This window comes from Tympanuchus pallidicinctus, unplaced genomic scaffold, assembly GCF_026119805.1.
Source record: "Tympanuchus pallidicinctus isolate F22 unplaced genomic scaffold, pur_lepc_1.0 scaffold1, whole genome shotgun sequence".
Taxonomy (NCBI): domain Eukaryota; kingdom Metazoa; phylum Chordata; class Aves; order Galliformes; family Phasianidae; genus Tympanuchus; species Tympanuchus pallidicinctus.
The window spans coordinates 72,249,833-72,306,425 of record NW_026294618.1 but is presented as its reverse complement, the minus strand read 5'-3'; the positions used below and the strand labels follow the sequence as shown (position 1 = coordinate 72,306,425).

General features: G+C 39.5%; 2 protein-coding genes across 5 annotated transcripts; one reads left to right on the top strand and one right to left on the bottom strand.

The window, feature by feature from the left end:
- The first annotated feature begins 5,827 nt into the window (after positions 1–5,827).
- HEATR1 (HEAT repeat containing 1) lies at positions 5,828–39,798 on the top strand. Of its 2 annotated transcripts, none has more exons than XM_052681415.1 (45): positions 5,828–5,905; positions 6,244–6,423; positions 8,291–8,507; positions 9,427–9,568; positions 10,088–10,189; positions 10,698–10,838; positions 11,205–11,416; positions 11,965–12,098; positions 12,946–13,054; positions 13,418–13,528; positions 13,945–14,062; positions 15,250–15,357; positions 15,763–15,867; positions 16,902–16,990; positions 17,306–17,517; positions 17,769–17,890; positions 18,866–19,063; positions 20,085–20,268; positions 20,427–20,575; positions 22,080–22,272; positions 22,677–22,849; positions 23,380–23,547; positions 24,414–24,656; positions 25,423–25,554; positions 26,144–26,250; positions 27,044–27,187; positions 27,984–28,102; positions 28,375–28,496; positions 29,290–29,418; positions 29,562–29,792; positions 30,463–30,589; positions 31,308–31,474; positions 32,045–32,091; positions 32,872–32,995; positions 33,837–33,977; positions 34,190–34,479; positions 35,000–35,150; positions 35,672–35,830; positions 36,384–36,521; positions 36,727–36,831; positions 36,921–37,089; positions 37,772–37,926; positions 38,330–38,488; positions 39,145–39,253; positions 39,679–39,798. In XM_052681415.1, the coding sequence occupies exons 2-45, from the start codon at positions 6,282–6,284 to the stop codon at positions 39,765–39,767; spliced, it is 6,486 nt and encodes a 2,161-aa protein (XP_052537375.1). In that variant the 5' UTR covers positions 5,828–5,905; positions 6,244–6,281; the 3' UTR covers positions 39,768–39,798. The 2 variants fall into 2 exon arrangements, with proteins under 2 accessions (XP_052537375.1, XP_052537385.1); XM_052681425.1 differs by having other exon boundaries at positions 36,387–36,521; positions 39,679–39,792.
- Positions 39,799–40,568: 770 nt separating this feature from the next.
- Positions 40,569–53,377, bottom strand: LGALS8 (galectin 8). 3 transcript variants are annotated; one of them, XM_052700716.1, is made up of 11 exons: positions 53,251–53,310; positions 52,914–53,004; positions 51,130–51,266; positions 48,741–48,829; positions 48,164–48,374; positions 47,436–47,552; positions 45,472–45,528; positions 45,366–45,392; positions 44,220–44,308; positions 42,188–42,353; positions 40,569–41,792 (listed from the first exon to the last, which is right to left on the bottom strand). In XM_052700716.1, the coding sequence occupies exons 3-11, from the start codon at positions 51,169–51,171 to the stop codon at positions 41,643–41,645; spliced, it is 948 nt and encodes a 315-aa protein (XP_052556676.1). In that variant the 5' UTR covers positions 51,172–51,266; positions 52,914–53,004; positions 53,251–53,310; the 3' UTR covers positions 40,569–41,642. The 3 variants fall into 3 exon arrangements, with proteins under 3 accessions (XP_052556676.1, XP_052556667.1, XP_052556684.1); XM_052700707.1 differs by lacking the exon at positions 52,914–53,004 and having other exon boundaries at positions 53,251–53,377; XM_052700724.1 differs by lacking the exons at positions 45,472–45,528; positions 52,914–53,004 and having other exon boundaries at positions 53,251–53,377.
- Between the last annotated feature and the right edge of the window lie 3,216 nt (positions 53,378–56,593).

Below are 56,593 nucleotides of genomic sequence, written 5' to 3'. Positions count from 1 at the left end.
CAAGTCAGTCTGTTAGCAGATGGAATTTGTAGAGCAATATGCAGACGGTTACCACGTAATACTCAGGGTGACAGGTGGGGAAACTACAAATAGTGCTGGCATAGGATTGGAAAAAATGGCGAGGCAGAGCCAGGATTTTAAAAATGGCTCAGTGATGAGAATATAAGAGCAGGTCTAGGAGGGTAGCACGGCCTATTACAAACCTCCAGAAAAACCATCGTGTTCTCAGAATCCTGCCTGCATTCCTATTTTACATTGGCTTAACCTCAGAACACAAAGATACTAAGCAAGGGAGAAATCAGGAGACTTGGGCTATGCAGTTGACTACAGAGTTTGCACTTCATTAATATTATCAGCACAAAAAAATCCCTCAGTGAGCCAACCTTTGACCCATAACTGATTTGAGAATTATTTTTTTTTTAAAGCATGACATTATTCAGCATTAGTTTTAATCACACTGGGGATAAAAAGCACTTGGATGTACACGTGAGATACAGGATAGACACACAACATGCCTTTATTTATCTAGAAAGAAAGGCTGTCAACGAAGTCAGAGTTTCCAGACAACAATTATCATGGAGGCACAAAGGAGACCTGGCAGGTTTTAAATGGTTGAGGTATGAAGTAGAGATGATTGTCACAGGATATGGGCACTCGACATCAGACACTGCTGTGCTCTAATCTCAGCATTGGTACAGATTCACCAAATGACCTCAGACAAGTCGCAGTAACTGTGCCCTCATTTCTCCTTCCTGATACACCAGTGCAATTTCACTCACATCAGTGAAATCACGCACACCAGATGACAATGTGTTTGAATGAATTGCTAGTTGGTAAAAATGAATACTACCTCCTTACAAACATGGGGCAAATTCAAGTCCTGTACAAGGCAGCATCGAGTTCAACAGGTATTACTGCCAAACATGGGTAACGAGTTCTTCCTGCAACACGTAAAACACAAGTCTTCCTTTTCCAGAATCTGTCCTTACATCCAGCCCAACAAAGCTTTACTCTGGCTCTTCGCATTCAGAAGAAAGCTTGTCTTGCAGAACAAATGCACAGATTCAAGCATACCTTGGACTCCTCTAAGGGAGACCACTGAGTTATGAATGAGCATCTGCAACACCAAGGCACTCTTTCATTCATTCCCCATGGCTCAACAATCCCCATTATATGCATCACCCTTGTGATCTTAATGATTTTTTAAGCCATCTGCTCTGTAACTGATTATAAATTCATTATAAATTGAGAAAATAATTACAAATAAATCCTGAATTGGAAGAAAGCTCAGACAACATCTTAAGGAAAGCAACAAATGTTTCCAGTGCAGCTTAACATTAATATAAGCACTGCGGCTTCTACTCAAGAAGCTCAAGCAGTTTCTCTGCAGAGAACTCTCTTCAAGCACTGGCATACACAAAACACACAGAATGCCAGAGAATAAGAAATGCATTGGAGAAAGTACTGAGAAAAAGCTTATGTAACTAAATTATTAGCCATTACCAAGCTTATTTCCACTTCTCTAGTCATGAAAAGCAGCACTGAGTCTTCACATCAACTCAAGACAAAAGGGTCAGTATTTAAACCCTAAAACCATGGTACCTTTAGCCAATCAACAGATTGAGAAATCTGAGCTTATCAGTAACACTCAGTTGCACACTCTTGACACTCAAAACAAACACAATATTTCTTTTAACAACAGTTTGTTTCCCCCTGCCAGAAATTCCCGATGCACATAATATCATCAACAGTTTCCAAGGCACAAGGAATGCAAATACAAAACCCCAAAATTTTTAAAACTGTATGAAACACAAAGCAAGTTTGGGGGCATTTCTGTAATTGCAGATACTTATATATTTTTTTCAATAATTTCTAGATATTCTAATATTAATTTCTCTCACACATACGTAAATATGCATACATATATTTAAAAAAAAACAATGTTCAATTATTGCCACTGTTCACAGCGGCCTTGTGTTAGGCATGTAATTCATTCCTGCACAAAGATGCATAAAATAAACAAAGCTTACAAAGTGGATAACTAAATATATACATTAAGGAAGGTATGTCATCCAGAGAGACCTAGCCAGGCTTGAAATGTGGAAGCACATAAATCTAACAAGGTTCAACAAGGCCAAGTGCAAGACGTTGCACTTGGTTTGGGGCAATCCCAGATATATGTACAGACTGGGAGGAGAACTCCTGGAGAGCAGCCCTAGAGAGAACAACCTGAAGGGACCCAATGGACAAAAAGGACGTGAGCCAGCAGCATGCACTTGCTGCCCAGAAGCCCTGGGCTGCATCAGAAGAGGGGTGGCCAGCACAGAGAGGGATGTGATTGACTCTCTGCTGTGTCCTTGTGAGACCTCACCTGAAGTACTGCATCCAAGCTTGGAGTTCCAGCACAGTAAACGTATGGAGATGATCAGAGCACCTGTCCCAAGGTGGGAGAGCAGCTGGGCCTCTTCAGCTTGAAGAAGAGAAGGCTCCAGGGAGACCTCACTGCAGTCCTCCAGTACTTGAGGGGACCTTATTAACAGGAAGGAGACCAACTTTTTACACAATCTGACAGTGATAGGACAAGGGGGAATGGCTTTAATCTGTGCGAGGGAAGACTTAGGCTAGATGTTAGGAGGAAAATTTTAACTCAGAGGGTGGTGAGGCACTGGCATAGGTTACTCAGAGAAGCTGTGGGTGCCCCATCCCGGGAGGCATTCAAGACCAGGTTGCATGGGGTCTTGAGCAGCCTGAGCTGGTGGGTGGCAGCCCTGCCCATGACAGAGGTTTTGGAACTAGATGATCTTCAAGGTCCCTTTAAAACCAAGCCATCCTGTGATGCTACAATGTAGAATACTGAATATAATCAAGCAGCAAAAACAACACGTATGCTTTCTGCCCTCTGCTACTGAACATGGATCGTACTGTTTTCAGATACTATCATGTAAAGTTGCAAGCTCATTCTAGATTAAACAATATGTTCATCAGATATGGAAACGGTGTGTAGGCTGGAAGTGACTGGGGCAAATGAATGAGTGAAAGTGGCAATGGCTTCAACACCTGGCCTGGGGAAAGGCTGAAATTTCTATTTAATGTGTCTGGGTAATAATTAAACTGTTTCTTCTTCAGGGAAAAAGACGTGATTCATCTCAGCATATAAAAAAAAAATAAAAATGAAATCACACAACCAAAAAAACAGCAACTGGCTGGGCTGGCAAGTAAATAGAGATTTGAACAGCTGCAGGTCAGGAATGGCTTGTTGCACCATACAAGATCTGCTGTTATTCCAACACTTGCCACTTGCTTAAATAACAGAGGCAATTGAGAGTGGTAACAGCAAGACAGTATTCTGCAGTAAGAAAAGCATGCTGCATTCAAAAGCAGGTTTCTTAGTAATCACTTTTACCTTCTCCCAACCTTCCATTTCTTTTCTATAATCTATAGCCCTGTTACATGAATGGTACACAACAGTCTCCTTGTTGCTTACTACATCCAAGACCCAAACGGCCACACTGCCACACTCTGATTTCCAAGTTCTCCCAGTGCATTAAACAACAGAATTTAGAATTATTACATTGCAGATACACAACATCTTCCTCCTCAGTAGTACCTGGCACACATTTTTTTTTGTAGCAGTAGGTAGCTAACATACAAAAACATAACATTTTTTTTCAGCCTGATAAATGTAAAATCCTGACAACGAACTATCATAATCACAGCAACCACGAGATATCTCCTGTTTTGTCTGACAACAATTGTGCAGACATGAAAATCCAACTTTCTATCTGATTTTTACGACAATACACACAACACACATCAAAAACACCACGATTTGTCAGCAGCTCAGCAATGAAAGAACAGCTTCTTTCCTTCAATTTCTAAAAACTCTACTCTCCCTGATGTTCTTGAGACAGGGTAGACCTATCTCGGCTAAATAAATTTGGAAACACAGAGGTGGCCCTTGCCTACTGCTTTCAAATCTACGTCTTCTTTGCGTGTGCCTAGGTGAAGCACTCCAGAGCAAACATGCTAAAGCCTCCTCTACAATAATTTTGATTAGAAGCCTTTAGTTGGTACTACCATATCACAAAGCTGTTAACATAGTAAAATCCCCAAAATAGCTTCTCTCTGCCCATCCAGAGGGTTTCTATTTATTTTTAGATCTGGAATGCAGCTACACATGAGAATTTATGGCTGGGGGAAGCTGCAGTACATCTTCCAAGAAAAGACAAGGAAACATGATACCGCCTGCCACAGTGGTCAGTAAGTCGATGATACGGCTGATATCATGCCTAGCAAGCAAATTTCTCCCAGCCGTTCAAGTCCAACTGAAAAATTATTTTCACTTCAATCCTGTTCCAGCAACAAGAACCTCAACCAAAACTGAATCGCACTTGGTTGTTTCTGCCTCCAGTTACATCAGCTGCACAATTGCACAACTCCACTGACATCACAAGTTACTCCTGAGTTTTACAAGCTAAAGTATTAAAAAAAAAAAAAAATAAACTAAGCCTATAGCTGAAAAGATGGATTAAGCAAATCTTAACTCTCTAGTTTGATATATTCGCATTCATACATAATACAGTGACTCCAATCTCCTTGCTCCTAACGAAGGCCAAGGGACGAGGGGCCTCAAGGCCTTACCAACGTACATGCTGCCGAAGGGCACTGCCTGATCATTTTACAATGCAGTCCAAACGCAAAGAGCAACTGCTACGTCATTACAGAAGGCAGAAAGAGAACAACAAACGGATAACATCAAGCATGTAAACAATGTTTTGCAAAGCTGAATTTATACTTATATATATTATTTCTTCTGCGCGCTAAATTATTGCCATAGGGCAGCTTTATCATTTGTTATTTCTGACATTGGCGTACAGTTTCTCAACAATATTTGGAATAATTCTCCACACTCAGTGCTGGAATTGTTATATTTGGCATAATTTTTTTACAAGTGCTCACATCAAAAATATTCCAGGCTTCTCCTGGACTGTAACTACACATATTCTCTTTCTGGCTTTCATTTCAAAGCACAAACACTGCAGCCTGAAATACTGAATACAAACTGGTAGGGGACAACATTTTGCATTGTTTTTTTGGGTTTTGTTTTTTTTTTTTTTTAAATGTTAGGAGCATGTTTTCAACCTGAGGATAACCAAACCTTAAATGAGAGGCTGAAGGAAGCTCTGGAATTTCCATCCTCAAGGTGCTCCAAACACAAGCGGACGAGCTTTGATCAACATGCTGCAAACTGGCCTTGTCTCGGGGATAATTAGACGACTTCTCCAGCACTCCTCCAACCCATATTACTTCATGGTTCTACAGCTGGAATCTCATCCACAGCAGCTGCAGTAGCTTTTAAGTTTCTTTTCTCAGAATTCTTAGATTTTCCCCAGTATGAATCACCTCAGACATGCAGAGACCCTGATGTGGGACAACAGAAGCACTGCGCGCCCTGACTGGTGATACATGCCAGCCCTGACTAGCAGATCTCGATGGGGCTGTGCTCTCAGAGGTCGTGCTGGGCTCAGCAGAACAACAGCAGCACTCCACGACAAGAAGACTTAGTCAAGACCTCTCGCTCGCTCCCACTTAGTCTTCGCACCTCCTCCCACAGCCTGACCCACCTATGTCCCCAGCACGTCCCCAGCACCTCCCCCGCACCAGCGGGCTCCCAGCGGCCGTCAATAGCAGCAAAAGGCCGCCTCCACCACGCGCCCGGCCCGCCCCAAACAAGCGGCTGACCCCCGCGCATGCTCTGTGCAGCCCTCGCCCACGCGCCGAAAACGGGAGGGGAAAGGGGCGTGGTCTCGCATCAGGGGGCGGAGCTTCCTGTGCCGCTGCAGCGGCTGTTTCCGGGTTAGCGGCGCGCGCAGCGCACGTGGGGAGCGGCGCGGTGCGTGGCCCGGTGGGTACCGAGGTTGAGTGAGGGGGGGGATCAGGCTGCGTCACCGCCTGCTGCTGCTGCCCCTCCCGCGCTTCTCCTGATCTGGCTCCGGTTAGCTCCTACCTGGGTGCGCCTTTAAGTGGCAGCTGGCTGCGAGGCCTCGGCAGCAGTGGAAGGGGGCGAAAGGAAGGGGGTGGGGTGTCCGTGTCCGTGTCCGTGTCCCTGTCCGTGTCCCTGTCCCTAAGGCCGCTGCGGTCACAAGCCGCTCATGGTGGGAATGGGTGAGGGTGGGCTTCAGGAGCTACTTCGTGGGAGAGAAGTGTGGGATGCTGGCTTTATCTGTGGGTTTCTTCGTGCAGGGTTTCCTTTGAGGTGTGTGTCCTCGAAAGGTGAAGCTATGACGTCCCTCGCGGAGCAGCTGAAGCGGCTCGCCCTTCCCCAGAGCGATCCCAGCCTCCTGAACCGCTCTGAGGCAGCCTCGCTGCTGTTCAGTTGCAAGGAAGCCGCTGCTATTGACAGGGACACGTTTTTTGCTATTGGTAAGTTTGGCTCTTCACGTGTCAGGGATTCTAAAAATCATCTAAAAAACAGCTGGAGGAGATTAAATAGTAAAGGTGAATTTGATTCAAAAGAGGCCAAAACAGGAATTCAGTGCAGTATGGCCTAGTGAGCATCACTCCAGTCAGTGTGTTCCAATCATGGAACAGGCTGTGTTGAAGCACGTTTCTGGACACGTAGAAAGTAAGGTAATTGGGAACAGTCAGCATGGATTTGTTGTGTGTAAATCATGCTTCTGGAGAGGGGAGACCATACTTTGTATTCTTCCTAAGAACCTTGGTTCTATGAGCAGAAGCCCCTTGGCATGTCCTTCCATCAGTACAAAAAGTACATAAAACTTTTAGACAGTGTCCAGAGGAGGGTTGTGACAGTAGACGGCAAAGCGTGTGAGGAGTAGCTGAAGTTCCTGGGCTTTTCAGCCCAGTGAAGTGGAGACTGGGGAGGAGGAGGCCTGATGGCAGTTGCAGCTCTCACAGAGAGCGGAGGGGCAGCACTGAGCTCTGCTCTGTGTGACAGAGACAGGGCCCGAGGGAACGGCATGGAGCTGCGGCAGGGGAGGGGCTGTGGGGTTGGGGACAGGTGCTGCCCCACAGGGCAGCGGGCACGGCCCCGAGTGCTGGAGTTCAGGGAGCCTCTGGACTTCACTCTCAGACATAGGGTTTGGATTTTGGGTGGTCTTGTGTGGAACTTGGAGTTGGGTCTCTTCTAATCTAGGATATTCTATGATTCTTTGCATGCCTGCTGTGGATGCCTGCTGAGATAGTGTTAACTGTAGGCTTGCAGCAAGGAGGGAGCAGCACGTGTTGTATGTTTTGAGGGTTTGTTTGTTGTTGTTTTTTTTTTTTGGACTGTCTTCCGTAACATTTTTGTGTCAATGCTATGATGTTTCATTCAATTCAGAAGATGGACAGATGGAAAAAAACCTAGTTGGAATCTCAGATGCAATTGTAGTTAACAGGAGTTTCACAATCTCTGATCTGATACTAGGCCTCTGGTCTGTGTTTGACTATCCTCAAGTTAAATAAATAAATATATCCATATGTTAACTTGGAATTTCCTGTGTTCCAGGTTACATCGTTCTATCCCATCCAAATTTCTTTACCAGGAGGCTTGTTAGGCACATGAACAAGCTCCCTAGAGAAGTGGTCAATGCTCTGTGCCCATCTGTGTTTTTAAGGCATTTGGATAAAGTTCTAAATGGTGTTTTAACTTTGAGTTAGCACCAAAGTAGTCAGATAGTTGGACTCAATGATCTTTGTACACCCCTTCCAACTGGAATTGTTCTATCCTATCTTTCCATTGTACATCTCTGTGAAGAGTCTGGCTCCATCTTCTTGATAACCTATGCTACTCCATTAAGGAGTTGTAGACAGTAGTAAGATAGTAAGATTTCCTTTTGGTGATGTCTTTGCAAGGCTGAGCAAACACAGTTCTTATCATTTGCTTTGCACGTCATTTTTCAGACTCAGACATCTTAGTGGTCCCTTACTGGGCTTGTATATGGTTGTCAACATTTTGCTCATTTGCTCAACCTTGTAGCTACTCCTCCAGATACAGTGTCACAAAAGTGAAATGGAAGAGGAAGTTCAGCTCCCATAGAGCATTGGCTACACTCTTTCACACACAGCCCAGGATGCTGTGGGCCTCCACTGTTTGACGAGTACACTACCAAATGAAAATTTTCTTCATCAGGAAGTACTTCAAGTGTAGCAAAAGTTTTGGTCTTATTATTTGATTTGCCTTGTTTTATATACACCACCATAGTAAAGAGGTTGGATACAATAGTGTGAGGAGGGACTGTGGTTACAGATGTTGCATTTAAACCATTCCTCCATTGTTTTTCCACAGGATGCACTGGCTTAGAGGAGTTGATGGTGATCGATCCTTCCTTTGAAGTGTTCCAGTCCAGCTTGTTTAGTTCCACGTCCAAAGGCTTGGAACGCAGTGTTCAGACTAAATCAGTAAATCAGCAGCTCAATGAGAATATTTCATTGTTCCTGATTCACCTGTCCCCTTACTTTATGCTGAAGCCTGCACAGAAGTGCCTGGAATGGCTCATTCACAGGTAATCCACTGAAAACCCTACGTGTCAGTAGATCAGATTTTCAGAAATGTAAGATTTTTTTTTCTCATAAGAATAATTTTGAATAATTATAACTTAGTTTTCTGGAAGTACAAGTTGAAATGTTATTTGTACTTATATATATGAAAATATGTATACATTTGAGTTTAGTCTATGTGGAGCCAGATGTTATTCATTGCCAGTTAGATTTGTGTCATTTGATAAATTTCTGTGGAAGCTTTGGTATGCCATGATAACCTGTATAAAATGTAATTACTTATTTGTCTGGCAATCAACCAAATTGCACAACTCTAATCCTCTTATAGAGGACCTGGAGAGACGTTTATGTAAAATACTTCTAGATAACGAGCTGTGTAACATAGCAAATTTTCAGTTTAAACTGTGAACTGTGAATGATATTATATGTATTGTATTATAACAAGAAGTCATCTTATTTCAGGGTTATTTAAGAAGGTGTGAAGAAAAAGTGAGCCAAGTACTTTTATGAGGTGTTGTCCTTATTTATATAAATTGACCTATCAAGTTGCAAAGTGTAATGTTTCATATCATGAAAGAGTGGGTGGTTGCTGTTGGCATAAGCTTGAATCACAATTAAATGTATGTACATATATAGTGCTGAAATTTGTGCTATATTACTGTAACTTGACTTAATACTAATATTAATACAGAAACTTAGGGACTTAAAATCATCATATGAATTAATGTCTTCCTATATGTATGGACTGTGTGTCTTTTGGGTTCTTGACTGTAGGCAGATTGGATGCCTGAGCCAGTGTGACAGTTTCCTCTGGTCTTGCATAAAAGCAAGTAACCAGATGTTCTGAGAAGTACATGGCTGGGCCTTTGTTTTGAACTTAAGTTATTTTTTAACTGTTTATGTATGTGTTTGTTTCTATCTTAGATTTCACATCCACCTCTACAATCAAGATAGTTTGATTGGTTGTGTTCTGCCATATCATGAGACCAAACTATTTGTGAGAGTTATTCAGCTTTTAAACATAAAAAGCCCAACTCATAAATGGCACTGGCTGGATCCAATAAGGGTAAAGTACTTAACAGATGTGTGGTGGGAGAAGTGTGAAGAACTTAATTCATAATATGCTGACTCATTTCTGGATTTAAGAATATGGTCCGTGTGATCATATATTAGTTGTAGGACTGTACTGAAAGATTTAATTGTAGGAATGGAGCCTGAATGCCTACTTGTTTGTTGCTTTTCTTTAAGTGCAGTTACAGAACGCTTCAATCATAATTACTTTTTCTTTGACAAAGTTCAAGAATGCTTTTAATGTGTAGGTATTTGCAACTGCTAAGAAGGTATGCAGTTACTAAATATGTGTTTATTTGAATTAATGGTGAATATGTAATGATGATATACATATAGTGTATATATAATTCATAGTCTCTCTTAAGGTAGATATAAAAAAAATTCTAGGGATGTGCAATTTAAGTGATGTTAACTCATCTGTAGGATCAATTTAATAGGGTTATATTCATTATTTACTTTGGGCATTTCACTTTACCTTGGAGTGTTCTAACTTTATTTTTTTCACTCTGGGAAGAAACCTGGTGTCCCTCTGGCAAGAGGTACTCTGATTACACACTGCTACAAAGACCTGGATTTCATGGATTTCATCTGCAGACTGGTGGCAAAATCTGTGAAGGTTGTTCCTTTATTCTAGAACAATACTTGTGTGTTTGTCACTTGATTTTTTCCATCTTCATGTTAGTATTATGATGTTTATTAACATTTGGTGTATCAAATATTTAAAAAAACTCATTTGCAATATGAAAAATTATCATTATCTTTATAGATTACACTTTATAGAAATTCTTATGAGGAATTGGCTGAGAATCAGTCATTCATGGCAGCATCTTGGCTGCCCAGTTCACAGTCATGAGCACTACACAAAGTAAATGGTCTAGGTTACCTTTTTATGATCAAGTATAATAGCTGGAGAAAAGCATCCATATCTTTCTGCCTTCTCTGCAACAGGGAGCAGTTACCTCTGGCCAAGTTTACTGCTAGGGAGAGATGATGCCTTCAGTTGTTGCAGCAGGAGCTATTAGAATTTATGTGCTGAAGCTCTGAGATCTTGGGCATTTTTGGGAAGCTGTATGCTTCTTTCCACTTCTCTTGATGTCTCAATAACTAATTCTTCTATGGTCCAGGTCTTTTCAGAATATGCTAGCAACTCTGCTCAGCTGAGAGTTCTTCTTGCATTTTATGCCTCTACCATTGTATCAGCTCTTGGAGCTGCAGAGAAGATTACAGACCGTATAGTCTCCATGCTTCTCCCCTACATCCAAAAGGTACCCAAAGTTTTGTTTTCCTTTCTGTGTGATGAAGTGTACTGTGTTCTGCTAATTTTTCTGCTGCTAATATTCAGGATGGTTTGAAACATTAGGTAGGTGAAGTTCCTAGTCTAATCATGCTTTCTCACAGCCCGGACAAGCACTTCTAAGGACTCTTATGTATCACTCTTCCTTTATGTTTAGACCCTGCACAGCATCTTTTTTGTCTTGAAAGTTATGTTTATAGTTACTTAAAACACATGGAGAAAAAGGTAGTGTAGTTCCATAGGTGTAAGGATGGAAAGAAATTGTATATTAATGTACCTTTTTTTAAACAAATGTGCATGTCAGACATAGTACATCTTCGTTTTTCTCTTTTCCAAGGGCTTGAAGTCCTCTGTACAGGATTATAGGGCTGCAACATATATGATAATATGCCAGATGACAGTAAAAGTGGCAGTGGATTCCTCTTTGGTGCATTCCTTGATGTTACAGATAAGCAAGACATTATCTAAAGTGCCCTCATTAGCCAGGGAAGGGATTGCTTGCCTGAACCTACTTCTGCAAACTCAGAAAGGAGACGGTCTTGGGAAAAAGTAAGTCTGCATCAATTGAAATTCTCCATTTAAGAGCTGAGGTAGCACTTCAGCTTTTCATCTTACTCATTAAAGGGGTGCTTCCATGTCAGAGATGTGAGTAGTTGATGTGTGCAAACGTTTGGAGGTATATTTGGTTCTTCAAAAATGCTTATGGTCACTGCAGCTGAAGAGTCTTAGTGGTCCGAGTCCGTCATTGTTTGGTCTCTCTCCTGACACTTCCAGAATTGCTGTCTGTGTGCAAAATTTAAGCCTGTCAGTAAGGTTTTCATTAAAGTGGGAATCGTGGAAGTGATGGTAGCATAATAATGTCAGCACAAGTTTGGGGCTATTTAAAGAAAAAAGAAATCCTGTCTGTTCTGTGGAAGGTATTTGCTTCATGTGCAAGGGCTGCTCTGAAAGTGAAACCCTTACAATCTTTTCAGCATTTATTTACAAAGATGCTGTTACTTGATTCTAAGAACCGAATCCTCAGGAGTGGTTTGAAGGTTATGGCAAGCCAGATAACCATGCATTTGTTTCCTCCCATCTCCCATTCTGTTGTGCAGGCCATTTAATTATCTCTGCAAGAACCCAGAACTGGTGACACTTTTGCAAGGCCTTTCAGAAGGCTATGATATCTCTCCTCTTCTGCGTTACTTGTTGCCTCACTTTATCTGCAGCATCGTGAAAAGTGATGCAGGTAAGTTAGCACGTGTATTTACAGTTCTCTGAGTCTCACAAACAGATAAATAGCTGTTCTAAATGTTGTAGCTACATCATTTTCCTTTTGTTTCTGCTTCTAAAACTGCACCAGTGCGTGTGAAGGTGTTACTGAGCTTGTATGTCTGGGTGTTGCCTGGAAAAACAGGTCTTACAGTAGGTGCTGTTTTAGGTATTGTTCTATCTGTGTCACTTTGACTTAAATGTTGATTTTCAATATTCAGCAGTAACTTAATTTTGATGTTCTGAATTTCTGACTGTTAGAGGTAGTGTAGTGTCACAAAATCTGTGTTTTGAATCCTCTGCATAGGTCGTTTTTAGATAGATTACAAGTGCTCTGTATGTAATTCAAATGATGGAGTTGTTTGTTTGCCCAGTAAATTAAATGTGCATGGAAGTGTTCCTGGACAATGAAGCTGATTAGTAGCTTGTGTCTGTACTAGTAAGTCTACTTGTTTTGTTAACTGTTGTAACTGCCAAATTGTGTTTGGAAGGGCTTTTTAGTTGAAAAGCACTAAACTTCAGTTCATGACAGGGAAGGCTTGAACAAGTTGATGGCATCAATTGCGGTAACAGAGCTGAAATGCTCCATAGCATACCTGAGCTTATTGGTAGCAACAGAGCCGTTGGCATTTGAGTGAAATTGGTGGAAAGCATTGCTAGTAGCTCACAGAGAGTTAGTGCAAGTAATCAGTGGACGTTGTGGTTTTAAATTGTGCACTTGATTCACCAGGTGATATTGCCTATACAAGTAATTTGTTTTAGTCAGTATGAGAAGGTTGCATTCAGACTGTTGTTCATCATCAATGATTACTCATTGTTCTTAGAGGACCAAGAAGATTCTGAGGACAGAGAAGATGATATTTATATCAAACATCTTGAAGGTATTCTTCAGAGTATACCACTGGAAAAGGATTTGGATCACCTTTTGGCTTCGTAAGTTAACTTAGATTGATTTTTTTATTTTTATTTTTTTCCCTGGAGTACTACAGTCATTTCTGGTTTAATAACAACTCTCTTTTAGAGTCATGTTTTTGTACTTGCACGTTTAACTCCAAGCTTAGATTTCGAAACTGATAATCTGAATGACAACTGGATAATAGTAATCCAAACGATCCATGTTTTTACCATGCTTTTAGCACTTGTGGGAATATAGAACAGAGTGAAACTTTAGTCCAGGAGCAAATCTGTACTTCCAGTATGTAATGCATATTAATTGTTACCTGTTTAACACTGTGTTTTTAGTGAAAACTGCCATGTCTTGAAAATAATGACTTTTTCTTTTATTTGTTATTTTAGCAAGTTTCTTGAAGAGTTTGTCTCCTATGGTACTGAGATTGAATCTAATCCCACCAAAATGGCTACAATCAGTCAAAAGCTGCTTCCCCTTATCAGACTTCTTGAGAGAAAGTAAGTTCAATTTTCCTATGACAGACCTACAGCCTGTAGACTGGTGATGTCTACTACAATCTTAGCTTACTGGGTGTTGTAAACACTATATTCTTGCCTAAAAAAATGTGGTAAAAACAACAGACACTTGATCATTGTCTAAATTTTATTTTACTGATCTGTCCTTACATGTTTTATCATCAGTGCCATACCTACTGGCTCATTATTTTTATTTCTGATCATTATCTACTCAAAGTGGGCTGCATATCATCTATCTAAGTTACGACACAGTGGTTGATTGCCTTCACAAAGTTTCCTAAATGGTTTGGAAAAGTGCATGTGCATTCATTTTCCTTGCATTTCCACGCGTGTCTATAAAAAATACATGCTCTTCTGCAATGCCCTGTGGAAAACATTTGGGATTTTGTCTTTGGCAGGTATCCCAAAGCCTTAGACTCTGTGTTGGAGGAGCATCTGGAAAGTGCTATGGATCAGACCAACCAAAATATTTTTCACCAGTTTATTTCTCTTTCATTAAGCTGTGGCAAATACAAGGTAGGTAGAAGCATGATTCTTCATCCTACCTCTTACTTTGTTATACTGTCAGAATAGTGATATTGTGGCAAAGTTCTAATCTCTCTTCCTCTTTTTGAACTCTATCTCTGCCATTCCCACAAAAGCCCACGACCTTACTTAAGTGGGGGAAGATGGTTGATTAAAAAATGTGATAAAACTAAAAGCTGTTGGATTTTTTTTTTAAGTCCATGTTCATTATGAACAGTCATGAGTATTGGCTTTTTTCATGTTTAAAATTTATATATTTCCACCTGCCTATTATAATTAACTTTTTTTCCTTATGAACATAGCCACTACGTACAGTGTTTTTGCTGATGCTGATAATATGGCTGTGCCCAGCAAGGTCTCATCATTCTGAAAGATTTTGTCAATGTCATCTATGACTTCCTGAGGGAGGGTGACAACTTCACCGCATGTCAGAAAAGGTGGCCGGACCCATTTGTTTCATTGATTTTTATGAATGCTGGTATTAAGTAACAAGAAAGAATAATGTATCTACAGAATGCTTCCTGTGCCATTTCTGGAGAGTAATTGAAACTCAGACTGACAGACAATTAACTACGGTTGCAACAGTTTTGTTTAATTAATTTGAGTTATTTTGTATCACTAAGAGATGGTTAGCATTCTGAACCTTGTTTCTAATGATTGAAAGAGTGAAGTCACTTTGGAAAAGAAGTGCTTAGTGTATTTTTTTTACGCTGATTTTCTGAACTCACAGTTTATGTCATGAAGTACCACTTGGATTAAGCAAAAAAAACAAGGCACACAGAATGAAGGCATATGACTCACTTGAGGCCTTTAAGCTTTGTGAGATAAGGGCAGGCAATTATACTGGCAGGGATGCCTTTTTTAACAGTTTCTATCTGTGGTCTGTCACACTGACATTGTCATTAGAGCTTTCTCAGAATCCTTAGATAAGAGTAACGTTTTTCTAGGACAAAAAGGTATCTCTGATTTACTGTACTATTCAGGTTGCATTCTGAAAAATGTCTTCCAAAGTGGGGAAGACCAAATCTGAAGCAGTTACACAACATCATTGTTCTGCAGTTTTTTGTTCAGGTTCTCTTCTTTTCCAAAAAATTGCAGAAAGACTCTCCTCCATTATCCTGACATACACTGTAGGTATTTTTAACATGTGGTGAGTGACTCTGAAATCTGTGTTTCAGTTTCTGGAAGACTCTGACACTTCGCTTCTGCTTAGTTTGAATCATCCTCAGCCAGCTGTGCGAGTCCTGGCTCTTCAGCATTTGAAAGATGTTATTGAAACATCAAAGGTTTGTGTCACGATTCTCTCACTTAGAGAACTTATTTAACGTATAAAATGTAACATCTAAAAGCTGTTTGCCAGAAGTACTGGTTAAAGACCAGTGATATGTTAGACCATTCAAGTGTTATCCTGACATGATATTTTCAGAAGGCTTCTGGCAGCTTTTTCCTTTGTTCTGGAGTCTGTATGTAGTTCTCGTTTATTAAGCTACTTGAAGACTGAGATAAAATCTAAGTCAACATTACTTTTGTTTTTCTTCTTTTTGTTGAAATTTAGTCTCTCAGTTATGTGTGATTTAATCTAAATGTTACTGCTTCTCTTGTTCTACAGTTCCAGTACTTCATTAAAAGCCAATTCCAATAATTCATTAAATTGTGCTAACATATTTTTTTCTTGGCTCTTCTTTCTTTAGTTTCTTCAGGAAGGCTTTGATCAATCATTCATAGAAGAAGCAATTTTTGGGCGCCTCAAGGATGACAACAGAGATGTTGTCATGTCTGCTTTCAGTGCTTTGGAGGTGTGTGTATTTCTTTTGATAAGATAGGTGATATTTTAGCAGCTTCCGAATATGCGTCTGGATTGTATTCCTTGTAATTGTCCTTCTACTTGTCTTTTTGGTATATGGCTTTTGTCTTTCATTGCTCTTCTTCTACTCCTGTCTTTGGTGTATGGCGTTTTTAGCAAGATGAAACAGCACAGACTTGGGAGGCTAGAATTTACTTTGTCACACATACTCCTCTGCCGCCGTTTTCTGCATTCTCATCTTTCTCAAAGTTTGTAGTTAGCTTGGATTTATATGTTTCCTTATATAGCTATTAAAGCATATTTGAATCGTTAATTATGAAGTGTGCCTCCTGCTTGCCCAGTCTGTATGTCTATAAAAATGCAAGCCATGTCAAGTGACTTTCGTATGGAAAATGACGCAATGAGAACTCATTACGTTAGTGAGAAATATTCAGCTGAGTTTTTCCATATGGGAGTCATTTGGTCAGTTGGTATTAGCTAAGTACTGAGCACCAGCTCAGGTTCGCTGGACAGGACTCTGGTATGCATTGTAGTGATTGTTTCCAACAAGGGTAACGGTCTGTCTTTGTTGCTTCTACTAGAAGTAGTGGGACATATTATTAGCAGTAGTATAATTGGCCTTTTGTGTTCATTCATCCTTACTAAAACATGGGAATAGAAGTGAGTGACTGTGTTTAAACTTGAATGTCTTTTATTAATGCATCTTATATTTTTGTCATAAAGATAAGATGTAAAGTAAAAGCAGGTCTTATCCAGAGTGCTTTGCTTGTCTCTTTGTTTATCAGTTTCACCTAACATTTCTGCATTTAATAAATTCTCCATACTTTATCATATCCATAGGCCACACTGGGCAGCCTTATAACATTATCCCAATTATATTTTTATTACACTGTCATCAATAGGAGTTTCGTTAGAGCTGTTTGATCTGTGTTTCTACTTTGTATAGCAGTTATGTCATCCGTTGTGAACAGTAAACTGTTCTTCATTTTATTATACTTACATTTCTTTTTCTTGATTATCTTCCAGATTTTCAGGAAAGAAGTAAATCCAGAAGTAGTGGTTTCAAGCCTTCTGAGCATCTTCCAGAGAGCCGATCTTTCAAAGGATGGAAAGTGGTACGTTTGTGTCTTTTTTCAGGCTATTTTCTTTCTATATAAATTAAATAGAAAAGTAATTTCAAAGAATGCTTAGAAGAATTTCCACTTTAAATACTTTTTCTTATGCTTTATCTATGCTGAATTATAGGATAATGTTTCAGTTGTATACTGTTTCCATTGAGTTCCTTCTTTATTCTCACTGCTAATTGCATTCTGGAGAAAAAAAAAAAAAAGAAAACCAACATCAGAAACATTGTGGAAAATGGTGAATAAAACAAAGCGTAGTAGACATGCTAGAAAAATGGCTTATCAACATCACTTTTTTTCTCTTAGGTATAAGGTTCTGGAGAGAGCAATACAAATTTTAGTCAAAGAGGAGATTTTAAAAGAGAAGAAAGAACTGCTGGATGAAGCAGTAATGCAGTTGTTGCCCTTTATGGTGATCACTAATGCAAATTCAAAATCTTCAGAATGGAAAATGGCCATTTGTTTATCAGAATCTGATCTCTGCTCCTTACATCCTTTGCTGAAAGACTGGCCAGAAGGTAATGTATTCAGTGTAACTAATCTGATGAAAAAAGAATTGTGACAATTTAGGACTTGGTACTTACTGAAACCGAATGCTTAATGAGGGAGATTGGCTGTTTTTAACAGGCTGTCATACTAGGAGTTCCTAAAAAGCTCATTTTAAAAATGAAGTTGAATTTTTCTGACTAATTCTTATTATTGAGCTATCAGTGTTTTAATATCTGATTTGTATACCTGTGTCCTCTGATTTGTTTTTCTTATGGAGTAGTTCTTCAGGAGGCAATTAAATCTAGCAAGTCTGCAGAACTGGTTGGAATGGTCAACAAGAAGATGATTCTGCTGTTTTCTAAAAACATGACTTCAGGGGACTCTTCCTTACTATTGCAAATGGTATGTGTACCATGCTTCTCTAACCTGAATTTCTAGATGATCACTATAGTAGAACAGATGTGGCATAGAAAAATTTTCAAGCTTCTAAGGAGATACATGTATACTGCATAGCAAACTCAAGTACACTCTAGATAAAACAGGTTTCTGTCTTAACATAAGGAAAAGAAGAAATGAAGCTATTATCTATTTGGACAAATTATTTTTCTAATTAAACTTGGTTTAATTTTTATTTCCTAGAAAAAAATATCTAGATAATTAAAAAGTTTACCTGTGGGTAGAAGTACACACAAATGCATGTACATTCCCAGGTTCCAAAGAATACCATTACAGCAGACAATAATTTGTAGCAGCAACTTATTTAGGCTTGCAAATGAAACATGCCATAAAGTTGTTGCAACCCTGCACCTCAGGGAAGCCAACTTTGACCTCTTCAAGGACCTGCTTGCAGGTATCCCATGGGCTAGAGCATCAGAAGGTAAGGGAGCCCGAGAGAGTTGATTGACGTTCAAGCACTGCTCCTTCCAAGGTGCTTTCAAGGCTGGCGCATCCCTAAGAGTAAGAAATCATGCAAAGGTAGAGGTACATGGGTGAGCAAGGAGCTCATCAAAAAGCTCAAATGAAAGAAGCAAGTCTAAGGAATGTGGAAAAGGGATCTGGCCACTTGGGAGGAATATAGGAACGTTGTCAGGGCATGAAGGGGTGTGATGAGGAAGACTAAGGCCCAGTTGGAATTAAATCTGGCAAGAGAGGTCAGTGACAAGAAAGGCTTCTTAAAGTATGTCAGTAGTAAATGGAAGGCCAGGGAAAATGTGGGTGCGCTGCTGTATGAGGTGGGTGCCTCAGTAATGGAGAACACACAAGGGAACCTCCTTTAGATCCTTTCCAACCCCTGTGATTCTGTGATTCTGTGAAAGTCATAGTGAAGTCATGCTATCTTACAGACTCATTGTTTTTTCCTTCCCTCCCGTTTCCAAGGTTGATGATCTGATACTTGTTGCTGAAATGGAATCTGACAGTGTGAGACAGAAAGTAACTGCACATGTAATTGGTTCCATGCTTGTTCAATGCTGCTGCAATTTACCGATGAAGGAAAACTATTTTTCAGTGGCTCTCAGGGTCTTTCATTTCTTGGATGAAAAGATACGAAACCTCAGAGCTTGTCACCCTGAAGAGGTAAGATGTAAACAGTTTGGAGAAAGCATTTTCTTAGTAGCAGAGGAAATGTATTAGATCCTAAGAACATAAAATTCAGAAACCTTGAGGAGGACTGAAAGTCTTGCCTTCATTTCTTTTCAAAGCAAAATCTTTCACTTGGCAGCAGTAATAGAAGCTACCATTAAGAATTGCTGTTACGTTTTACCACTCCAGTGAGTCCTTGTTCAAAAAGAATATATGTATGTGCAGAGCTCTTGCCTTATGCTCCACCGAATGATTCAGTGTATCAGTGCTGTCAGCTCAGCACCACCTCAGGACCGTTTTTTCCAGCTACTTTGTGGTATTACGTGGTATCATTATTCAGCTTAGGAATGCAAGTTTTTTTTAGTTGCTGAGTACAGGGTTTGGTGTCTTCATATGGGAAGGAAGGAAAGGCAGCAAAATATGAAAAAGAGCTTATATTAATTACAGCTTCGTGCACATCCTTGGAGAAACAGTATTTCTGCATCTTTCACCTGTCTTTGTTTTTGTTAATATTTCCCAGCAGGTTTGTTGCTGATGTTGTTTATTTATTTTAATATTGAAACAGTTTGTTCTTTTTTGGTCTGTATAAGAAACCCACTTGAGCAGGGCCGTGTTTCTTAGTGTACACCTCTCCTAAATCCATCATGTAGCAATACATGGTAATTAGCTTTTCTTACCTCAAATGATTCCCAAGCAGACGTAGATGTAAGAATGTAACTGGGTGTCCACAGAATGCTGTAACTGCCAGCATCTTTGAAGAGATATTTTGTGGAGAGTTGTATTTTCACCCTTTTGTTATCTTGCTTGTGTACACTCTTAGTCATGGTAGTAAGAGCAGATTCGGGTTTTAAAACTGCAGATGCAAATTTAAGTCTAAAATCAGAAATGTAATTCAGTTATTACGAATATCCATTTTGAAGTTAGAAGTGAAATATTGCTGGACATTAGTGCTAAATTCTATTTTCTGTTGGATGAGAGTGTGACAGTGTCCATTTAAATAACTTTTCATTCACAGGAAACTCCCTCAAATTGGTCTGTTGAAACAATACAGGAAAGTTTGGTGCCAGTGGGCTTATTAACTACGTATATAGAAAAGCTCAATAGTGACCAAAGTATTGATGCAGAGGAGTCAGCTATATTTGTGTTTCTATTGAGAAGCTTCATTAATGACTTAAAACCTCCTCCATCCTTTCCAAAAGGTAAGCATTAAGGTTTTGACACTCGTCTTTTACACATCAGTTTGAAATGAGTATGAAATCTGTTGATGCGTTGTCTTATTTTAACTGTTTATTTCCTCATTATTCCTGAAGCTGTTATATGCAGCCACTGTAACAGAGTTATAACCTATGTTTTTTAGAAGAAACTTGGTGGAATCCTGAATCTCTAAACCAAGATTGCAAGGACTACCTGCACCTCCTTTTGGGGCTATTTGACCTACTTGTTTGTGGAGCTAGTGAGGGAAGCGATGCTGTTCAGTACCGAGCATTGATGAATCTCTTATTCAAGGTATGATTTTTAGATCTATTTCCTTAGTTATTCTTCTGAGTTATTATGTAGAGTATTTTGTAAATATTACACAGAAGCAGATATTTTTAAAGAAAAGTGAGAAAATTGAGAATTGATCGTGCAGTGCTGCTTGTGGCATGCTAGTGCTGTGAGCAAATTACAGTCCTAAGCTTCAGGATTGAATGTACTAAAAAACTGGAGTGAAAAACCAATGGGCAAGCTGAGGCAAAGGTGAATACATAATAATTATTTGCTTCAGTGCTAACTTAAGTTTGAGTTAGAGCTTCTGGTCCTGCCAAGCAGTTGTTCTTTCAGCTTTGGTAGCTTTTAAAACACAAAAATTAAAAGGAGGACTTTTAGAAGTTTTTGAAGAAGAGAGATGAGTAAAGAAGATGGGAGAGGAGACTCCACAGAATTTAAGGAATGGATTTAGTAATGTCCTTGGAGTGTAATGAAGGCAACAGCAGCAGTAATAATTTGTTTCTTTCACTTCTGGAGTAGCTGACCTCTGATTTTGAGAGTGTTTAAAGGTCAAGAAAATAATTTTTTCCTGCTGCAGTGTAGATTCTGTAAGTAGAAGCTAGATTTTGGTGCAATCCTGGGAAAGACAATAGGGAAGAGTATGTCAAAGGCTTTATCGCTTTGTTCCAGTAAGCTCTGTTCAGTCTGCTGGATGCTGAGTGGGCTCTCCTGTTCAATGAATGGAGACCTGTGAGGAGTCCAGAGGCAGTCTGCAGACAGGAGGAATATTAGCTGTTGTCAGACTACATAGTAAACGAGAACCATAAATTCGCTTGGGAGACTGCTTCAAGATCAGAAGTTGTCCTCATTGAGCTTTGACAGAATGGTCCTAAAGTGGAGCTGAAATAATTGGATGTGGATGTGTGAAAAACTGAATCAAATCTTCTGGAGCAGCTACCTACTGAAGGGGGAAGGAGGCAGGTGTGCTCTGACTTGTGTCTGAGAAGGTCAGCAATACATGTGTGATTCAGGGTTTACTTTGGCTCTATAAAAACACACGGAAAACCCACAAAAAAATTCTAAGAGTAACATTTACTGTGAATATTCAATAGAGACAGCTGCGCCACACAAGGGAGATAAACTGTCAGTCCTTAAATACTGGCTTATGGATTTCTGAAAATCATTTTATATGACAGATGAAAAAGCCAGGAGCTCCTTCCTTAGAGCACTTGCAATATAAATGTTTCTGCTGTTCGAAAGAGGAGATCAGAAGTTCTTAATTTTGGTTTATTTTTCACATAAAAAACCTCTCTTAGTTAACACATTTATACAAATATTCTTGTGGATGTGGTTTTAGTCTGCAATGAGAAGGAAAAATATATTATATTTACATAGCTGACTCTTTAATTTTATTTCTTTGTACTCCTTTGGTTTAGGTGGTTTACTGGATGTTTTGAATAATATTTGGCCAAATAAATTAAAGCTTTCAAACAAATGCTCTTCTTTTTTTCTCTTTTTTTTTTTGATTTCCATTACATTTAAGGTGCATCTAAAAGATTCAGAGGTTCTCTTCAAATTCCTTTCCGTTTTATGGACTTACAGCTTTAGCCTTTCAAATCATCTGAATTGTGAAGTCAGTGCAATGCTACAGACTCGAGCTCTGTATATTGGCTATGCAGTGCTTGTATCTCAGACTTACCAAAAGAAGAAACAACTGTTATCACTATCATCTCCAGGTAAGTAAAATGATGTACCTATCTCATCTTAAGTCTTAATCACAGTACTTTTAAATTTCATGTCATTTTCCTGTGTTTTATACCATGAAGGGTATTTTTAAATCTTTAAGGTACTAAAGACACAAGATCATATGCTGAAGAAGTCAGTTACAGCACCTTACTTTCTGTTTAGTAAAAGGATGTCACAGTCAATAGCGATATATGAATTCTGTGAGCTTAAACTTGGATGTACGAGGTGTGGTGAAGGAGTTCAGAGCTGTGCTGTCTTGTAGTCTGGAGGTTTATAGTGAAAAGACAACTCTTTTAATTCCAAAGTAATATCAGTGCCTCTCCAGAGACAGTTAAATAAAATTCCGATCGTGCAATTCTCCTAGCTTTTCCTCCTTTCTTCTCTCTTTTTGCAGTGGTGATATCTCTGCTAATTAATTTGGGTAGTCCTGTGAGTGAAGTTCGAAGGGCTGCTCTCAATTGCTTCCATTCCTTGAGCAGTATGAAAGAGTCTCTGTTTCACCCTGTTCTTCAGCATCTTGGGCAAAAGACGGAGGAGATCATATCTGACCCTACGTACATAACACAGGTATTTTTGCTAATAAGGTGTGCATTGGTACAAGTTTGGTCTGTGGCTGTGAGCTTCTATTTTTTTCCAGAGGAATCAAGTTAACTGGAAATGTTCATTGTTTCTGTCAAGTTGCCAGCTTTGAAGGAATGTGATTCTTTCAGATGGCTTAGATGGTGGGCTATCAAGAGAAATGGAAAAAGACTGTATGTCAGCCAAATTTGCTTTGAAGGAAAAACAAAAAGCAGTGGATTTCACTTGAATACCTGATGAGAATTGATATAGCCACTAGCGCTGCAAAAAAGGAAATGTAGCAAGAGCTTTGATGTACTTCTTATTTGTTTACCTTAAAGGACTGTAAGAATATTCAAATAATGTGTCACATACAGAAAATTGAGAATATCAGTCAAGAGATGGTAACCTGTGGTTTATTTACAGATGAATAATTCAGCTTGTATCTGAATTGTGTTATTACAAAAGCATTGAATAAATGTTTTAAGGCATTTTTATGGCAGGGAGATTACTTATTTTTCACTTCGTTACTGAACTAGATTATGGCAATCCTATTTGAGGAACTTCAGACACAACCAAAGCAGAAATCCCAGAAGAAAAAACTGTCTGAAGCCTTGGAAAGCATAGTTGATTGTGTACAAAACCCTACTGCTCCATCCTATGTTGCAAAAAACTTAATGAAAATTCTTCATGAAGTCCATGGTGAGGTGAGTGCAGCCTTGATAGTTCCACACTTCTTCTGTCATTATTTTATCTAACCAAAACACAGAACAATCATTTAATTTAATTCAAATTTCATGTAATAGCAATGCTGTTAAATAACTTCATCATTTGTAGATTATTGGGCATTAAATTGGCACTCTGATAATAGGCAGTAGTGCTGCAAAGTATGATTTAATAAACAAAATATTTTCATGCTCTATCCAGGAATGCATGGGATGCAGTATTTTGTGTTGGAGTTGTTAAGGAAGCTCCTTTGAAGTTACTGAAAACAACTGTTTCAGAAGAAGGTTGTTTCCTTGGTTAGATATCAGTGAATGTAGAGTTTTCTGTACAGAATTGTAACATAGGAAGTACTGTTTATTTAATTTTATTAGTACGTATTAACTTAATTATATCCCAAGTATATTCAGAATTCCTCCTTTCTAAATGCTGGAAAATATGAGTTTACTGTTCAAGAAAATGAATGGAATTATGAATTTTTACATTCTATTCAGTTGTCTGTTTCTTGAAGGGATTGTACACTGCTTAGAGATGAGTGTTCCTCCCCCAGTTCTGAGTTTACAGGAGACATTAGTCATAAACTACGTTTAAAAATGCCCTCAGTTCTTCAAAAGCATGAAACATCCTTTGCAGATGTAACAGCAAAGGAGTGATTGAGGAAATGTTCCTGGTAACCTGACCACAAGACGTATTTTTCCTCTTTAATAGCTGTTGAATAAAATAGAATATAAAATGTCACACCAGACAGGGAGCAGATGTTGCAGTAAAATGAAGCTGTGCTATTGGAAGTTTGTTAAAAGAAGAATGCATTAAACGCCAAACTATTCTTACAAGTCTCCTCTGTTGGCAGATGATTCTCACTCATCTTCTGCCTGCCCTAGACCGGTTGCTTGAGAAGGTCTTGAAGGAACCTGAGACAATGTTGAAAGATGAAGTTGTTCTCCTGCATCTCATACTTGGAAAGTTTAATGAACACTCAGCAGCCCTCTTGTGCAAGAATCGGCAGAGTCTGGATTTATTTATCAAAAGTCTACATGCTGCCACAAAAATCTATGAAGAAGTTCCACCTTTCCAGATCACAGCACTTGGGCAGGTCTGGCTTTCTGAAAGGCTTTTAATCTGTTTTTGTGCTTAAGGAAAAAAGTAATGTTTAGAATTGGATTTTACAAGAACACTGTGTTAAGGAGTCCGTAGCTTTTGACCTGTCTTTGTTTCATTACAAGTTTACAAAGTGTCCATCATGTCTTTGAAACAGCTAAACAGGCTGCAAAGCTTTCAAATTTTCTGGAAGGAGATGTTGCTGCTGGCTTCATTTGTGGACTTGGACAAGTACAGAGTGTTGAAATATTATTGTATTTGCATGCATGTGAATGCCTGTATGATTCCCTGCAGATGCTGGTGTTCGTGTTCCTTAGGCTACTTTTTGTCAGTGGTATAGGAAATTCCTGCTTTTTTTCCTGATTTAAAAAAAAAAAAATGTCAAGATAGTTAAATAGATAATAGATAGATAGATAGATAGATAATAGTTTAAAAAGTCTTATTTGAAGGACATCTATAGAGTCAGACCTTCTGTCTGTAGTACTACCCTGCATTTTAAGAAGTAAATGCCAGGCAACAGCAGTTTACTCCCTCCATCAGAAAAGGCATTTAAGAAAATTTTAGGAACAAATGTATTTTGGTATTTCAGAAACATGTTTTAATTTAAGGATTTTTTTTTTATGTATACAAATACGTGGCTAATAAGTAAATCTGTTTGTGTGATAGGTGCGTCATAATCTAGTGTGCCCAAGTTTCATTGCTTTTTATTTTGTTGCCTTCTTACAGTAAACCTTTCTGTCTTTTCATTTCTTTCTTTGTAGATTACTAAGCCATTCTTTGCAGCTCTCTCAGATGGGAGGGTGCAACAAAAGCTGCTGAAAGTATTGTTTGACTTACTGTTAAATTGTAAGAACCCACTTTGTGCCCAGATGATTAGCAGTGTGTTTAAAGGGGTAAGTGCTAAATTCCTGTACACAGAATTTTGTTTGAATGTATGGCAGTGGTTCCCTGTTGCAACACTGAATGCCCATTGTTTATATCATTTATAGCACTAAAGGAATCAGAACTACTTGTTATATAATTGTGTTAGTGGCATACAAATTTAAATAGTTACTTTTACAAGGTATTTCTGTAGAAATAATGTATCAGTCATTCATTACATTATGTGAATGAATGACTTCAGTAGAAGTCACTTTGTATTGCACTGATGATCATTTTCTGGGTAAAAACTGGTTTTGTTTTGTTTGTTTGTTTTTTATGGTTACTAGAAGACTTTTCCCAAAATACATTAATTGTAGCTTTCACACAGTAATTTACTGTATTACTTGCACTTGAAATCACTCACTTTCTATGCTACAAGAATTAAAAGAAGGAGAGACATTCAGATATTACGGTGATCTAACTTGAATGTATGAATACGTGGGTTATATACCCATATGTGCATGAAAAGGGCACATTTAAAAAGAGAAAGGAGGGGCCATGGGTGCGTGGTATGGTACGACACATTGCTCGTGTGCAATTACATTATTGTTTTTGTTTCAGATTTCTGTGTGTGCCGAGCAGATCGTTACAGAGATTGAGCCTCCTGAGAAAACCAAAAGCCTGGCCACTGTTCAGCAAACTAGAAGGCAGAAAATGCAGCAACAAAAGTAAAATAACTAGAAATAGAAATACGTTTTGAAAAAGTTTGAAAATGTGGCTAATTTAATTATGTTTCACAGTTTGTATTGAAAGCATGAATATCTTTTTTCTTCATTTCCCCTGTTCAGTAAAATAACTCTGAGCTACTTTCAGCAGCATAAAGCAAACCAGTGTTGCTGTTATAAAGCAGATAAAACTGTAGTCCTAATTTAATTAAATCTAAAAAAAAAATCCCTCTTACTGAAGTTTTAATGTTGGCATTTGCCCTTGGTTTTGTTGGTATTAAACTTCCTTCGTATTAAAGTTGTATGGACAGACTCCTGTACAAGTGGCTGGAGCTTAACAGTGTTCATCAAAATGTTGGTTAGTGAATGAAAGACAGCGTTTTCTTTCAGTTAAAATGGAAGTATAATCGTTAATTTTTAGACAGCTTCATCTATTATGTTCTCTCCGTTCTCATAAAGAAGCAGCTATCCAAACACTATACTTTAAGTGTTGGCTGTTGGCTGCTGTTAGAACAGGATGTTGTGTTGGTTTTCTTGGTTTGGCTGGAATGGCTGTTCTTATCTTCTTTATCTCAGTTGGCCTTATTTAACAAACATCACTTATTAGAATGATCCATGTCAGAGTTTTAGTACAAATATTGTCATCTTTCCAGAAGAAAAAGTAAAGGATATTACTAATTTTGTGAAAGAAAATGTATATACACCTATATTTTTTTAGCTTATGTCTCTATTTTCTGAAACATTGTACTATCTTCTTTGGAATTCTATATCCTGATTGTTTGTCTTCTCTTCTTAGAAAGCCTCCGGATGCAGAATTGGCACCAGAAACAAGCAACTTCAGCTGGCAGAGGGTTATGCTTATTCTAGAATTACTACAGCACAAGAAAAAACTTAAACGTCCACAGGCACTGGTACCTGCACTTTTTAACCTGCTGAGCCGGTAATTTTGTCTCTATAAAACATTCTCTTCTGCAGCAGACTTTGTAAAGCATTAAAGTATGAGGTCCTTTTCCCTAGTGTGTTGCCAGGTTCTGTAGTTTGCCTTTTTTACATAAAATTTCTTCTAGGTACATGGAATAGGTAAATCCCTCAGGTTTGAACATCCACATGTCAATGGGTCCCCATGAGATGCATCCCAGAGCCTTGAGGGAGCTGGCTGACGTAGTTGCCAAGCCACTCTCAATATTTGAAAAGACATGGCTGTCAGGTGAAGTCCCTGGAAGAAAGGCAACATCGCATTCATTTTGAAAAAAGGTAGAAAGGATGACCCAGGATGACTACATGTCAACCTCACCTCTGTGTGAGGGATGATGAAATAGGTCCTCCTAGAAGCTAAGGCATGTGGAAGAGGAGGAGATGATATGAGATAACCAGCAGGGCTTCACTAAGGGCAGGTCCTACCTGATCAACCTAGTGGCCTTGTTTGATGGCCTAACTGGGTCAGTGGACAAGGAAGCTACTGATGTCATCTATCTGGACTTCATTAAGGACTTGTACACAGTCACCCATGACATCTTTCTCTCCAAATTGGAAAAATATGGATTTGATGGGTAGACTGTTTAATGGATGAGAAACTGGTTGCAACAATATACCCAGTGCCCACTTTATAGAAGCCTCAGTTTAAAACTTCAGTAGAATGAAGATTGCAGTTTCTCATTCGCATTTTAATATGTTGTTTGATCACTTATTTTCCTATCTCCTCTTTTCAATCTGTGAATTTGTTCTTGAATGCATAGGTGTCTGGAACCTCTGGCATCAGAAGAAGAAAATATGGAATATACAAAGCAGTTGATCCTCAGCTGCCTGTTAAACATCTGCCAGAAACTGTCACCAGATGGCAGCAAGATCCCCGCAGGTAAAAATTGCCAAATATACCAAATATATTTATTGGTACCTTCAACAGTACAGCTTTTAAATAATGGCTTCTACATTTTTTATTCTTGGAGTCTACGGTGTTATCAAGGGACCTGCATTGCTTTTTGTGTGTTTGTTTTGTTTGGTTACTTGGTTTTGTGTTTTTGTAGATTCTGTAGGTACGGTCTGCAGTTTGAAACCATTGCTTGTACTCATGTTTATTCTAGCATGGTTGACCATTAGAGCTTATATTAATGAATTATTTGCTCACAGATATCCTTGACAAAGAAAAATTCAACGTGGAACTGATAGTTCAGTGCATCAGAATATCTAAAATGCCCCAGACACATCACCATGCACTGCTTCTCCTTGGTGCTGTTGCTGGCATGTTTCCTGTAAGTAGTACCTGAAGAGATAGAGCTTTTTTATTGGAAGAATTTTGGGTTTCACTTTGAGTTTGCCTTTTTTGTTTTTGGAGTTACTTTTCTTTGTCACCATCTTACTACTATTACCTGCTATAAAGCTGAGCTTGTCTTATGCATTAATATTGACTCTGACAGGATTTCCAAGTTCAGAATAAGAACAAATATTTTGCATCAATCTTAACTTTCTTTTTAAATCTAAAACACTTTCAGCTCACAAAACCCAAAAGAGAAATGTTGCCACACCTTCTTGCTCTAAGTTGAGACAAAGTGTAGGAATCTAATTCTTGAACAAAGTGACAGAACCACTCCAGCTCACTTATTGAAGTAATATTGTGATTGCAGTGTAGCTAAAAAGAGCCAAAATTCAAATTGAGCTTTCTGTTGTATCACTGTAGGTGTTTCAGAAGTATAAAAAGGGCAGAGAGGAGGTCTCTGCAGGTCTCCTCATAGCTGATTTTTCTTGTCATGCTACCATAAGACTGAGTTCAGTAGTAAGGATAATTTTATGAAACTGAACTTAATTTCTACTCTTAAATGATTTGCTTGGAAATGTGTCTTGGTCTCTAAATAGCATTAAGAACTGAATAGTCCCATATTATACATTTAAAATCAGCTAATTGCCAATTTTGGGAAGATAGCAGTGATTCTTATTTTATTTTATAGAAATCAAGTGACATCTTTAGGAGCAAGAGATACCTTATGGTATAACATATGGAGCAGCACTTCAAAGAAACTAATCTCATCTTTTTTTTTCTTTTCCCAGGATAAAGTTCTCCATAATATCATGCCCATTTTTACATTCATGGGAGCAAATGTCTTGCGTCTGGATGACACGTACACATTCCAAGTAATAAATAAGACAGTGCAGATGGTTATTCCTGCTCTTATACAGGTATTTATACAGTAAATTTGTCCTCTTAATGGAAAGGACTTGGAAAAAAAGTGAACTGTATGTGCTTTCCCTTACCTGCTGAATTTACAAGAGAGAACTTGTGTTTGGTAATCTGCTTGAACTGCCCTACTGTTTGTCAATAGGCTGAAGACAGTGATTTGTCAGAGTCCCCGAGAGGTGTGGAAGAGGTGGTGATAAAAATCATCCGTGTGTTTGTGGATGCCTTGCCCCACGTGCCAGAGCACCGGCGCCTGCCCATCCTGGCCCAGCTGATCACTACAGTGGGAGGAGACAGATTCCTCTGGGTTCTCCTGGTGCTGCTATTTGAGCAGTATGTGACCAAAACTGTGACTGTGACAGCAAGCACAGACAAGGTTAGAAGACCACTGGGGTCAACTTCTTCCTCAAAGACAGATCTCTTCCTTCCTGTTCACTTTTGCAAGATAAGACCCTAGTTTTCACTGAAATAATTAGTGAGCTCTGAGCTTGTGCTTTAGCAGAAACTGATGGTGAAGCACCCTATTACTATCATCTTATTTGTTGAACTTTGGTTGTGACACTACTGAGATACGTCAGTCCTTGCTGTCGTGTAGGATATCTTGAGTTATTCACTGAAAATTGCCTAGAGAAGATTAAGTTTTGTCTAGTTTACACTTGATAGAAATAGTGAGGAAATACAATTTTTCTCTCTCTAAGTAATTTTTCAGCCAGGGCATTAAGTGACTGGAGACATCTTTGATAAAACATGCATTATTTTAACATTAGTCACCAGCTGGGGTTTAGGACAAGGAACTTATGCCAGCAGATGAGGTGTTATCCTCTATGGGCAAGCTGATACTGCCATGCAGATGGAGGGAGCTGATGCTTTCTCCCTGCTCTCTGAAGCTAGGTCCTCCAGCAACTTGCTGCTGTTACCCCTTGTGCCAGCCCTCACAGTGTGTAGCTCATTATGGCATGTTCACAAACTGACTGAAGAGTGTGGGGTCTTTTTAGCTTTTATAAATTATTGAAATAATCACTTCTCTCTTTTTAAACTGTAAACAGGATGCTGTGCTGGAAGCAGACACTGAATTTTGGATTTCCATCTGTTGTGAATTCAGCGTACGCTGTCAGTTCCAAAGCATGATGAAAATAATCCAATACTTGACAGAGCTACCAGAGAATAAAGAAGGTAACCACAGAACAGCCAGCAGATGCATATGAACCTCCTTTTACTCTTCTAGATAGAAAACTGGGCAACACAGAATTGCTCTGATTTCTTCCTTTTTTTTTTTTTTTTTTCTTTTCAATGGTTATGATATGGGTTGTTTTGGTTTGGTTTGTTTAATCATAGATTCATTTGAGGACTTAAAATCAAATGGTACTCAGTTAGAAGGTACAGTAAATCATTCAGCTGAAATAAGCTGTTATTTATAGCAGACATGATCATGATTGTGGGCCGATTGGTCTATTGTGGTTTTTTGGTTTTTATTTTACTTAAGCATAAAGAAGGAGGTGAAGATTGGTTGCTTTTTTTTTTTTTTAAGGAAGGATTTGGTATTTTTGTTGTTTGAGTATGTTTTACTAGGAGGGAATCTGCTAATGACAGTGGAAGCAATTTTTACAAATATGTTACATTGTGCATTTGTCTTCCTTCCTCAGAAGCCTCTCTTGTTTGTGGTCAGTGTGCTGTAGCTTTAGCTTAGTTAATGTAAAATCAGTTAATGTAAAATGATCAGATGGCACTGCTGCTCTCAGAACATCTTTTTTGGAACTTTACCATGATTTTGGGTGGTGCAGAATAGCTGTCCTTGATTGCCACTTGGTTGTTATTTTCCTCTGTTTCTGTAATCAGAAATCAGACGTTCTTTTTTCCTGTCTGTAATTTGTTTTGGGAATGTTTTCAATAGATGATCCTGGGCCAAAAAAATCAAGAACATGCAAGACAAAGCTAAAAAACCAGGATGGGCAGCTTTTTAATGTAGAGTCTCACTCGGACAAACAACTTCGACATTTCAAATACTTGTCAGTCTCCTTCATGTCACAACTTCTGACTTCTCAGAGTTTGGTGAAAAAGGTAATACTGGCAGACTGCTTTTAAACTGATCACATTAAGTAACTGTGCCATGCTGTAATTGATGAGATTTAATTTGCTTTTTAGTATGATTTTGTATTCAGAGGTGGAAAAAATATACTGTTCAGTGTATATTGCTGACACCTTAATTTACACAGCTCTGAAACATCTCGGCAATTTTTATTATGTTTTAATAGGGCCTTTGCAGAATAGACTTGGTTTGTGCAATTGATAAAAAAAGAATTGTGTAGGTAAGAAAAGAAGGGACCCAGTGAATTCCCACTGGGTTTATGGAGTCTGAAGTTTCACTCACAGTCTGTGTAATTCCAGGTTTAGTCTGGGACTCACACTATGAACTCCAAAAAGACAAAATTAATGTTAAGAATTAGTCTGTGGATCTAGCTGGAAGTGGTTCCCACTATTTCAACTGAGTGTCACCAACGTGCAACATAGGTTTACTTCTATGACTAAATTGCCTGCAGTTCTCTGATTTTCTTTTAGAACAGTCTAAACTGCAAATGTGGAGAACTCAGTTTTCATAGTTAACATTTTCATTCTTCCTTTTTAAACGAGGTGGTTGAATGTGAAGAAACAGAAGAGCTACAGAAGATGGAACAGAGGTATGCTTTACATCTGCTCCACTCCTGCTGTTCTTATCCTTTCCTGCAATATTTTTTCAATGTATTATTTCTTTCCCAAATATTTTTGAGGGTACTTTTAATACTGCACTCAGCAAGCAGTATTTATTACATAAACATTACATTTTTAATTTTTTTTACGTGGCGTATTTTCTTCTTAGAAGAAAGATACTATCTCTGTATTTCTGGTTGTGCTTATTTACACACTTGGCTACAAATGTTTTGTTGTTGATGATGAAGAATTTGAGATTTTTCAGAAAGATGTGTTACTTCATTTCTTAAAAAAAATAAATAAAATTAATGAATGTCCCTGCGTTGGTGTAAAAAAAAATAAAATTACTAGTAAATGCAGATTACAATTGTAGTCATTGGATTATAACAGCCAATGATACAAAATTGAGGGTTTCTTTTGAGGAGCCTGACATTTTATGTTTATTCTAAGTGAAAAGGGATGTAGGATGCATTTGAAATGCTTTTTTAAACATGGTGTATTCCCAGCTTATTTTTGTTTTCATATTCTCAAATAGAACTACTGTTGTAGGTAGATGCTAATTTGGTAGATTTGTTTAACATGCATGTATAATTTTCCTTATTGCCATAGGTTTTTTGTCAATATGTATATGTGATCTGCCAGTCTCCAGTGGATGTTTCATTTTCCTTTATTGTTGCTGTTTTGTTTGTGAAATTTTATGCTTTCCAGGAACAAAGTTGATTCCCTAAGTGTCCTTGTTATTTACTGAAAGATTGTTCCTTTCTGTCTAGGCTGTTAGAAGATGTACTTCACTATATAAACACAGTGGCATCCTCAGTGGAAGGAAACGCAGACAAACCAACAGCTAAATTTTGGAGGGTTCTGCTTAGCAAGTCCTATGATATGCTGGATAAAGTATGTCTTGTTGGCCTTTGTTAGCAGCAGGACATTCCTGCTTTTATTTAACACAGTTATAACTATCACAGGAATATTTTTGCTGTATTAGTAATAATCTTCATTGTATGATGTATCGTTGTTTGAATTCATCTAAGAGCTTTAACAGCTACCTATGACAGCTTAGGCAGAATAAGCAGAAAATGAAGTCAGAAATGCCTATTTCATCTAGTTTGTATTCTGCTGGCTGGAAGCAGTCATTTTACTGCCTGTCTGGTGGAGAACAGTGGCCTTTTGGCAGTATTTCTCACTGTTAACTCATAAAGAGATTTTAACTAATGCTTAAAGAATTGCTGTACATTTCCACATGGAATTTAAATGGAATTTAAATGGAGAAATATTCAGTATGTTTTTCTTTCTCATCTTTTTTTGATAGGAAGTGTAGTTGTAGAATTGGACTGACTGTCCAGTAGCATTAACAGTGCTGTGAAGAAATGTTTCAGTCTTCCTATGAACAGATTGGATTATTTAGCTTACCTGTGAAGTATGTAGAGTTTTCATGAGATACATTCACAGGGCATCACTGAAAGTATTTTAAGGGAAGGAAGGATAAATGTCCAGGATAGATATAAGAACAAAGAAATTGCTGAGAAAATGTTGAAGCTCTTGGGTATTGGCTAGTTAGCAACCAGTAAAAGCATGTTTAAGTGCTGTAACTGGAACCTCCTTTGTTTTTTTGCTTGTCTTAGATACAGCATTGCTGGCCTATCCTCTTCTTTCATTCTGAAACCCATGTAGAAAGTTGAGAGTTTGTCTGCCTTACTTGAATTCATAGCACTGTTCTGTTTGTGTTCTCCTACAGGTCAATGCCTTATTGCCAACAGAAACCTTCATCCCTGTAATTAGGGGCCTAATGACAAATCAGCTCCCATCTGTGAGACGTAAGGCAATGGACCTTTTGAACAACAAGGTGCAGCAGCGCACAAAGTGGCAGAAGAGCCAGGTGAGATGAAGGGATTAAATCAGTTCCTTTTGCAGAAAAACAGAGAGATCGTTGTAGAATGGTTTGTATTGTGTAACATCAAGTACCAAGGCTGTCAGGCAGCCATTGAGAGAGGCAGTGAGATGCAAGCTACCTGCCCATAATTAATTATTACCTTACAGGATCTGAGTTCTAACTGCATGTTTGAAGTGTGTTTTCTCTTGTGGTCTCAGGTCCGGCAGCTTTTGGAACTAGTTCCTGAGCTCATTGCTATTGTGCAGTGTAAGAGAAAGGAAGAGGAGGAGGAGCAAGTCATCAACAGGCAGACTGCTCTATTCAGCCTCAAGCTGCTCTGCAAAGGTTTTGGCACAGAAAATCCATTGCCATTTGTACCTGTTCTGAAAACTGCCATTGATCTGGTTTCTTCAGAGAAGGAGGAAAAGAACGTGATGGGAAGTGCTTTGCTCTGTATAGCTGAGGTCACCTGTACACTGAAGGCCCAAGCAATCCCTCAGCTTCCAAGGTATTGTTGGGTTCTTTTGAACAGCAGCAGTCTGCCCATGCATAAAACATGCATGGGATAAAAGATGTAGATAAAAGCAGAGGCATTTGTAATGCTTGAAGCACATCCTACCCATGGAACTAAGTTAGCAGGCAAATTGTAGGAGACTTTTACAATAGCTGTTAGGGATTCTGTTACCCTACTGGAATTGCTTATATTTAAAAGCACAAGAACCAGTACCATTGAAAACACTGCACGTTATTATTTTGTTCTGCCTGCTCAAGAGGAATGCAAGCATCTAACCTGCTGTTCTTGAGATGAATAGAAATTTCTTAAATGTCATTAAATCTTTCAGTAAATCTAACACCTTCACTATCTGTGGAAAAAGAACAGTACAGAATTTTGATTTTTCCCGATTGCACATGTAAAAATGGATGTGAGAGTTGTCCCTAATGGCTCGAAGGTTCTCTTTTGAGATATTAAATGTGCCTCCAATGGTCAGTGGTTTCACTGTTCTGGATTTACGCTCGGTTTTTCACAGGCTTATGCCAGCACTGTTGAAGACTTTAAAAAATAAGAAGGAGCTGATCTCCAATGAGATTTACTTGCTGAGTGCCGTGACTGCTCTGCTGAAGGTTGCCGAAACATTACCACACTTCCTCAGTCCTTACCTCACAGATTGTTTGCTGCAGGTGAGCCATCTGACTTGTGCAGATATGTATGGCTCCTACAAAATTGTTCCAGTTCCTAGAGGCTGAAGAGATTATTATTTTTTTTCTCCCTTTGAAACTGAAGTAGGAGTCCGTGCCATCCATTTAAGTGGCAGTTCATTACCTGTTACTTTTTCCGCTCATGTTCATACCCGCATCACTAAGATACTGAATATGAGTCTGCTCTTCCCTCTCATAAGTCGTAGTTTGCCTCTTTGGGAGCAGAGCTGAATCCTGAAGGATCATTTTGTTGTGTCCATTATTTCATCAACACATCTGATTCTCTAGTTGAAGCGATTCTGACCCTCTGCCACTGACACATGCATTTTTTCAGTCTGTCTTCTGAAAACAAGACTGTACACAGATATCCCACTGTAATGTGATGCAGGTGATACGGGCAGCAATTCCAAAATGCTTACCCTTGTAAAATTTGTAAAAATAAGTTGTTACATAAATTCTTTAAGTTGTCTTAGTTGCCTGACTTCTGCTGGATCTCCTGACAGGTTGTCCGCTTGGAAAGGATTGCAGTTGAGTTTGGTCCTTCTTCCCAGCTAAGCTTGCGTGTAACATCATTGAAAACTATCCTAGCTACAAAGCTTGCTCCCAGAATACTCCTGCCTGCAGTTACTAAGTGTTACAGTGAAGTGGCGAATACCAGGAAGGTGAGAACTTTTCATTCTTTTGCATTGTAACTTACTGTAACTTGCTCACCTTTCCCACCTGGGGTGGGAAAGAGAAATGGCAGAGCAAAGGAGTGGGGGAAAAACAGCTTGATTTAAAGACAGTTTAACTAGTGTAAAAGAAACAAGCGGTGCAAAAGCAGTCATTTGCACAGGCAAGACAGATGTCCAGGCAGTCCCAAGAAATGGCTTCCTTTTGAAAAACTCTCTTGTTAAATGATTAATGCATCAGAGATAATCGCATTTGTAAACGCCTTGAACGTGAGTTAGGAGTCGCTTTCATTTAAGCTTTGCTGCTGTTTCTGGAGGTGCAACCCTTTCAGAATTGACTAGTGTATCTCCAGGGAGGGAGGAGGGAGAGCAGATTCTCTTCAGAAGTATTACTAATGTAACTGCTCCCCCAAAACAGTACAGTAAAAAATGATTTTATTGTTAGTATTCTTATGAGTAAACGCAAGCAGTGCAAAATCGGATCACCCTATTTTTTGTTTCTTGTGTCAGTGTGACATTTGTCTTTGCCTTGCTTTTGTTTCAGCAAAACTGCCTGGGTCCCCTTATGAATGTTCTGAAGGAGCACATCATCGTGATGGAGAAGGAGCACCTAATATCCCATCAGGCAGAGCTGACAGCATTTTTCATGAAAGCCCTGGATTACCGAACAGATCATGCCGAGGTAGCTTGGTTAGGGGAATGAACAGAGGCAGCTCAGCTTGTATGTGCCAATTCTGTTGGGTTTTCTTAGAGCTGTAAATATTGTGTTCTGAAATTATTCTCAAGGGTAGAGGGGTGCGTAGGTTTTTTGCCTGAGTTGAAAAATGTTTTGGAAGCTCTCATTCTTACATTTCAGACTTGGAATTGTGCTTTCTAATTTTTTCTAGGATGATTTGGATGAAGTTGGTACAACAGAGATGTACATTATTGATTGTCTAATAAGTATGGTTATGAAACTTTCTGAGGCATCTTTTAGACCCCTTTTCTTCAAGGTAAGGAGCTTAAATATGGTCAGTATCAGCATCTTTGTATTCTCCAGCACACAAATACAGGAACGAGCTAACCTGCCATTCACTTTCAGCTTTTTGACTGGTCCAAAACTGAAAGCGCCCTAAAGGACAGACTGCTGACATTCCACCGGTTAGCAGACTGCATTGCAGACAAGCTCAAAGGTCTCTTTACCCTGTTTGCTGGTCACTTAGTGAAGCCATTTGCTGAGACGCTGAACCAGCTCAATGTTTCAAAAACTGGTAAGTCTTCAGTTACTGTCTACAGAGAAGCACTGACAGACAACTGTTGAAATTAACTTCACAGCACTTACCTTTCACTTATTTTCTCTTTCTCTCATAAATGGAGCATCTTTCGTATTGTGACAGCCTCTGGGCTGCCAGTTACCAAGTTGAAACACAGGAAAACTTTCAGTGTCAGTCCCAGTGAGTTCCATGAGAATGAAACTGAGTAGAAAGAGGGTGACTTGCTTCTGGCACTTGCCCTTCCTTTTGTTTGTTGTTTGTTCCATTTGTTCACTTGATGTGCCAGCCTACTGTTACTTGTTGCACTTAGACTCTCTTCTACCTACTAGCAAAAATCAATACCACACCTTTTTTTTTTGGTATGGGGAACTGTTTCCTTATTCTGTTTGTAGTAACCTACATAAATTCTCCATAGCTACAGGTACAGCCATGAAGTTTTCCTGTAGCCTCTGAGTATTTCCTTTTATCAACCAGCTGGTTGTGCATTGCAAAACAGACCTACTAGGGAATTAACTAAAGGCCAGATAATATACTGCATCCACTTTCATTACTGTAAGTGGGGACTACATAATTGCTATATTGTACAACATTTAGATGTGTTTACAACTCACAATATTTCTAGCTTATACATTTCTCATTTTTGTGACTTTTCTTTCTCTGCTCCTCTGTTGATATACAGACGAAGCTTTCTTTGACTCTGAAAACAGCACTGAGAAGAGCTGTTTGCTGCTACAGTTCACCCTGGACTGTCTGCATAAGCTGTTCTTGTTTGATACCCAGAAGTTCCTGAGTAAGGAAAGAGCAGAAACCTTGATGATGCCTCTAGTTGATCAGGTATTTACAAACTCAGAAGAGCAATCTGTGTCAGCTATTTTTTTCTGTCTGAAGGATTTAAAAAAAAAAAAAAAAAAAAAAAAAAAACCAACAGCCACCTCTGAGGCTTCAATTCTCCCCCTTCATACAAAAGGAGTTTTCTGACACAGCAGCGTCAGAAAACATTCATTGCCTTTCAGTTACTGATGATATTGTTACACTTAAAGCTTTGGATTACTAATTCTTTTATCCCCTTTCTGAACTTTTTCAGTCCTCAAAGTTTATGCATGTTGTTCAGCACATTCCTACTGCTGTACACTCTTTGACCCATCCCTTCAGTACTTGAAAGCCTATGCTAGAAGAAGTACTTTGAACTAGATTTATCTGAGCCTGGAGCTCTATGACAGACACCTTACTTCCACAGCTGGAGAACATGCTTGGAGGAGATGAGAAGTTCCAGGAAAGAGTGACAGCACACCTGGTACCCTGCATAGCTCAGTTCTCAGTGGCAATGGCAGATGATTCTCTTTGGAAACCACTGAATTACCACATCCTGCTGAAAATGAGGCACACTTCTTCTAAGGTTGGGAGCTATCAGAAAGTATTTTTCTCTGTTGCATTACAAAATGTTAAGTGTCCCCCAAAATCAAGTGGGTTAGCCAAATCACTACTATGCTACCACCAAGTTCCAGAGATGTACACAACTTAGGCTTCTACTCTTAGTCTTATTGAAGATCTTCAGTATAGTTGGCTTGTGTGGGTAGGAGATTGTTGTTCATTTTACTTGGTAGCTGTTTGAATAAGAACTAACCTGTTTATTTATAAGGAAAAAAAGGTACTTCAGAGGGGAAAATGGAAGATAGTTATTTAAGTAACATCAGAGCTGTTTTCTTTTTTATAAAGGTTTGGCATGACCTGCCTATTTGACTGGTTATATCATGGGGAATGATTAAAAACAAGGTTTTTAACCTTGTGCTAAGTTAAGACATTGTAAAACAGTGGAACATTGTGAAAAAGTGGCATTGTAAAGGGAAGTTGAAGACTTTTGTCAGCTAAGAAACATAGCTGCCTCTTGCAACATTTTCCTTGTATAATACCTTAATCCAGATGCTGAGATTTAAGTTAGCTTAGAATAGTCTCCTTCAGTTGGGAAAAGTCTATTTAAAAGCTAGGTGTGTTTCCAGGAGATGGAAAGAAGTCGGAGATGTTTGTTTCCTCACACAGATTGTTCTGTTTTAGGTCCGATTTGCTGCTCTGCTTGCTTTGCTCGAAGTTGCAGAAAAACTGAAGGAGAACTACCTGGTCCTGCTACCAGAATCTATTCCATTTTTAGCTGAGCTTATGGAAGGTAATATTTTAAAATGACCTTAGTGAAGGCAGGCAACTGGCCTGTGACCAAAACAAATACAGTCCATATAATTCAAAGATTCAGACAAGATAACTGCTGTAGTTGCTGTAAGTTACATGCATTAGTATACTGTCACTTAAACTATGCAGGCTGCAAACTGGAATGGGTCATATCCACCCCCTTCCTAAAGTTCAGTTAGCTAAATTATTGTCATTTCCTCAGTGTTAGAGCCTCCCAGGTTGCATATTTTAGATCACTGTTACAGTACAAATGAATTGCCTACCTCCTGAGCTACTGACAAAATACTTCTGAACAATTTCAGACCTGGTGTTTGAAGACTGTTTCAAACCTTGAGGGATGAGTTCTTCCTAGGGTAGCTTTGTAATCACTCTTCCATTTATTCCCTGCCTTCCTTCTTTTTCTAGATGAATGTGAAGAAGTTGAACAGCAGTGTCAGAAAACAATTCAGCAATTGGAAGTCATTTTGGGAGAACCACTCCAAAGCTACTTCTAAGTTTATCCCCTTTGTTTTTATACTTTGTCTGTAACACAGGGCACATGTGAAGTTAACACAATTCAGACAAATTGTTGTAGTGATTTTTATCTGATCTAAGATCTTAACTTTTTAATAAAAAATATCATCAGAACATGGCTTTATCACTTCTGGATGATCTGGGGTTCACTTTTTTTGTCATCAGATGACTTCCCTTAACATTAGGAAACCAGAGTAAGCTATAGACAGATACCATTCACTGACAGACAACATGTGGGACTGTCTGTGAATATCCTGTGGCTGTGATCTGCACTTGCTGTATGTCAGGGCCATCCTGCTACATCAGTAATCACTGAACACATACCCTGCAGTTCTGATAATGTACATTTGTATTATTTTTATGAAGTAAAAAATGAACCTACTGAAGATTCTGAACAGAAAGCTACAAGAAAGTCCTGAAAGAAAGCAATTCTACTCATGCTGATGTTCACATGAGAACATTTCACAACTTTTAGAAAAATAAAGACAAAAATGTACAGGTGGTATAGCAGCCCTTACCAAGTGGGAGCTGCCTACAGGCTTCTCTGTTCCAGTCAGCCAGCTCAGTTTATCCTTAGAGGACAGCACATGAAGGCCAGGCCACGTGTGGCATAGCTAAGATGCAGGCCTACTCACAGTGTCTGCTCTGCAGATCTGTAACTCGGAGTGGAAACGGGCCTCAAGTCAGGGCCCCCTTGGAGAAAAGGATAAGTCAGTAAGCAAAATGACACAAAACAAGGCAAAGAGGGATTGTAACTATTTAACTACATTTGGAGAAAAGCATAGTTCACAAATGTTATTTTTATTTATGCTTTTTGTACAGTTAATGTAGTAGTTTAACAGCTTTTCAGGTACATTTTATTCTCAAAATTTTCACTCCTTCAGTAGCTGTTAAAATAAATAGAAACAACCCTCAGGCAAGCACTGACAGCCAGCAGCAACTTACTTATTTTTAAAAATAAGCATATATAAAAATTAAGACTGACAGTTGTAAGGAAAACTGATTGAGTAGGAACTGCTTTTTTAAACTAGCGTTTTAATGCAAGACTCCAAAAGGATTTGTTCTCTGTTCTACTGATGAGAATCTGAGTCTCAACTCAGGGTGTCTAGGTTCATACATTTTTACAGTGAAAAACAGATACAACTACTTTAGTCCCTGAGCAATCTCAGCACAGCTGGGAGCCATTTCTGATCAAACAAGCATTCCAAAGTCCATACATTAGAACCAGCTAAATTATTTTCATTTGTTTCACTTTGGAAAACTGTAAGCTAGAAATGCTGATCTGCATTTGATTTAAGCCACTTACAAGCAGGAGATGACATACTGAGGAGTCAGAGAAGGTACTATTGCAGCAGCAGGCTAAGAAGTTGATCACATACCTCCTTGCCTTCCATGAGAGCTGATGAGTCAGCTTCTTTTAAAACCAGTCATGGCAAAAAAGTTATAATCACTAATATAAATCAAGCAGGATATATTTTATAATCACCCTTTCAGGATAGGCATATCTTCATATTCTATTTCAATCTAATTTCTACTTCACTTTGAATGCACACTGTTAAGGAATGACTAGTCATAGTTAATCATACTGAGCACAATTGTTAAGACACAGTACGATGCACCATTTCATATTGCTAGGTTCAGTAATGCAGGTGATTTATCTGAGCAGACATTTATCTTGCCAGGATACTGGAAACTAGTGGAGGATTTAATCTCGCAGCAGTTCTGGTACTCGCCTAACTCAGACTGACACAGAAGCCTGGATAAAGGCAGGCTCAGCATGAGTTGGTTTGTTTGTATTTGACAGAAGAACTGTTGTAAGAATGGGGTTTCATTCATTTAGTACTGACTGAAATGAACTACCAGCTCCTCACATCTAATAACTGAACATCTCCTATGACTTCCAGTAGGTTGATCTTTTCAAGTTGTTTAAAACGATGCTTGTACTCCAGGGTGTGAACACCATTGACAGCAACTTTGAACTGGTGGGCATCACAGAAAATGATCAGCTGAAAAGAAAGAACAGTTCAGTTAAGACATGAAAAACAAGCTGACACTCTACTGTGGAGTTGGGCAAGTCCTGCTTCTGATATAAATTCTGATACATTACTTTCATGCAAAAGAAACAAAAAAAGTGAAACATGAATAACATTAAATTAAAACTTTGTCCTGAGCATGCACTGAGTTCTTGCAATTATATAGAAGAAAACACAAGGAAATGGCTGTCATTAAAACAAACTCAAATCTTTGCTTCCCACAATCCTATTAAATCCTAACATTAAGGCATCTGAAATGCAAGAATAGCAGTTTCATTCCAATCTGCATTAGCATGGCATTTTTACACCAGTGCTACTGTTCTTTTAGCAAAATTACAACTCTGACACTGCATTTCAGTTAACCTTACCTCAAAGTACATCCCTGGACTGAAAGGGAAATTAGCGATTTCCTTTTCTTCTTCTCCCCAGCTGTCATGAAGGTAAGAATTTCTTACAAAGATTTTATTCTTCAGTCGGGGATTCAGATGTAATGCAATGTCTTTTGAGTCACTTGATTTCAGATTTATTGTAAAGCTGGAAGACATTTTTAAAAATAAGTTTATTAGACCAAGAGTTAATAAACATGAAGCAGTCCTTGCTATTCACGAAGCCCTTAGGCAATACTCAGGTCTGCTCTGGAGCCAGGGCTGAAATCCACCTAAGAACCAACCAGGCTGTCTCTGGCACAACCTTTGCTAAAGAAACAGATATAGGACCATAACTCTGCTCCATCTGCTTCATCGCTCACAGCCTTCTGCTCATCTCTCAGCAAAGAGATTCTGAGCCAAGTGCTGTCCCTACAGCACTAGGCAGAAACACACTGTGCCACTTGTTCCACTATCTCTCCTCCATATACTTGTGCAATGGAGAGTGGGAGGCTTTCTTTTACCCGAAGACATTATACTTGTACTTCCAACAAACTGGATGGACTCTAAGAAAAAGTTTGAGGACTCTCTGCATGTGCAACATCAGTGGGACAGCACGCATACAAAGCATTACTCCGTAGACAGAGTAGCTCTGCCCAGGCTGACCAAAACATCCTGCAATCTGACATGATCTCCACAGCAAAAGGCTCCTATGAGGATAGCTCAGGAGAGGAGGGGCCAGGGGGAAAAAAAACAACCAATATGTCAAAGAAATGCTTCAACATGCTGCACTGACCTCACTGCATATGAAGAATATTCTTATCACCAAATTAACTCCAGCAGTCAGGTCATTTTCCTCCTTTTGGAAAGCCTTGAGCTACTTAGTATAGATATGAAATACAGCAACTGCCACACTTTGGAGCTATCAAGTCCTCTCTTTCACAGAGAACAAGGAACGCTTACGGTTGTGTGACTTAAGTGAAAGGCATTAAATAGCTTAAAAATACTGTAAAAATCTACACATCTAAAGCACAAATGCAAACAGCAGACAACCCAACAATACTTTAACTCCCAACAGCCTCTTTACACATATAAGACAGCATTTAAAATGTGCCAATAAGCTTTTCAAGCCAAAAGAAGAACAAATGCTTCTATGTCAGTATCTATTCTCCTATCCAATTCCAAGTCCATTCAGACTTGCAGATGAGATCTCTAGATCTTGTGTCCCAGTAATAAGGTAAACTGTTAGGGCCATACAGCTGCAGGAAAGGTGACAGATGTTCTGAGGAAGCAGAATTGGGATGCATACACAAAGCAAAAAAGCATGTTCCTTGTCATTTGCACTTAGTGCTTCATTTTTAGGCATGTTTCTACAGAGCCCAAACCACCTTTAAAGTGAAAGTCCATGCTTCAGTGTGCCATTTCCTCACCTTTATTTTGACCACATTGCGCTCCCTTTTCTTTCTTTAAATTCCATGGGAAAGTAACATCTTTGCAATCTGTTGTTTCTCATTTCCTATCAAAATGATAACTCATACTTCCCTATCAGCTTTTACAATGAATTGTTGTCAGCTAGGCACCTTCCATCTCTCATCCCCAAGGTCAACAAAAAGTATTCAGAGAAATCTTATAACGTGCAGCATTTAAGCACATTAGCAACTCATTTCAGTCATTCATTTTTTGTCCAATTTTGACACTCTCCTCACTCTCAGATCTCTGAAAAATAAAAGCTGTCTTTGTACTGCATGTGTGCTCACATGCCTTGTACAATGGAAAATTAGAACAGACACAGAACCTCATAAATGATGCATGTTGAGCAGGAAAGACAATCAGATTTTACCTACACTTTTCCTCAGTGGAGCTGTTAAGTCTTTTCTAAAGCAGCATCCTGCAGGTTCCTGAGAAAATTGCATTGTAGTTTCAAATGATTTCAGATGCAAAATGGCAAGTCAGTAAGGATATACCAAGGCAATAGAAAAGCTTATTCCTTCTCAAGAGCAGGTCAGTTAACAACAGAAAAATCACTAAGATTTACCTCTTGGGGTTTTTATTCACTTCTCCTTTAATAGCAACTGTGCATCCTGGATGAAGTGCAGAAACAAGTTTCCCAACATAAGGAACTCCCTGGAAATAGAGCACCAGTGAAAATAAGACTTTTTTTTTTTTAACATACATGCTGAGTTTTACTCAGGAGGAAAAAGTCCAGCCTACAGTTTCACATCTGTGCTCACAGCTAAAGCTACTCCCATTGCTACATTCCAGAATATTAACACTACAGCGATGAAGTTACGCAAAGACAAATAAAACAATGCTTACTTCCCCCCCTTCCAACTTTTCCACTGTGCTATAAGAGGGAAAAGGAATGAACGGCAAAAATAAGTACTTGGTGTTTTTCTTCTTTCAAGTCCACCACTTGCAAATAACAATACTGCCTAGAATTTGGTTTAAGAATACTAAGGAAGGCACTGTTAAATGACAAAGCAACTAAAGCACTGCCTGCAAATCCACTTTCTCCTTAATTCTATTTGTATCTATTGCTGACTTCCAATCCCTTTTCATTTTGAATGTGGCTTTTACTCTAGCCTGCATGCTATCCTCCTGTACAATTTTTTGCAAAAAGATGAGCACTCACTCTGCCTATGCTCCTTGCCAGCTGGGTGCTAGCTAAAACCAACCCTAAGCTGCAATGCTTACCATCCAGCCACCTGAGGCATATCCAGGGTAAGCACAGATCAGTCACTAGGAGGGGTATGTAACAAGAGCAGTCCTGAGATGCACATATTAACTTAAGTTCATCTGAATTGGTAGGACTGCAAAATATTTTTAAACACAAGTTGTTCTGCAGTAATCACTAATGTGAAGAAACTAAGCATGTTTATTTGAACAAAGGTTTTGGTATGACTTGATCCTTTCTTTAAAGTTTAAGGCACTCTACAGTTTATTCCTCTACTTAGGGCTACGAATACCATGTTTGGTATGGTTGTTCTTTGGGTTTTCTGCATGGTTTACCAAATAGCTTTGTATTTACTGGTACTAACAAAGTGAATCGCTCTAAAACCTCACTGATGAGCATTTCCCAGGTGATTCTCAATTCCCTTGTTCTGTGATTTTCTTTTTTCCCCTTGAATAATCATGGGTTTTGTTCATTTTTACTCCTCACAAGTCTACATGAGATACTTACAAATTGCAAACCATCTGGCACTTCCCCCTACAAAACGAAACAGAAAACGTTAAGTAACTTATCAGACAACAGGGAGACTCATTCATTCTTTTACAAACATACGTACATTTTCTGTGTTTATCTTTGTTACTCCTACAGATGATGGCTGAGAGCCTTGTACAGACTGCAGAAAGAGAGATATTTACATGTCATTGCTAACACCATAGAACATAAAGGTGTTTTAGAAACATAATGGCTCTGTGTTGCTTTGAAGGTTGAATTGTTAATGTAGAAATTAGGGGCTATGGAACAAAAAGACTGCCAAGCCTCCAGAAATGCTCCCCCCCACAAAGGAAAAGTCTTAAAAAAAAAAAATCAATTGCTGATGCCAAATCAAGACATTCAAAGATGCCCTGGATTTAGCTGGGCAAAGCTGATTTTTCTTTCTTAGTATGATGCTACGTTTTGGCTTCAGGAGAAAAACAATGTTGATAACACAGCGTTTCCAGTTTTTGCTGAGCAGCACTGCACAGAGCCAAGGACATTTCAGTTTCCCAGCTTCTCCTACTACCTGTGAGGGGCTGGAAGTGCACAAGGTGCTGAGAGGGGACAGAACTTAGACAGGTGACCTAAGCTGGCCAAACAGACATCCCATACTATATAATATCACACACACACAAAAAAAAAAAAAAAAAAAAAAAAAAAACCCACCAACCAACCAACCAAAACTTACAAAATGACCAAGAAGTTGACTGGGCAGGCAACAGCTGATCAGGGTACGGCTGAGGGCACTGGTGGGTAACTGGTGAGCAATTGCTTCTGCATCTTCTTTTGTATAAAATACATAGCATCACTATTATATTTTTTCCTCTTCCTGTTCTGTCTTACTGAACAGGTTTTATGTTTTTTGTTTTGCTGGGTTTTTTTTTTGTTGTTTGTTTTTTCCAATTCTCTCTTCCACCCCATTGAGGGACAAGTGGACTGTGTGATGTTTAGCTGCTTGCTGGGTTGAACCACAACAAAAGACCACCTCATTACAGTTTGAATCCTTATTTAACAGAGCACTCCTAACCCATTAGTATCTGAGGATACCTACTCAGCTTCCCTGGCTGGTTAGAAGTAACAGCAGGGCAGATAGACAGATGGTATGGGGAGTGGAAAGGTGGGAGTGTATTTGGAACTCCTGTCCACTTCCCATATCTCTGTCCCTTTCCACTGTGTATTGTATAAACAATATAGGCACGCACAGATAAAATTCCAGCCTATCCACAGCATATTGCATACAGTTTATTTCAGGATAAGCACTCACTCTTCCTCCTCAGAAAAGCACACACTAGAAGCAAAGACAGAAAGGAAATAATCATCTTTGTTCCCTCCTCTCTTCCTCAAAGAATATAGAATCAGTACCACAGACTAAAGAAACTCTTTGTTTTGTGCTTAGGACAGAAATGAATGTACTGCACCTGCTTGTCCCCAGGCTCTTCTTAGAACTGGCCCTCCAAGACAGCTTTGATGCATCATTTCTCTAGCAACATACCTGAGCCCAAGTGGCAGGGCTTATAAAAAAAAGTCTGTACATATGCTTTACAAATGGTCAATGAATAGACTTCTCTTTAAAGCTCAGGCTCTGCTTTGGCCAGGCCCAAATCTTCACTTTCCTTTAGAGGAGGTTATTAGTCTGGTGACCTGAAATAGACCTGGTGTTTGGCAGCAGGAAACTCAAGCTTTGCCCTAATGCAGTGAAGGCAGGGCAGAACAGACCAAGCATATTATATAGAAATATAGGCTGCCTCAATGAGCAGCTAGAAGGAAGGGAAGGCATTTGCCTTCTTTACCTCCCTGGTATTTACAACCTCCCCTTTCTGCTCTCTCATTCTTCCAGATCAAAGGATCACTCGCTCTTTTCTGCACTTCTTCTCTGTTGGTTTACTTTCTCCAATAGAGACAGCAGTTGAGAGGCAGGGACCTTCCTTATTACAGAAGATATACTAAGTAGCTGCTTTTTTTAATCATCTTTTCACCATAAATCCTACTCTAAAGTTTAGCAAGACAGAAACGGAATCTTAAAAGTCAGCTGTTTATAAAACTTACATTAGAAACAAACTCTATACTTCTGATCTGCACTTTGCCATATATTCCAAGAGTATCTATCCTTTCAAGTCTAATTCTGTGATTGTAGAGCAGCAAGTGCTTCTTGTTTACAGACACCTAAGGAGACAAGGAAAAAGAATAGGAAAAGTCACATTACACAGTCTGTGAATCAAATTATACTCACATATCTATATTTTCAGTGCTGTGGTACAGAAGCAGAGAGCATCCTGGAAATTTCAAACCAACTAAGTTCAGCTCATCCACAATTAAGTCTCTCTTTCCATTACTGTGAGGGATATTTGATTTATTTGCATTTCATACCTTTAGCTTTCATTGCTTGATCACTTATGACTGTGGTCATAATATGTGGTCACCATAACCTAATTGCTCTGCTAGCAGTCTAACAAAGCAAGAAAATGCACCGCATATTTCCATCAAGAGGACTGTTCTATGCTACTCACAAAACAGGTTTATTGTATGATGTTTTACAGACGAGAACAGAAAAATGGAAAAATCATTAGACACAGCAGAAAGTTACTTGCCTACTCATGCAACTTTGAAGGGAACTGGGCAAAATGAGGTGTGATTTACTTAGCATCTCTTCAAACAAAAACTCCTGAACTTTCCTATAATTAGACCATACTAGGTAACAAAGAAACCAAGGCTTCCAATCATATGCCTCTCTTTTACTGATCTGACAACTGGAACAAAAATCAACCCAAACTCACCTGGAATTTATCCTTCAAAATCATGATGACAATCTCAAATGGTCTCCCTTTTTGAAAAGGCATCTCATAAGTGATTTCCTCCCAGCCCCATTTTTCTCTCTCCAGGGTGTTGCAAACAACACAGCCAGACCATTTGAAGCGGGGGTTAAAATGAAAGGCCACATCAGCTCGAGGCTTTATGCTACTGCCACACTGCAAATCCACCTGGAACCTAAACATAAAAATAAGACAAACTATGCTTAACTCAGTGTGTCAAGAAATCATGTACAAGTTCAACTGATAACCTCTTCAGAGAAGTATACACATGTCACGTGGAATGACATGACAGAAATGATGTCAAAGCACACAAGCAAAACCAGAGAAGAGAGGATCTATGGAAAACAAAAGTCATTTTATCCTCCAATTTTCATCACAAAACTTTCATAAATGGCTTAAGCTTGTATTCTCTGTGACACTACCACTTCAACTACAGATGAAGTCATCGTCTGCTATCCCACATAGAACATCTAGAAACATTTTATTCATTACAGGTTTGTTCACCTGATGACAATTCACGAAGAGATACTGTAGTTACTACCTGTCTGCATCATCAGGAACACTCCCATGTATCACAATCAGCTCTCCAGGAACAAGGCCACCATGAATTGTCCCAACATAGGGAATGACCTAGAGGGAGGGGGAAAAAAAAGACAGAAATAACAGTCTGTCATGGAAACAAAATACATAGTTTTTTAAACAATTTTTTTAAATTTAAATATTTTTAAAAACTTTAATTTTAAATTGAAGTGGTGCTCTAGCACATTAAAAGGAAGACAACTAGTACTCCATTTAAATGAAACACTAGTAAAGCATTAAATATCTGCCATGAACAGATGGAAAAACCAAGACTTTCATCACTGAAGATCAGCCTTCCCAGATAAATTAAAGCTAAACATTTACAGCCTTCACACCTAGCTCTCAAAAAAATAACAGCAATACTTTACTGCCTCACTTTTGATAAAGAGAACTCCTCTTCAAATTAGGTCATTGTCAAGGACTAGCTATTGTCCTTTGGTGCTTGAAGGAGTTATCTCACACAAGTTTGGTTGTTTTTTTTTTTTTTTAAAAAAAAAACACTAGACTACAGCTGCTGCCTTTTTGCTTGTTCTTTCTTGAAAAACAGAGATTGGAAAGAAAATGACTCTGGCAGAGTGGGAATGGCAGCAAAAAAATCTCTGAAATCCAAACTGTTGTTCATTTCAATCTTCTGTCTCTCTCCTTCCCTTCTCTGCTACCCACATGTTGCACGAAACCTCTCTTCGCAGTCATCTTCTACATTAGAGATATCACAGACATGCTTCACAAGTATTATAAGCTCACAACTGACCAAATTCTTAAAAGTCTTGTGGATTTTACTGGCTCAGCTTGCTGCAGTAGAGGAAGAGGAAAACATGGAATTAGATGTTACAAGTGAAAGAACAAACAGACTGATGGAATTCATTTGTTCACTTACAGCAGTGTAGTAGCTTAGTTCCTTAGTCTAGAAGTTGTACAAAAATGCTCAATTTTATCCAAATAAGAATAAATACACTTTGTGTATTTTCTGTGCGTAATGCAGTTTAAACACACTGTTCCTGAGAGGGACAGCAGCTTTGAGAATCACAACAGGGTGTAAGTTACTGGTTCAGTCTCCAAAAGATGAACCAATAAGAAACATGCAGACACAGCCCAGGAATGCTGGAATTTGAATACTCCAGTGGGTCAAAATTATTTATACTTGGAGAAGACATTGCAGCAAGAAAACTCTCTTACATCCAGAAGGATATATTTAATAGAAAAGGTTAGCCATCTTTTGTCTTGGAATTTGCATAGTGCTAATAGAGCATTTCCTGGGCATAACACTACAGACTTAACGAGGCTCCATCATTACAGAGCATGCCTGTCATTTCCTCACTTCTCAAGAAGTGTGCTAATTTTAAATCACCATTGAGAATATAACACTTGTTACACTATTTGATTTTCCTTCATCCCAACTCTCTTACAAGCCTCCAGAAGTTCCCCACAAAGCCAACTAGCCAACACTCAGTTTAAAAGGCTTCAAAAGATTAATTTGCAGACTTTGTCTGGAGGCTCTCCTGAGTTTATTGGAACACCCTTTCACACCTCTGTTTCTATTTTCCAATCCCAAATAATAATTCTTATTCTCTTGCTAGGCTCTTGATACCTTAGCCCCAGTTTTACCTCTTTATGTTCTCCAGCTTGGTCTTGTCACCCACCATACTGATCATTTCCCTTACAGCCATCCAGTTTTGCTGAACTCTTCCTCTTCTCCTTACATAGGGAACTCCACCTGTACATTTACTAATCTTCCTCTTCACATCTCCTCTCCTTCTCCACCAAAATCAGTCTCCAAAACCCCTATCTTCGTCCCTCCTTTTTGCAATTCAGTCCTTGCAGCTCTAGTTCCATCTCCACACAGCCTTACTTTTTCTCCCAGATAGATTCTTGTGAAGAAAGCCAAAGCCATTTCCCCATCACACATTTCTATCCACTTCACAAGCAATGGAATTGAACAATCAGTTGCATGTGAAGGCAATGAACTGTATCAATGCAAAGCTATAAGAGATAAGGAAGTCCTGTACAGGTGTGTGACACCAGACATTTCACAGAGATTCTATATAGACCCAGTGTTTCTTAACATTCTGTGCTGGAACTATGACAAATATCTACTCCCTGAAGGCTTAAAAGAACTGTTTTTAAAGAGAAAATGAAAAGTACAGCTCCAGCCCATTGCTCATGCCGTTGCAAGGCCATTGCTGCAGAACACAACTAAAGAAATACCAGAACCTATTAGGACCTTCCTCAAACACCCGATCAACACCAAGAGCTCTCAGTAACACTCCCAACCATAGGAATGCTCTGCTAACCACTGACATTAAAGAGCAGAGTTCCACTTCCGGGGGAGGAGTTGTTGACATAAGAGTTACCGGGTTACTGATTTTCTTCTGCGGTCCATCCAAGGACATCATCTTCCCTCCTCCAGGTCAAGTCTGTCAGTCCTGTGTGACCTCTCTCAGAGCGTATTCTGAGGTTCACTGATCTGGCTGCACCAAAGCGTGGATCCCTTTGAAAAACCAAAAGTCTTAATCAGAAAAACAAAAATGGCACTACATGAAGTTAAATTCTCCAAAGTATATTTTTAAATATCTTTCCAATAAGTTTGGTCAAGTTTTGAAACATCAAAACTAAAGGCTTCGTTAAAGAAGTAACATGCCATCCTAGCAAGGGACAATGCACACAGGTACACAGTTTTATCAGCTGCTTCCTGAGATTATGTATATTGAGACAGAATCCTGTATAAAAATCAGTATTGCACAGGGCAACACGGATAACCCTCAGATAGGCCTTCACTACTCTCCAGCTGACCCCTGCTTGCAGCCTAGGAAAAGATCCACAGTACAAATGTGTTTTCCCAAAATAAACAGCTATTTTTCATTTGGTGCTGTTACCCTTGAGTAACCTGGCAATAAGTGCTAGGGGATGAACTTCTTTTTTTCAGCTTTATCTTACATGAAGCTAAGGGATACTGGCCAAAGACACAGCAGGAAGTAAAGGGTGTTTCTTCTCCCAACACACACAGTTCCTAAATTCTACAAATAACTACAGAACTAACTACAGAACTCTGCAAAACATGCATTAAATAAAAAGAACTAATAAGAAAAGAAAAAATAGCTTGTAAGAATATCCAGCTACATTATCATTTCTTCAGCACATCTTCTAAGAAAGCGATCAAAGCTCACAAGCCAACCTCAAAACCATGGTTGTTCTTCCATGCACATTCTGGAGAAACATCTTAAGTTAACAAGCAAACTGTGTGGTGAAGAGTGGCAGGCAAGGAAAAAGAGAAAGGAAGAAGTTTTATTGTGTGAAACTGCTAGGCACTAAATAAATAGTCTGTGACCTTCTGCAATGACTCATCAGTGGCATGACCCATTGCAACATCTGGCTTATCTTGAGGGAAATTTGGGCCAGAAGGGCATTATCTCTCCTACTCAGGACCAGCGTCTAAAACACATTTTAGGGAACATCAGTGTTGTATGTCTGGCCTACCCTGTGCACCTGTTTTGCCCCTTTGATCTTCTCAGAGGATATCACTACAAATTCACAACAGGAACGTGATAAAGCAGGAAAATCCCACTATTTTTGCTTTTAAATAAGGTACTTGAGGCAGCACAAGAAGTAGTTCTGAGTATAACACTGTCAAGCCCAACACAAATCAAAGAAACAACTCCCAGATCTAAAGCCTGCTGCACAACAGCCTGCTCACTGTGCTTTCCTTGGCATGCAAATAAGTCTCCCTAACAAGAGCAAAGAACAGAACCATAGCCACAATTTAGTGCCATACAGCTGAACTCTTAAAGACATCAATCCTGGCACGCTAGGTGGCAATATGGCCAAGTGACTGGTTTGGCAGTTTTATGGGAAAGGTGACAGCAAGGAGGGGAAGCCACAAGTCAGGCTCCATGTAGCTAAACAGGAGATGGGCACAGAACTGCCAGGTCCTGTGTCATCTTCCATCACAGAACTGCTGCCTGGAAATGCGACAGCAAATTCTGAGCCTGCAACGCTAAGACAAGGTTACTGCCTACATGTCTAGAATTGATGCAGATGTGCGTGCTGGGCTGTTATCTCACGGACTGCAAAGCAGTTAAAGCCCGTTCGGTGGGAAACAAGGAGTCAGAAAGGCCATGGCTGGCTATGGCACCGGCACCTTACAGCACACAGAAAACGTCTTTCAGAAGGACAAGCCAGGCTGGGGGCAGTAACTACAGCAGGATTTTATACTGGGGCACACGGGATTTCTGAGGAAAAGGAAAAAAAAAAGAAAAGTAAAAAGCAAAGAAAAACAAAAGCAAGATACTTCAACCAGGGCCACGATCCCCAACCCGGCAGGACAACAAGCTATCGACATCAGAGCCACGGAGCAACCGGAACCGGCTTCATCACTAGTGGAAGCCTTAAACCTCGGCCGCTCTCCCCACAGTCCCCACACGGGCAGACGCGGGCTTATCGCCACTCTTCCCCCCCCAGGACCGCCCGACACTCACCTCAGCGCCCGGCCGCCTCCCGACACCGCGGGGCCCAGCCCGCCCCGCGCACACATCGCCCCGCCCCGACGCGTCACCGCCGCAGCTGCGAGCCGTCCTCCGGCCGCTGCCAACGTCCGCCCGTGACGTCACCGCGCCGTTGCGGCCGGCGGAGAGACAGAAGGCGGGTGGGGTGTGGCGCGGCGAGGGCAGGTCCGGAGTTGCGGAGTACCCCGAGTTGGAAGGGATCGTCGAGTCCAAATCCCGGCACCACGCAGCAACACCAAAATCCCACGTCCTACAGCGACGCCCAAACGTTCCCTGAAGCACTCGGGGCCGTGCCCACCGCCCTGTGGTGCAGCACCTGTCCCCAACCCCACACCCCTCCCCTGCCGCAGCTCCATGCCGTTCCCTCGGGCCCTGCCGCTGTCACACAGAGCAGAGCTCAGCGCTGCCCCTCCGCTCCCTGCGAGGAGCTGCAGCCGCCATCGGGCCTCCCCTCAGCTCCTCTGCTATGAGCACACCCAGGAGCCTTCAGCTGCTTCTCACACCTGCTGCCCTCCAAAGCCTTCACTATCTTCTCCCTCCTTCCCCGTTATGAGCACTGCCCTGTGCCCCACACAATGCGCATGTGTCACAGCAAGTAATAACAGCAAAGTTTTCCGCATTCCACATTTAACTAGCACATCAGCAGAGAAGCAGAAAATACATTGCACACCATACGTAATAGCTGTAGGATAGCTGCTTCAAGGACACATCAGCTCACCTGCATCAAAGGATTCATTTGCAGAAAGGTGTGACAAGGACATTTCTTCTGAGCAGAACCACAGATAACAAAGATGAAAGAGTAGCAAAGCCAATGGCTTGGGGAAAGGTGCTTCATTTAGGATCACAGAGGGCTTCAAGAAAAGACCAATAACTGTTGTCTGTAAATAGACAGTAGCAGAAAGCTCCTATGAAATGTTCTACATAACTCCAGTGCAGCTGAAGGAGAATGAAGACTCAGAGCCTAAACTAGCACTGACCTTCCATTTGAAGCTATTATTCCAAGACACTCCAGTTTGAAGAGTACAAAGTTTTGACAACCCAGACTAACACAAGCTTGTGGAAACCCCCTCACTTCTCCATATTTTAAAGCAATCTCAAAGTAGATTTGAAACTCCATCTCAGAGACAGTGGAGACACTTGAGGGTTGCAGTGAAAACACAGCGATATGGGAAAGGGGCAGTAAGCTGAGGTATTTCTAGAAAATCTGCAAAATAAAATTCTGCTCCCACTTCTGACCCAGGGTTCTTCTCCATTTGAGAAGAAGCAATCCAAAGGAAATAAATGGATCTGAAGTATGTACCAGTTCTCTGTTGAAGCGGAACAGTTCAATTAATGTGCTGATCATTTCTTTGAAGGCTAAGTCAGAGGCAGTTCATAGAATTTGCAGAAAAATCCTTTTTCAGCTCTCAGAGCTAATATGCCTTTGACAGTGAGACACTCGGGGTTCAGCTGGAGCAACCTTGCACTGCAGTACAGCTGTCTAGTTCATAGACTGCTATTTCTCTGCTGATTCCCTCTGATCGCTGCTTTTATCACCACTTACTGCTGGTGGTTGTGATGGCAAATCACAAGATCTTCCCTCATATTCACAGTTGGAGTCCTAATTCAAACATTTGCCTTCAGAACTACAGTTCCTCTGAATTCCCAAGCACACAACCATTGCTGGGACTGTGTTACTAGCACAAAGCTAGCACAGTCTGTCTTCACGTATTCCAGCAGATTTTTGCTTGCGAGAGAAACAGACGTACTTTCTCAAGACTATTTCAGCTATGGCAAATTTAACAGCTGTCCCTGGCCAAGAGTTACCATCTGAAGGAGGATTCAAGTATCCCTACAAACTCTCTCTCTACATATTTAGCTTTCATTTACAATGTATTCTTTTTCCTTTTCCACTTTGGAGAAGAGACTGATGTAACATTCAAGCAGCATTGTCAGAATACAATTCAATAATTAGAACAGAGCTTTTGGACATATGTAGTTCAATCTAATAGTGACAATAAAGTTCTTAGTTCAGATAAACACAATGCTCACCAACTACAAGTCTGTTAGCAGCTAAACTGGATTCTTTGGTACAATCACAACCTGCCTGATAGTAAGAAGCTTTTACATGAGCTTCTGATACATAATCAGGATAATTATCTTTCTCACCACAATGGATAGTATAGCAAACCCATACCTATGCCTGTTCTGTCTGCCCTTCCCAACAGGTGATTGTACTAAGGTCTACAAAAACATAATGCCTCAATTCCTACTCTAGGCAGGTGACAAATATCATACATCTGTGCAAAGCAGAGAACTTTTGTTATATTCACCAAACCAGAGCATGATCAAACCCAAGATCCCCAGGGCTACACCTTCACATTTAGCTACACCATCATCCTCACTGCAGTTACCTTTGGATCTCCCCACTGAGTCTTCACAGCTGCAAGTGTGCTCATTTCCACTGTGTTGCTCCATTTTCAAGAGAAGTGAAGCATCTGCAGTACCACCTCTGACCGCGAGATGGTAGGTACTTTCTAATGATTAGAGAAGAAGCAATTACAGATGTACTTATTGAGCCGATGGACTCTTCAGCTTCAGGGAATTAGGATCTAAACCAAAATCTATTGAACTATTCACAGGATCGAGAACGATCTGAATTTTGAGCAGAGAGGAGGATGCTCACATATATTAGACATGAAACATGAAAGAAAAAACTCATAGCCATTGTAAAGATTTAGGTGACCATTTTTTTCTTATCCCTGCTCTTCCTGTTAAGAATCTTATAGCTGTGATTTGTGTCTATGTCAAAAATATGAACATCTGATTATCTGCAGAGGACAAAAAGCATTCTCAAACTAAGTATTGCATAATTTTGAAACAAACTCTTCAAAAAAAAAAAAAAAAGCAGCACCTTTATGTAGATGCAGCTGAAAGGAACTAAATTTTTTATCCCAATTCTTTCTCTTTGAAATCAGGAATCATTATTTTATGAAGGTAAAATACAGAGATCCAACCAACTAGCAAGTCTGCCTGGCTCTTTGATTTCCTTCCCACCACCATCAGATGATATAAAGGAGCTTTTTCATGCCTATCAGCCTCTGCTTGCATCAGTTCTTTATAAAAGAGACAATCCCACACCACCGGCCAAGATACATGCTTATGAAGTGAAGTCTACCTTACCCAAATAAATTATTCTCATTGCTCCTTACATTCAGCCTATCTGCCCAGTAGATGCATACCCTTCCCACCCAGCTAAAGCTGTAACTCACTGTAGCCAGGCAAACAGGACTAGCTGAGCCAAGAGGCCAGGAAATACAGTACTGTCACAAGAAAA

What these genes read in the sequence shown, in the direction of transcription:
- LGALS8 (XM_052700707.1), bottom strand. Translation starts at nt 51,171, where the DNA reads ATGATGTCCTTGGATGGACCGCAGAAGAAAATCAGTAACCCG. An exon ending in GTTCCTGATGATGCAGACAG is followed by an intron (nt 48,375 to 48,740) that starts GTAGTAACTACA and finishes TTTTATGTTTAG; the next exon opens with GTTCCAGGTGGATTTGCAGT. An exon ending in GTATAGAGTTTGTTTCTAAT is followed by an intron (nt 45,529 to 47,435) that starts GTAAGTTTTATA and finishes CTCTTTCTGCAG; the next exon opens with TCTGTACAAGGCTCTCAGCC.
- HEATR1 (XM_052681415.1), top strand. Translation starts at nt 6,282, where the DNA reads ATGACGTCCCTCGCGGAGCAGCTGAAGCGGCTCGCCCTTCCCCAGAGC. An exon ending in TTATTCCTGCTCTTATACAG is followed by an intron (nt 29,419 to 29,561) that starts GTATTTATACAG and finishes GTTTGTCAATAG; the next exon opens with GCTGAAGACAGTGATTTGTC. An exon ending in TGACAGCAAGCACAGACAAG is followed by an intron (nt 29,793 to 30,462) that starts GTTAGAAGACCA and finishes AACTGTAAACAG; the next exon opens with GATGCTGTGCTGGAAGCAGA.